This window comes from Elaeis guineensis, chromosome 12 (assembly GCF_000442705.2).
Source record: "Elaeis guineensis isolate ETL-2024a chromosome 12, EG11, whole genome shotgun sequence".
In the NCBI taxonomy this organism is placed as follows: domain Eukaryota; kingdom Viridiplantae; phylum Streptophyta; class Magnoliopsida; order Arecales; family Arecaceae; genus Elaeis; species Elaeis guineensis.
The window spans coordinates 3,375,221-3,445,818 of NC_026004.2; the positions used below are offsets into that span (position 1 = coordinate 3,375,221).

The 70,598-nt window shown below is 46.4% G+C and overlaps 5 protein-coding genes across 11 annotated transcripts in view; 2 read left to right on the forward strand and 3 right to left on the reverse strand.

Annotated features, from left to right (window-relative positions):
- Positions 1-15,167: 15,167 nt before the first annotated feature.
- Positions 15,168-23,830, reverse strand: LOC105055550 (3-ketoacyl-CoA thiolase 2, peroxisomal). The gene is made up of 14 exons (XM_010937381.3): positions 23,561-23,830; positions 23,002-23,078; positions 21,849-21,933; positions 21,640-21,766; positions 21,457-21,555; positions 21,324-21,391; positions 21,092-21,199; positions 20,925-21,002; positions 20,382-20,514; positions 20,198-20,294; positions 19,203-19,326; positions 18,994-19,102; positions 15,698-15,781; positions 15,168-15,598 (listed from the first exon to the last, which is right to left on the reverse strand). The coding sequence occupies exons 1-14, from the start codon at positions 23,645-23,647 to the stop codon at positions 15,489-15,491; spliced, it is 1,386 nt and encodes a 461-aa protein (XP_010935683.1). The 5' UTR covers positions 23,648-23,830; the 3' UTR covers positions 15,168-15,488.
- Positions 23,831-24,211: 381 nt separating this feature from the next.
- LOC140852921 (uncharacterized) lies at positions 24,212-39,194 on the forward strand. The gene is made up of 4 exons (XM_073246850.1): positions 24,212-24,460; positions 28,838-29,048; positions 29,128-29,711; positions 39,150-39,194. The coding sequence occupies exons 1-4, from the start codon at positions 24,212-24,214 to the stop codon at positions 39,192-39,194; spliced, it is 1,089 nt and encodes a 362-aa protein (XP_073102951.1).
- Positions 39,195-42,635: 3,441 nt separating this feature from the next.
- Positions 42,636-45,263, reverse strand: LOC105055551 (putative kinase-like protein TMKL1). Its single transcript, XM_010937382.4, has 2 exons — positions 43,797-45,263; positions 42,636-43,712 (listed from the first exon to the last, which is right to left on the reverse strand). The coding sequence occupies exons 1-2, from the start codon at positions 45,148-45,150 to the stop codon at positions 43,072-43,074; spliced, it is 1,995 nt and encodes a 664-aa protein (XP_010935684.1). The 5' UTR covers positions 45,151-45,263; the 3' UTR covers positions 42,636-43,071.
- Positions 45,264-50,739: 5,476 nt separating this feature from the next.
- Positions 50,740-55,931, reverse strand: LOC105055552 (probable pectate lyase 1). Of its 3 annotated transcripts, XM_010937383.4 has the most exons (7): positions 55,689-55,931; positions 55,229-55,312; positions 54,461-54,526; positions 52,017-52,659; positions 51,664-51,767; positions 51,419-51,557; positions 50,740-51,319 (listed from the first exon to the last, which is right to left on the reverse strand). In XM_010937383.4, exons 1-7 carry the CDS (start codon positions 55,790-55,792, stop codon positions 51,098-51,100), a joined length of 1,362 nt encoding a protein of 453 aa, XP_010935685.1. In that variant the 5' UTR covers positions 55,793-55,931; the 3' UTR covers positions 50,740-51,097. The 3 variants fall into 3 exon arrangements, with proteins under 3 accessions (XP_010935685.1, XP_010935686.1, XP_073103115.1); XM_010937384.4 differs by lacking the exon at positions 55,229-55,312 and having other exon boundaries at positions 55,689-55,930; XM_073247014.1 differs by lacking the exons at positions 54,461-54,526; positions 55,229-55,312.
- Positions 55,932-65,159: 9,228 nt separating this feature from the next.
- LOC105055553 (purple acid phosphatase 23) overlaps positions 65,160-70,598 on the forward strand; it is a 12,470-nt gene continuing 7,031 nt past the window's right edge. For 3 of the 5 annotated variants that reach the window (XM_010937389.4, XM_010937385.4, XM_073246921.1), the window contains exons 1-2: positions 65,160-65,693; positions 65,792-65,983. In XM_010937389.4, coding sequence (XP_010935691.1) covers positions 65,411-65,693; positions 65,792-65,983 — 475 coding nt within the window. In that variant the 5' untranslated portion in view covers positions 65,160-65,410. Of the gene's footprint in view, positions 65,694-65,791; positions 65,984-66,061; positions 66,301-70,598 lie in introns of those variants that run through there. The other 2 variants (XM_073246922.1, XM_073246923.1) reach the window with 2 other exon arrangements.

Below are 70,598 nucleotides of genomic sequence, written 5' to 3' on the forward strand. Positions count from 1 at the left end.
AATAGATCTTACTATTTAGCCCTTAAATATTTCTCTATCTATTGAGATCATGAATTATGATGAATGGGGGAACTTCCACTTTAATCAATGATACCCAACCTTCAACAACTTTTTTTTTTTTTTTGGTAAACCAACTACTTTATTAATTGAATTACTTTGCACTCTTCTTTTTATGTGCAGTTAATAGTCAACAATCACCTATTTTTCATGTTATTGATGGTCACAAACCATCTACTCTTTGATATCCACTTAGCAAATTGCCATCGCATAATTTTTGGTTAGCATGATTTTTTTGGATGAAGCAACCTTTTCTAGCTGGAAACACGTATAGTAGAATATCCAAACATACATATGAGTAGTCTATAAAAGAACCAAGCTTGATTACCTCAAGGAAATCATAATTAGCTACCTAGACAACTGAACCATGAGAACATATTAAAACGTGGTTAGTTTATTGATCCAGGGACCTGAATTATCCTTTTTCTTTTCTTTTTAATGACTTCCGACTAAAAACCCCCCTGCCCCCCTGTAGTTATTAAAGCAGAATAATTAACAACAGAATAATGTAGGATTTACGGGTAGAAAAAAGTCCATTAATGTTCAACGCAACTGGACCATCATGCAAATGCCAAGTCACATCGCTCCTCGTTGGCTGGACGTCATCATCCTCCTAAGTTCCACTCCCATCTTATCCTCCTAACCAAAATTAATTGTTAAAATAACCTTCCGGTTACGGATTAACTTCTCGAGAAAGAAAAGAATATTATAACATAAAAGCAACGCGAAAACAACACGAAACTAAAGAAGAACTGGCGAGCCTTAAACTGGGGAGACCATTGCTTCCACCGTGTTTCCCTCCCAGCACTCGGCTTTCGAACAAGTTTAGGTTCCGCAACGTAACGCTCGGAAAATCTCGTGGATAATAATATCGCTGCACCTCCGAAGCTAGCGGTGGTGGGCGGGGTCCCCCTCGTCGTTGGGCTAGGGCGACAAGCCGACAGGGTTGTGGGCCCGTGGCTCGACACGTGAGGGAGCGGGCGCCACGTGGGCCGACATATGGGCCTCTCCAGGGACCTTTGTCTGGGGATCGAGGGTGAAACCTAAAGGTCCATGGAGCTAATTACAGCATCCTGCAACGAGAGGGTTTTATCTCTGCAAGTTAAGATAGCGAAACGTGGCATGAAGCCAAACTGGGCCCCGGAGAATTTTCCTTGATAGGATAAGGGGTTTTCAGGGGAGGGTCTGAGGTGTCGCGAGGGAGGGGGACAGGCCCAGCAGCCCATGAGTGGGGGCCCCGCCGGGAGGATATTCGTAATGATGAACGCAAGATACGCCATGATATTATTTCATAGAGCTGCTACTTTCTCATATGTGCCTGCGACCAACAGTGGTGGTTACTGTTCATTATAAATGATTTGTGGAAATGGAAGTATATCACAAGGGACGAACACCCAGCTATGCACCCAGAAACATGGCCAACCTCCGATCATGTCATGATCAATGGAGGATTGGATGCGCTGGAGTAATAGCTTCAGTTTGAGATGCTGGTGGAAACAAGCTAGATGGTTACCAGGTATCCCTTCTCATGAGAAGATGCGTCTGCGTATCATCCACCCTAGTTCACGGGAATGCAACAGCGCGATTGAAGCTCATTCCAAATTTCCAATCCTCTTTTATAAAAGAAAAGCATGAGCGGAAAGCTATGATGGTCTCGGTTCATAATCGGAATTAAAATGAAGTGACATAGGAATACATGTATTCCGGTGCATTTGATTCACGATCGAAATAGAAATAAATTTAAATATTAAGAATAAAAATTGAACTTTAGAGAATCTAGACATTTATATTTTTCTTCAGAATTGGGATGAGAATAGAATTCCCTTTGATCGAAGGGCTAGAATAGTAGTCATTCTTATTCCCATTCTAAACTATAACTTTCTCCAACCAAACATGCCAAACCTTTCTCTCTCTGGGAGAGCTTCTTCCTATTGGAAGAAGGGGGTGAAGGAAGCCCCATCAGCTCTACAAGAGAAGGAGGCCATAAGGAAAAGGCGGACCTTTGTGAAGGTCCATCTGTAAATTCATGATAGTTCCCATAAGGGTATCATTCAAAAGATTCTGAGAGCTCCATGTGGATGATTCTATCCCAATACCCTCTGTATCTGCAATTTGCCTTTTTCTTTTTTATGGGGATGAATTTCTTGTGTGTGCCAAGAGTTTCTTATATCTCTTCATGTTGTCTCTAGGTGTACCCTAATGATGTTGTAATCCATTTGTACTGTCGCTTCATTTTATGGGTCGAAAGAGGTTTCTTTTGATATGTGATTCGGGAGAGGGATTCACTGATGTATGATCCTTGGATTAGCCAGGAAGAAAATTGAGCCTTGTAATCCTATTATTTCTTGGAGATGGCCGAAGATTGATTGGACTCAGTACCGTGTTATCTTCCCCATTGGTGTTTTGCACATAAAACCTTGATCTCTCGTGAATGAACGATTTCTTGTAGCTTGCTGCTTTTTTGTACCGCTATCGCTGTCACCTCGGGAAAGATACTATTTTAATTGTCGTTTCAGGAAGGATCCTGTTGGGATATACCGACCGACTCCTTTACGCCGACTTATCCTCGAACCTATCCGACCGACGTCCGACTCTATCGATCGGACCGATCGACGGCTCCGACAATGACTGCCGACAATATGCGACCGAAGGTATGTCGGTCGAACAGAACCATACTGTTCCCAACCAGTCGAGTTCAAATCACCGACTCACTGTCGGGGGTGGCAGCCGACGTCCGACTTCAGCAAGACACCAGATCAGCCGATGGTGTCTCCGGATCATCACCCGACGTCCCGACAGTCGAATACCGACGTATAATCGGCCAGCCCACCCAAACGCCGTACGACCGCTATGGGCTGTTGTCCTGTCAAAGATATGCTGTGCGACCGCCCTGGGGCATTGTCCTGCCAAGGACATGGGTTGATTCTGACAACCCACGACGATTTGACAGCCCACGGTGACTTGACAGCCCCCGACGATGTGATAACTCTCCAGTTGTCTGTACCATTAATGGCGGGACCATACCGCATTCTATTATAAAATAGGGTAAGGCAACAGTCTTGGTAAGCTTCCTCCAGCTCTCAAGCTTTCTCAAGTTCTAAGCAAGCTTTCTCGAGCTGAGTCTCTGATTTTTCACTGTTGCCTAGTCTCCTCTCTGACTTGACCGTCGGAGGGTCCCCGCCGGAGGCATCTCCAGTCTGTGAGAACTTCTCTTGCACGTGCACGATCTTAGTGACCGGGCGACGGGGGGATTGACCGCAACAGATTTGGCGCGCCAGGAAGGAGCTCGACAGAGGTAAGACAACGAGCTCCACAGAAGCTTGAAGAGATCTCTCGAGATGACAAAAATCAGAGCTCAGCGATCGAGAGCTACCGGGTCGGCGAGGCGCTCTTCCCATTGAGAAGAGGCCTCTCCTTCACCCTCCATAGCGGAACCCAACTCTCCGCACCCGGCGATGACCATGGAGGCACAGATCGCAGCGATTGTGCGGCAAATGACCGTTCTGACGGACGTGGTCAAAAATCTCCAACAGCAACCGACTCAGTTGCCGCGACCGCCGGCAGAACAACCGGCGGCGCACCCTATGCCGTCCAAAAACAGCCACCGACGCCCGCATCGACCTCCGTCTCCTCCTTAAGACCAGCCGTCTCATCACTCCCACCAAGAAGGGGGGAGGCGGCCACAGCGTGACACCCGCCGGTCTCGACGTCTCTCTCCTTCCCAGCTGGAGCGAGCGAGGAAGGAGAAGCGGCTGCGGACACCGTCCGTCTCACTCTCAAATTCGTCGGGAGGATCGACCCCTGGGGTTTCTCAACACCGACGGTTAGACGACTACGAGCGCAAGTTCGAAAAAATCGACTGTCGGCTTGCCCAGCTCCAAGCGGATGGCCAGAAGTCTTCGAACGACGTCGACTTCCGGACCACCCAACCTCTCTCCCGATTTATCCTCGATGAACCGATCCCTAGTCGGTTCAAGATGCCTCATGTGGAGCCTTACGACGGCTCCACCGATCCAATTGACCATCTGGAGAGCTACAAGGCTCTCATGACAATTCAAGGGGCAACCGATGTCCTCCTTTGCATCGACTTCCCCACCACACTCCGCAAAGTTGCCAGGGCCTGGTACTCCGACCTCCGCTCGGAAAGTATCCACTTCTTCGGATAGCTAGAACATTCCTTCATGGCCTATTTCAGCACCAGCCAGAAGCCGCCACGAACTTCGGACAGTCTTTTCTCCCTCAAGCAGAGAAAAAATGAGACACTACGACACTTTGTGGCCCAATTCAATGCGGTCACTCTTGAGGTCCGGGACCTCAACAAAGACATGACTATTTCGGCCATAAAGAGGGGGCTAAGGGGGTCCCGGTTCACATATTCTCTGGATAAGACCCTCCCCCGGATGTACGCCGAATTGTTGGAGCGCGTATACAAATACATGCGCACGGACGAAGGAGCTTCCAACCGGTGCCTGATCGAGAGCACGGACCAGAAGGAGAAGCAGAAGAAAAGTCGGGCTCCTGTTGAACCCAGCAGGCCCTCGACCGACAAACGGGTCTCGTCCCGACGATGGAGCTTGAGATCGCCCTGACGGTGGAGTCCGAGACCGGTGCATCGCAGGTATGACTCCTACACTCCCCTCTCTGCTCCTCATGCGCAGATTCTGATGGAGATCGAAGGAGCGAAATATCTGCGACGGCCTCCGCCTCTGAAGGCAAAAGGCCTCGACCGGAGAAGATACTGTCGGTTCCATCGGAGCCACGGTCACAACACCGAGCAATGCATCCAACTCAAGGATGAAATAGAGGACCTCATACGACGAGGCTATCTCAAAAAGTACCGAAGGGACCTGCCAACTCGGCCCCTTAACGACCAACGACCCCAACCGACTGAAGAGGCAGCGAATAACCAGCCCACTGCTGGAGTCATCAATATGATCTCCAAATGACTGGATCGGGGAACGACTGCTGAAGAAGAGTCGATGAAGAGGCCGTGCCAGGACAATGTAATCATCTTCACAGATGAGGATGCTCGGAGAATCCAAACTCCCCATGATGATGCTGTTGTTGTCTCGGCAATAATAGCGAACTATGATGTAAAGAGGATTCTTGTCGATAATGGAAGCTCCACTAATATTTTGTTTTATTCGGCTTTCTCCCAAATGCGACTGTCGACCGACCGACTCAGGAGAGTCTCTACGCCCTTAGTGGATTTCGCTGAAGAAGCCGTCGCGATGGAAAGAGAAATTATTCTTCCCGTGACAGCTGAGACCGAATCAAAATAAAGCACCGTCCACATGACATTCACGATCGTCCAAGTACCTTCGGCCTACAACGCCATACTTGGAAGGCCTGGACTAAACGCCCTCAGAGCGATCGTCTCGATATACCATTTGCTGGTTCGGTTTTTGACTAAAAACAGAATCGGAGAAATACGCGGGGATCAACAACTCGCTCGGCGATGCTTCCAAATCTCTACACAAAGCAACGAATCGAAGGACTCCCTATCGGTCGACAAGCTGGACCAACGGGAAGAGGAGCGGGGTGAATCGGCTGAACAGCTGATTTTCATCCCGATGACAAAGAATCCTGAACAGATCGTTTGGGTCGGATCGCAATTGTCCGACCCGGAGCGACAGTAGCTGCTAAAGCTACTAAAGGCCAACGCCGATGTATTCGCTTGGTCGGCAGTGGATATATTCGGCATCCCTCCAGAGGCAATAACTCACCGACTCAACATCGCCCCTGGCGTGAGGCCGGTGAGATAGAAAAAATGGCCTTTCGCCCCCGAAAGACAGAGGGCCATCGACGAGGAAGTGGACAAGCTACTCGAGACGGGCTTCATCAGAGAAACTACCTATCCCGACTGGCTCACAAATGTCGTCATGGTGAAGAAAGCCAATGGAAAGTGGAGGATCTGTATCGTCTACACCGACTTGAATCGGGCCTGCCTGAAGGACAGCTTTTCACTGTCGAAGATCGACCAACTGATGGATGCGACGTACGGCTATCGACTGCTCAGCTTCATGGATGCCTTCGCTGGATATAACCAAATCCGGATGGCGCCCGAGGATGAAGAGCATACGGCCTTCGTGACCGCCAAGGGCCTTTACTGCTACAGAGTGATGCCCTTCGGTCTGAAGAATGCCGGAGCCACCTATCAATGCCTCATCAATAAAGTCTTCAAGAATCAAATCGGACACAACATGGAGGTGTACGTGGACGACATGCTGGTGAAGAGCACACAGGCTTCAGACCATGTCCAAGACTTGGAAGAAATCTTTCGCACTCTTCGGTAACATCGGATGAAGTTAAATCCGACCAAGTGCGCCTTCGGGGTAGCTTTGGGGAAGTTCCTCAGGTTCCTCATTTCTCAACATGGAATCGAGGCCAACCCCGAAAAGATAAAGGCGATCATCGATATGCGGCATCCGAACAGTAAAAAAGAGGTGCAGCAGCTCAATGGAAAGATCATCGTGCTCAGCTGATTCATCTCTCGGTCGGCTGAGAGGTGTCTCCCATTCTTCAAACCCTGAGGCAGACGAAGGACTTCTCTTGGTCGAATGAGTGCCGGCAAGCCTTCGAAGATTTGAAGAAGTACCTGATTTCTCCACCCCTGCTTGCAAAGCCAGAGGTCGGAGAAACATTATACCTTTATTTGGCTACCGCCCCAGAGGTGGTTAGTTCGGTACTCGTCCGGAAGAACGAGAGTCGAACCCACCAGCCCATATACTACACCGGCAAAGTACTCCACGGGGCCAAAACTCGATACTCGAGGGCAGAGAAGATGATATTTGCCTTGGTCATATCCACGCAACGACTCCGTCCGTATTTTCAAGCACACACCATCGTGGTCCTCACCGACCAGCCCCTGAGGGCGATCCTCCATCGCCCCGACACATCAGGACGATTGGCGAAATAGACGGTGAAGTTGAGCGAGTTCGACATCCAGTACCGACCGCGACCTGCTTTGAAAGCCCAAGTCCTGACCGACTTTATTGCGGAATGCCCGACAGCCGACCAAATATCGGAAGACGGGAGCTCCAAAGAAGCTGCAACTTCCGAATGTGACCCCGGGTCACCCTGGGTGTTACACATAGATGGAGCTTCCAATGCCCAAGGGAGTGGGGCCGGATTCCTGCTCACCAACTCGGAGGGGGTAGTTACCGAGTACGCCCTCCGATTCAACTTTAAAACTTCCAATAATCAAGCCGAGTATGAAGCGCTTCTTGTTGACTTCAGAGTGGCGAAGGAGCTCGGGATCGACAGCCTCAGAGTCTTTTCCGACTCCCAGCTGATTGTGGGGCAAGTCAAAGATGAATTCGAGGCGCGAGATCCGACCATAGCGAAATATTTTCAAAAGGTGAGAGATCTCGTGGCACACCTCAAGTATTTCGAGATCTCCCACATCCCCAGGTCAGAAAATGCTCGAGCTGACGCACTCTCTAGGCTTGCGACGTCCACCTACGGCACCTTAGGCCGGACGCTCGTAGAGAGTCCCGAGCAACCGAGCATCGACAGGGCCGAAGAGCTGCTACAACTGACGACCGAGCCAAGCTGGATGGACCCGATCGTCCGGTACCTGACCGACGGAACCAGCCCCGAAGACCCCGCGGAAGCCAAGCGACTCCGATGAACGGCCTCTCAATACGTAATGATGGATGGGTGGCTCTACAAGAGGTCGTTCACCCTTCCCTTGCTGCGGTGCCTGGGGCCGACGGACACGGACTACGCGCTCAAAGAGGTGCATGAAGGGATTTGCGGAAGTCATCTGGGGGCAAATCCTTGGCCTACAAAGTCCTGCGGCAAGGTTACTACTGACCCACCATGAAGAGAGATGCGGCTGATTTGGTTTGGAGGTGTGAGCCATGTCAAAAGAACGCCAACTTGTAACACTGGCCCGCCAGCCAGCTGACTTCTATCGTTGCCCCATGGTCCTTCGCCCCATGGGGGGTCGACATACTCGACCCTTTCCCTCCGACGTCTGACCAAAGAAAGTTTATAGTTGTCGCGATCGACTACTTCACTAAATGGATGGAGGCCGAACCTCTGATGCAGATCACCGAGCCGAAGATGGAAGACTTTATCCAGAAGTCTATCATCTTTAGATTCGGACTGCTGCATACTATCATCACCGATAATGGGCGACAGTTCGATAACCATGACTTCAGGGAGTTCTGTGCGAGGTTTCATATCACATACAGGCTGACTTCGGTCGGGCATCCACAGTCCAATGGAGAAGTCGAAGTGACCAACCGGATCATTCTGCATGGATTGAAGACCCAACTAAATGCAGTCAGAGCCCTTTGGGTCGAGGAATTGCACTCGGTCCTGTGGGCATACCGAACAACACCCCACGTCCCAACCGAGAAAACTCCTTTCAACTTGGCCTTTGGGACGGAGGCAATGATCGCACTGGAGATCGGGCTACCATCAACTCGAGTCGAGCAATACTGTGAGCCAGGCAACTCCGAGTGTCGGAAAGCTGACTTGGATCTCCTTCCCGAACTCCGACACGAGGCTCAACTCCGCATGACTTCCTACCGACAGAGAGTGGCCAAATACTACAATGCTAAAATCAAGCCGAAATCCTAGTTTTAAGAAAGGCAGAAGTCTCGAAGCCTCAGGATCAAGAAAAACTATCCCCGAACTGGGAAGGACCCTACAAGATTGCAGACACCTATAGGCCGGGCACCTACCGACTTGAAACCCTGGAAGGGATGGCTATTCTCCGGACTTGGAATGCTGACAACCTGAAGTTGTATCATCAATGAATTCTGTATGCCCTTACTCGGAATATAATTCAATTTGAAAACTCCAGAGTCTACAAAATTCGACTCTCCACCGAGGGTCGACCCTCATCAGAAGTACGAGCCTCAACGCCCCGACTTAAGCCCAACGTCTCGTTGGAAACCTACGGCTCGATCGCTAAATCTATGCTTCGATCGCCGAATCTACGGTTCAATCTACGTCCCGATCCCCGATGACACATCGGATCCTACGATGGAGATCGAAAGAGTGGAATATCTACGACGGCCCCCGTCTCTGAAGGCAAAGGGCTTCGACCAATGTGGCTGGCTAACTTGCCGACTTAGCTTCGACTAAGAAAGGCAAAATGCCAAGACGACTGCAGTCGCATCCGCGACATACCGACCCGGTCACGACTGGTCAAAGGATATTCGGCTTGCCCCCATTTATCATACGTCCCGACGTGCATGCCCGACCAAGGGCCGGACAATGGATATTCGACTTGACATCGTTATCCAATCCGAATACATCGGACGCTACTCGACTACCAGACTCTACGCAATGATCTTGTCGACAAGCCATGTTCGAGGATTGGCTGACACCCGACCCCACGTGCGCACCCGACCAAAGCTCGGGCGACGGACACTTGACCTACAGTCGGGATGACACTCGACCATCGAATCCTATACAACCAGCACGATAGTCGGGACGCCGACCTGCGATCGGGGCTTGCTCTGCCTTTGGCGGGGCGCATGCTACTGACTACTTTGGTCGGCTATGCTGGATCCTACCAAACATCCTAACGAGGTATGTCGGAGCTACGACCTATACTATCGGGAATGGCTCGGCAAGGCATACACTTTGAACCGCTTGCGGAGAGAAATTTAAAAAGCCTTTGATTTTATTTAGTTGAAGTAACTTACAAAATTTGGCCGAAGCCGGATTACAAAATTGGGCCGAAGCCCGATTACAAATATCAAAGACGAAGCAAAAGCAAAAGATACAAAGATAGCGAAGCGGACACTCCGACTATTCTTCGGAGTCGACTTCCTGCACCGAAAATAGCTTGGGAGCAACCGGTGTGCCCTCTCGGGTCGAGGTTGGACCAGAGGTCGAAGCCACCTCCGCTGACCTATTGTCGGCCTCCTCCGCAGCCATCGGATCCTCCAGCATGGCGTCGGCATCCCCCTCTGCGACTGGGTCCTCCGACCCTGGAGGGACGACGCCGCTCAGGTCGAGCTTCGGGTGCAAACTCTGGATCGCATCTCGGGCGTCCTCATACCGCACCCAGTAGGAGGCGAAGCCGCTCTCGAGAAGCTCCTCCCGATACTCGTCCGAGCTACGGAAGTCCTCCACCGCCCGGTTCAGCACCTCCTTGGCCGACTCCACCTCCGCCTTCGCTATGTCGGCGTCGGCTTGGGCGGAGGACAAGTTCTCCTTGGCCTTGGCCAGGTTCTCCAGGCTAACGCGAAGCTGTTCGCGCTCGGCCTCGAGCTCCCTGACGCAGCCGTCCCGCTCCTGCCGCAGTCGGTGAATGGAGTGGGTCTTGCACTGGACCTGCTCGCGAGCCGACTGAAGTTCGACCTCCGAGGCGGCTAGGCCGTCGGTGAGTCGGGAGATCTTCTCCCCGAGTCTAGCCTCATGGTCGACCGACAACTTCAGCTGGTCCACCAGCGTTGCCTTCTCTGTCTCGGTGGTTTCGGCCCTATTCTTCCAGGCCGCCCGAACGTCGCCGAACCTCTGGTACCCGACCTCCAGCTCGGACATATTGTAGATCAGCTGCAAGTAGAAGACCGATCGTCAAAAATATGAAATGATAAAAATAATAATGAAGGAGGAAGAAGACGAAGGGTTCACCTAGATCATGGTCGGGTAGAAGAAAGAGAGCATGTCGGTCACCGACCGACTCTTCAAGAGCTCCCGATCGGCCGGCAGGATGGTCGCCTGGCACAACCTCCTAGCCAAATTGTGGTTGGCCAGGACCGACGCTCCTTCGAAAACTCGAACGCTGGACGATGCGATGCGGCCCGCCAACCTAGAGTCATCCGTCGGTGCCATCGGAGCCTTCCCCCAATCTGTCACCCAAGGTCGAAGATCGGAGAGGGACGGAAAGCTCGAACTCGACTGGGTCCCTCCCGAGGGTGCGACAGGAGCCGCCGCAGGTCGTTCAGGCTCACGTGCTTCGGCCCGAACCTCCTCCATAGGCGGTGGCACCAACGATCCTTCAACTGCCCCTTCCTCGATCGGTGCATCGGGTGGCACCGTCGACGCCGATAGTGCGATGACCGGTTCAAAGCCCGACGCACGTTCAGGGTCGGGCTGTGCTGCCGCCGTCGCAATGTCGGTCGGGGATGATATCTGAGGCCTCTTGGGAGGCCGCGAAGGTTCGGCCCCAGTCGCTGGTCTTTTCCTCACTGCATGTTGCCGAATGTCGGCAATCAGTCAGTCTTACTCTTGGCAGCATGTCTGTAATTTCAACAAAGGGTTAGCACAAGCCCGAAGACGGATGAAAAGACTGAAAAATGATCGACAGACCGAACGATACCTAAGCGGAGAATCGAATTCAAACCGGCGTCGTACAGAGCTTGCTCGATGACGAGCTCCCTCTGCTTCGGCACCGACACATCCTTCAGTCGGTGAAAGTCCTCTTGGTCTCCAGCCTCCACCCGATTATTTTCGTTCGACTGAGTCCGAGGATCGTCCCAGCGGGAAAGGAACCCCCAAGGTAGCAAAGAGGAAGCAAAGAAAAATTGGTTCTTTCATCTGTGAATCGATGATGGAAGATCGGTGATGAACGAAAGACCCTTCCGAGGATTGAAGAACCACCACCCTCGAGCTTTCGGATGGCGTCGGAAGATGAAGAACGCCCGAAAGAGAGAAATACGAGGAAAGATCAGTAAAAGCCGACACAACAATGCAAAACTGATTATCAATCGGACTGAGTTCGGTGCCAGCTGCGTCGGACAAAGCCCGTAGTAATCCAAAATATTCTGGACAAACTCCGGAATCGCAAAACAAAGACCTGTCCGAAGGTCCTCGACATAAAAGGCCACTTGGCCCGGAGGCGGGTTATTAACTCGACCCTCAGCCCCAGGGGCGAAGAGCTCGAACTGCTCCAGGATACTGTATTGCTCCCTGAGCCGTTCAACGTTTGCCCCCGAAAGTGAAGAAATCTCTACCTCCGGGGTCGACCGGGGGTCGTTGGTCGGGTTCCCTGACTTACTTTCTCGTGGAGAGATTCTAGCCATGATGCTAGCCCCAGAAAGGAGAACAAAAAGAAAATGACAAAGGAGGAAGGGTGCAAGAAGACAAGAACAGGCAAAACTTTGAGAAGAGCTTTCGAAGGGAGAGCACGAAGACAACTACCTGGAACTGGGGGACAATTCGACAAGGTCTCAGCGTCAGAAATGGATTTGCAGCGAAAAGTAAAGTTTTGGATGTAAGTGGCCGCATATATATAAGACCCTTCAACGGTCGAGATGAAAGCACACCGAACGAGGGCTTCCCGGATGCCGACACGTGACAGCACCTGGGCCCTTCCTCGGCCCGACGGTTCGACGCACCTGCCCCCAGATCGAGCCACGTCGCCTCCATCCGCATGAACAGTTCCGGCCCAATAGCCCCCTGACACGTGGCGGAAAAACTGTGTCTCGAGATTCATTAACCGACGGTGTTCGCGTTCCCAAGGAGACGGCGGTCCGCATTCCCAAGGAGACGGCGGTTCACGTTCCCAATGGGATGTCTGACACCGGACCGTTCGTTGGTACGATCGCCAGAGTCGGAGCATGACGTGATGGATAACCACTCCTTTCGTCCAAAGTCGTCGCCCACGTGGAAACGCTGGCCAACACGACATTCGACTCAGGAGTGGGAGGGGCAACTGTTGGGATATACCGACCGACCTCTCTACGCCGACTTACCCTCAGACCTGTCCGACCGACGTCCGACTCTACCGACCGGACCGACCGATGGCTCCGACAATAGCTACCAACAATATGCGATCAAAGGTACGTCGGCCGAACAGAACCATACTGTTCCCGACCGGTCGAGCGGCCGAGCCCAAATCACCGACTCACTGTCGGGGGTGGCAGCCGACGTCCGACTTCAGCAAGGCACCAGATCAACCGACGGTGTCTCCGGATCATCATCCGACGTTCCGACAGCCGAATACCGACGTATAGTCGACCAGCCCACCCAAACTCCGTACGACCGCTATGGGCTATTGTCCTGTCAAGGACATGCTGTGTGACTGCCTTGGGATATTGTCCTGCTAAGGACATGAGTTGATTCTGACAACCCACGGTGATTTGACAGTCCATGGTGACTTGACAGCCCCCGACAATGTGATAACTCCCCAGTTGTCTACACCATTAATGGCGGGACCATACCGCATTCTACTATAAAATGGGGTAAGGCAACAGTCTTGGTAAGCTTCCTCCAGCTCCCAAGCTTTCTCAAGTTTCAAGCAAGCTTTCTCGAGCTGAGTCTCTGATTTTTCACTGTTGCCTAGTCTCCTCTCTGACTTGACCATCCGAGGATCCCTGTCGGAGGTATCTCCGATCTGTGAGGACTTCTCTTGCAGGTGTGCGATCTCGATGATCGGACGATGGAGGGATTGGCCGCAACAGATCCTATAAATAAATAGGTTTAGATTGTCATTTAGCTTCGATTTCTTCAATCTCACAAGTGGATCCGCATGCAACAAAACTCCAACCTTGCCTCTAAAGGATAAGAAAATTGGACAAAAGTGAAACCAAACTGAGAGTCAGTCCTTCCTATCCGATCTACGCGTGCCAAGTTGGAGAAATGAAAGCAACTTCATTCTTTTGTTGGTTTATATTCTTCAGATTTTTTTATCCTATAAACAAATAGGTTCATATTGTTATTTAGCTTCAATTTCTTCAATCTCCCAAGTGGATCCGCATGCAACAAATCAAATTTGATTTACGTACCACTCCAACCTTGCCCCTAAAGGATAAGAAAATTGGACAAGAGTGAAACCAAACTACGAGAGTCAGTCCTTCCTTTCCGATCTACGCGTGTCAAGTTGAAGAAATGAAAGCAACTTCATTCTTTTGTTGGTTTATGTTCTTCAGGTTTTTTTTATCCTTCAGGATCGACTACAACACAAATATCAAAGACGGTATGCTCTCTCTACTATTGTGTGTTTGTGCACCACTAATTGCCAATGTGTAGGATGGTTTGATGTGAAATAGACTTTGTTCCAAAACTAATTTGGCCTTCTTTCTCCATGAGGTATCATCAAAGCATGCCACTGATCCTGACGAGTGTTGTTAGAGCCCTGTCTACGTTGTATATTTATGATCAATGGAGACAAGCACAAGCCAAGTGATTAGCCTTCACGGCAATAAATGAAGAAGGCAGCCGAGTAAGGATGTTCTCTTTGTCGAAAACCAAGTACTTGATGATCTTGCGAGAGAGACAGAGAGAGAGAGAGTGAGAGAGAGCCTCTTGAAGTCTCCTTAGAAGTTCTGTTGATTTAGATGGCTGATTCTCCTCCACTAGCACTTGATAACGGGAGAGATGAGCAAGTCGGATACGGTGGAAATTTTGGAAATGTTATTTTTTAATATCCACTTAAACAAGTTTTAGTAAAAAAAATGAGACTTAAAAGAAGTCATTAGTCGATAGAGAAAAAAAATATTGGATTTATGATTTTTCGCTAATTAGGTGATAGGGTCTTGTGATTTGGTTAGGTACAAAGGAATAGAAGAGTCCATGAACAAAGCCCATCCCAGATTCTTTCTGCTAGCCTAAGCTCCTTTCCCTTGGAGGAGCCACCCCTAGTGCAGCCCTACGGCATAGGGCTGAATGGTCATTCAGAGGGATTGTGAGTGAGGCTCTGAGATAACCCTTCCATCTCTTGGGAGAGCTTCTTCTTGTCGGGAAAGCATACGAAGGAAGCCCCGTCAACCTCGTAGCGTTCGAAGAAGAACGCATGAAGGTATGGCTCCATACTTGCAAAGCTCCACCCAAAATCCGTGGTTGTGGTTCTTTGGATTCCCAAAAGTGTTCTTCAAAGGGTTTCGAGATATACTCCAACACTGTAAACCACTATTGTATGCTGATAAACCCCCCGTGCAAATTGTTCCCTTGATGTATGGAAGCCTCAAGGTGTGCCCCCTAGACAGACCGTGATCCAAGATTCGCGTCTCTTGATGTTGCGAGCGAAGAGAGGTAAAATCAAGTGGTTAACGGTCATAGGAGAATTGAGCAGTAGTTTAATCCAAGATCTGGTAATGACGGGTTTTGCACGCATGCTTTCCATCTTCATTATGCACGAAGAGATAATTAGCAGTTTTTATAACTATCTAGAAAACTATCTTGCAGGAGTGCCAGACAAATTCAAGTACAAAAGTCTGCAATATATTAGCAAAAGCATATTCAGAAAGAAGAACTTATGTCTATTAAGATTAATCCAGGTGTCATCCGGATTCTAGAGTTCTATAATAGTTGAAGCGCATCAGTTGGGATGCTCATGTTCCCTTAGATTCCATTGTACGGACAGTGCACTTCAACTTGCACAAGGGTGCTACCTACTCTGAGGTGTAATCTTGTTATTTGAGATGACCTCATCAGAAAAGGCAAGCCATGATCCAAAATACATTCTAAACCTTAGTTTATTGGTATTACCTTGACCCAATTTGTAATTTTGATGGGCGGCTCTACCGAGCATCCTTGGACAACAGGTTCTGTGACGGGATCTTCCGAGCATTGCAGAGTGCGTCAACTCCATCCCCTCTTTCAAAGACTGCGGCAGCACCCATTCCGGAGCCTGCATATATAATATAATAGGTAATTGCTCCAGTCAACACCGATCAATGCAACAGAGGGAGGGACACAATCACACGCAGATAAAGAGAGAGAGAGAGACCTATGCACATTGTAACCACTCCAAAACGGCAGTCTTTGCCCCTGCGCTTCATTTCATTAAGTAGAGTACTGACACATCGGGCACCTATGAAGAGAAAAAGCAGCCAAAGTCATCCTTTCTCCGCTCCTGATGCAAATTTGATACAAAGAAATGCAATAAAATTCCAACACCAAACACAGCATACACTAGCAACTCTTCACAGGCCAGTGACCACTCAGAATCCTTGTGTAGCTGCATTAAAAAGTTTCTTGCGAAATGGCAAATATGGAGTAAAAGAACCAGAATAGCAAACATCAGTCCATGGTAGGGAGAACAATGGTCTTTTAGCATTGAAGCCAGTCTTCAGGTACTAGAATACAGAAGCCAGTCCTCAGCAAACCTATGATATAATATTGAAAAGAAGATGGTGGTATACACATTATAGAACTTAGTTATTTTTGGTTGGTCAAAACTTGAGAATGTGAACAACTGCACTTTGTGTAATACATTGAAGACGATGTAAACAAATGTTCACTGTCATATTTGAATGGTCTCCTAGTAATGGATAGCATATGAACATGTAAAGGATCCATTTGCAATTTCATGGATTACTTCGTTCTGCCGAGACAATTAAAATCACAAAACTAGTTTTATATAACCTTTGTTGCAGAAAAATTAAGAATTCTATGTTCCATAAACATCAATCAACTTCTATCCATACTCTGGTCCACTACAAGAAAAGATACGACCACATTTATTTTTCTAATGTCAGTCTGCAATTACCAACTAATTCCAGCTTTTCCAAGAGGTCAAATGATCCAACAACCTGAAGTCCTCTTGTATTTTCTTCTTCTGAATCAAAGTTGCGCTCAAGCTTGGACTTTTGATTGCATGATTTACATTGTTGATCATTATTAACACATGTTATAACAAACTGATCAAAATTCTGCAGCGCGTGACCGTGGTAGTTCTAAATGCTAGGTAAAAAAAAAGAAAAAAAAACTATTGTATCTTCCTCATCAAGCTGTTCAACTTGTAACCAGACAATGCACTAGCAAAATACCTCTAAAATATTGGATTTTTGGCATTATATTTCTTTAAATGTTAAAGACTATAATGAATTGCCTGCATTTTTCATTTAGATGGCCTATCATTTATTTTAAATTAACAGAAGCACTGGACTGAAATCCCCCAACAGGATTACAGCTTTGTGCTCTCTTGCATATCTGTCAATTATTTATTCTCCAGCACCATTTTTTTTTTTGCTGTTATTTGTAAGATCCATGGGAAACTAGCACAGCAGGATATATCTGGTTGGCCCATTTCTCATCACAAAAGGATGACGCATGTGATAGAATATAGTGGAATCAAGTAATCATGGATCATCTTTGGCTCTTAGCAAAATCTTCTATCAAAGACAAAACTCTTGAGTGGTGCAAGAAGATCAGATCAGGACATTGTCTGTCTCCACACCAAAAGCATTGCACATGGCATGTTCTAGTAATTAAATAGTCGCAGTAAAGGAGACAACAAACGTTGCATAACTGTATGAGAGACAACAATATAGGAAACAAAGGCAGGCAGAAGAAAAATAAAGGAAAGAAGGAAGAAGGGAAGGTAAAAAGAAAAAGGAAAAAAAAAAACAGAAGGAAGAAGAAAAAAGAAAGAAAGAAAGAAGAAAAAGAAACAAACAAAGAAATCATGGTAAAGATGCAGAGAGCACCTACCATGATGCTCAACCTGAATGGCCATCAGGACAGGAAAATGGGGCGTTCCATTTCATGGACAAACTAGGGCATCCCCTGCCCAAAGGATTTAAAACCATGCTGACAGAGTACCCAATCATGAAATTTCCCATACGATTTAACAGGAAGTAGTTGAAGTATGTCACATGGAAAAGATAAACACAAAAGTCAGTGCAATCTATATTTAAAACCTGTATGTAAAATTACATACTAGGAGCCATTTGAAAGTCTCAATCTACTGCATTATGTTGGATGCAATGTCTAAATGGTGAATAGAAGAAAAATAACATATTCACTCTAATTAAAGCCAAATAGACTGAAGGAATCACTTTAAGAACATCATTGACTTCCACAGACTTAGTCCTTTCCAAGGATTTAGCAAAAGAACATCCTAGGACATAAGATGAAATCAAAGTCACTTAGGAGTAAATCAAATCACATGGGTAGTGCAAAGGTAGAGGAGAAACATAATATGATGCTATGCATCTCACAAAGTGATTTCATCATACAGACACTGAAAAGATACAGTTGACTCATAATTAAAACCAAGTACTGAAGACAAGAACAACCTGATCGACACAGGAAAGTGGACCCCAGAAAACCCTTTCTAAAGACAGAGGTGATGAATAGCATAGTAATGCCTGATTTATGACATAGTTTTAGTGAGAAATACCGGAAGAATATCAAAGATACTAATCCAAGACCAACATCAGCAACCTATATCTCATCCTTGTTATTCCAAGAGAACTAAGTGGCATGTGAGAGCATTATAGATAGCAATCAGAAATCACACTCCACAGGCATTGGAGGAATATTTTGTTTAGATAGCAACCAGAACACATATCACGCACCTAAGCATTTGTATATATCATAGACAGAATTAATACAAGTTGCATCCAATTCTTGCAATTACTTGCATTATTTTTCAAGTTGCTTAGTCTTGTCTTGGGAATTCGATTAAGTTCTCTTTTTTCAGGGAAGGATGTAGTTTAATTTCATCAGTATACGAAAATAATCCTCTGCAGTGTGATGGGAAATGTGATGCTGCAAGTTACAGGGAAAAGATAGTGCCAACAAACGTCCAATAAGGATCGCTAAAGATATGTAGTCATTCTTCCCATTATAAAGCCAATTTGCAGGTCTCTGAAGTCCATATTGTCCAATGATCCTCTAGTATAAGTGCAGAAATTTGGTTGACAATGAACATAATCATATTTTCTGGGATGACAGTTCTGATTAGGTTTGTTAGGTCAAGTAAGAATAGTAGTTCCTGACTTTATGAACTCTGCATGATGTCAACCAACTTAACATTCAGGAACTCTCTAGCTAAATCAATATGGAGTTACATTTTGATACTTATGCCATATTATATACTGTTATATCATCAAAAACTTAAGATTACCAGATTATTCAGATTTAGCAGATGAATGGTATCATCGTAAGATGAAAATATAAAAAAAGTAAATCAACACAAAATATGTCTAGCATCATATGCTATCTAATAAGAGAATGTCATCCCAATGAACTCATGTGGGACCTCCTAATGATTAGATGTAATTATTCGGACATTACCTGTTGCACCCAACGGATGCCCAAGAGCAATTGCACCTCCATTTACATTTACTTTTGCTGGATCCAGCTCCAGCTTCTTGCAGCAATAAACAAATTGAGAGGCAAAAGCCTACATAGAAGACAATAATAAAATTCAGAATTTCAAATCAATTTCATATTAGTGAAATGTAGCACAGAATAAAATCACAACAGTTGCCCTAAACTGTTACCTCATTTAATTCAAAGAGGTCGATATCTTCAATCTGAAGACCAGCAGATTTTACTGCAGCAGGTATTGCAACAGCAGGACCGATGCCCATAACAGCAGGATCTACTCCCACTGCTGCAAAACTCCTACAAGGATCGAACATAAATGTTATACATTATACAACAACAAATCAGCAAGAATGTTGTTAAATAAAACCCCCAAGTTAATGGACACAACTTATGGGCAAGATGCCGAGACAAAAACCAAAATAATATGTATCCAAATTGTGACAAAATGGCATGGATGATGTCTGAAAGAGCAAATCCAGAACAGATATTGGAGAGAATATATATAAACATATTTATAATGACTTCTGGAGAAAACAAGAAGAAAAACTCTAGTACGCCTATGGCTTATCCTATTCACGAAAAAGGGTTGGCTTTATATATGAACATTTGCCAAAGTCTATAAATGTTCTACCACCGTTCGTCCACATGATGCCAACTCTCTCAATTGGTGCTGAATTTTGTGAGTTCTTAGCATAAAAATGGTTTAACCATCAGATCTAAAAGCACAATTGGTGGATAGAGAATCTATTTATCGATTATGGTATTTTAACTCATTCAATCAGCAAACAGCAGACTGCCTGGACTCAGAAAAGAGTTTAGTTGAAGAAGTAAAAGTGCAGGGTCTGATGTAGGAATGAAAGAATCATCTCTACAAAAAAATTCTAGTAGTTGTGACTAGTTGATGCTAGTCAGTATCATCAAGGATAACCAAAAGGCCAAGGTGATTTATTGATTGCAGCTGATTGTGGCAGAATCAAATTGTGAATACTTAAAATTATCCTAAGATGAGTAGACCTAGTAAGATGGACTAGCACAGCCAAGACCAAAATATAGACCTAGCTACATCAAACCAGCATGCTACAATAGTTAGTTAACCCAGCCAGTTGAATTAACTTTGTTCAATTGCATATATAAGTTGCCAACATATTCATGAGGGAAGGTTCTAAACCTGAATACACCAAATATGGGGAACCCCTTCTTGATGGCTACATCTCTCCTCATGAGGAGGACTGCTGCAGCGCCATCACTCACTTGACTAGAATTGCCTATAATTACACCATCGAAATAAGCATCCATATCCACAGTACAACCTGATGCCCAGGCAAATGCATAGAAAAGAAATGCTTCATTACCAGCAGTTGTGCTCCCATCTTTTTGAAATACGGGTTTGAGCTTTGCAAGACCTGACAATGATGTCTCTGGCCGAATTCCATCATCCATAGATATTGTCACTTGTTTTTCGTCTCCAGTTTTTGGGTCTACAATCTTCACAAATAAGTACCACCAAATCAATCATTAGCCAATTTTCTTTAACAAGAAAAGAAAGCAAGATAACTTGAGCCCCAAGAATGGGAATGTCTACTAAAGAAGCTGGTGCAAGCATATACAGATGACTGCTCTACTCATTGTCATTCCAGAGCTTTCTATGTTCTAATGCATGACATTTAAGTTACTGCGAATGATGAAATCACCAGTCATCCAGTGATAAACTTTTTTTTGGCTTAAAGAAGTTGGAATTTAACATTCATTAGCTTAATTACATCTTGTATTTTACCACCCAACTAGTTGAATGTGGCAACTGCCACTTTGCAACAGTCCATCTGCATCATTGAATGAGGATATGAATTTTTTAAACATGGGAGGCATTGAGATTGGACCGTCTAGCAATATCTCACCTTGGTGACAACAGGAACGATTTCATCTCTAAATTTACCAGATGCAGTTGCAGCAGCTGCCCGCCTATGAGATTCAACCTAACCACAATTTTCAAGACAAGAATATAATTTAACACAAGAGAAATATCATCATCTCAGACCAAGTTATACACTATCCAAAAACTCACAGCAGCCCAATCTTGTTCCTGTCGGGTTACACCATAACGACAAGCAACATTTTCAGAGGTAATTCCCATGGGAAGGAGACAATCTTGAGCTTGCTGAAGTGTTTTTACCTGAAACATCCACAAAAATAACAAAAAAGAGTGCCTGATAGCCACCTCCAAATAATCTTATCCAAAAGCAAGAATAGTGTGAAGTTTGCTGACATCTGAAGCAAAAAATAAATCACAGACATACTTTTGGATTTATTGACCCTTCCCAAGAAACTACATTTGCAGTCATAGATTCTAGCCCAGCACCAATGCCTGCATTGGTAAATGAAATTTAGCACTGGGAGCTTGAATGAAAATAAGACAAAGCATAAACTCACCAATATCATAAAACCCAGCTTTTATGGAAGCAGCAACATCAGCAACTGCCTGAAGGCCAGATGAGCATTGCCGGTTAACAGTTCTGACAGGCACAGTTTCTGAAGGATTCCATAAAATAATTTTCATGTTAGTGGGCATAACAATAAGTGTTAAATTCATATTAAACAAGGAAATGAAAATACCAGGGAAACCAGCATAGAAAGCTGCCATCCTGCACTCAGTGGCTCTTTGAGAGCCTGGTGCCAAGACAGTGCCAACCACAATATCACCGACTTCATTTGGATTCAGTTTAGTCTTGTCCAACAATCCCTGTTATTATGAATGACAGCATAAATAAAAGCTAAGAGAGTTGCCAAATCATGTGAGAGTAAAAAGTTGAAAAATAGCAAACCTTAAGAACAGTTGCTAGCAGGTCCTCAGGGTATGTATCTTTAAATCCTCCTCGCTTGGACTTGCAAATTGGAGTTCGATAAGCACTATATCACATGGACAAGAGAATAAAAATTAGCTAGAAAATATATGATTGTACTTGACTACTCGTAATATAATAATAATAACAAGCATGATAAATTGTTGACACAAGATACTACAGTTCACTTTCCGCTATGGTAAATCAATATAACAAGTCTGATGCCCCAAGAAAAAAAGGATAAGGTAAATCATCAGAGAAGCATTGAACATGATGTCAACAAAGTGGATAACAAAGGCTAACATGATGTAAGCACATTAAAACAACATAAAAAATTATGAAGAGAACCTATAAAATCATATATGTTGCAGTTTAAGATACCCACAATTCCACGTTTTGGGCCCAAAATGCCTTTCAGATGATAATATACCATTTTAGTTTTCCATGGTACTCTTGAAGGCAGTACCATGTTCTTCCATTTCTATCAGGGGAGGAAACCTGTGCGAAGCAACGAAGGAAGCAGAAGTGGCAAAAGACCACAAATAATGAGGAAAAAAAATGATACGTTTGAAACCTCAATAACATAAAACAATGAGACGCACGTTAGAAAGTGGGTAACTGAGGCCATCAAATACATTATATTATCTAAACATGCCTGACATATTAGATTTAATGATTTCGTCCTCTGTCAAGTAGGATAACCTTGAAATGTGCCAAAATAAAAATGGTGTAGCTAACACCATCTTGTCTGTAGTAGAAAAGGGACCAATTCCCATATATTTTTGGAACATTTCCTATATGTTTCGTGTTAGCAGGGAAATGATTTTCCATTTGCGAAGATTATATACCATTAACAACACATATTTACCTCAATTTGCCAATATTTAAAAAGATGATATCTAGTATAGTCTATGTTGATTGTGGACTAGCATCCCCAATCTCAAATAATTCAGGCATATGCTCTATGTCTTTCTTGCAACGTAAAAACAAAACAAACTGTTTCTCTTTCTGAAGAGCAAATTGTACTATATTTTGAAGGAAACCGCAATTCTAAATGATGAATACGAGCTACAGATCAAAAGCCCCAAATTGTAAACGAAAACCAAACAGTGGATCGCATATCGAGATAACTTACGCCACAACAACGACATCATCTCCAAAGCAAGAACTCCTCTGATACGCTGTACTATCGCCAGCAGCACAAATAGAAGCCTGCCCAGAAATCGCCAATTCTCTAATGTAAGATAAATAAATATGACAGCAAGTAAAGAAATAAACAAGAAAGGACCTCCCAACCAAAATAAGCAAAGGTTTAGGCCCCAATCCCAAAGAGAGAGGCCCAAAACGTTGGAATTAGATTCCACAACCGTATCCGAATAAACGAAGGATCCACTTCCCAGCAACAGATCAAATGGCATCTAGATTCTCATACCCTCGGTCGGAAACACAACCAAGAAAACCTAAAATTCGAATCAGGATACGGACGAAACACAACCAAGAAAACCTAAAATCTGAGTCAGGATACGGACGAAAGATATCTAACATTCCGGAGCCTACGAAACGTAAATATCGAAACCAAGAAAAAGCAACCGAAGAAGAACTGAAGGCCAGGGAATCCAAACCAGAAATCCTCCAAGGGATAGAAAGGAAAGCCTAGAGACCCACGAAAATTCGAGAGGGAGGAAATAAATTACCGATAGCATAGACGATTCATCGAGGGAAGGAGTGGAAGGTTGGAGGTGTTGGAGGAGGACTCGCTGCCTGTTGATCGCCTTCTCCATCTTTTCTCCCTTCGATTCTATCTACCGCGCTCTCGTTTTCTTATTCTCCCTTCCTGCCGATCCCGGGTGGAGATATTAATCCCTGGACCGCTGGACGAAGCGGCAAGCTATTGCGGAAAGAGAAGCAGAGTCCTCCGGAAGGGCCCTGCGATGGACCTTTGTATCCTCGAGGTCGAGTGCACCATCTCCGAGGGACGATACGATGCTATGGGGACCAAAAATATTATCGAAGCCGTCTATGCCACGTGGAAGGAGTCCAATGGTTGGTCTATTTGAAGGGGTCGGGTGTTCGCCTGGTATATGGCCTCGTAGTCATGATATAAAACAACAATGATGAACTGCCACGTGGAAGAAAGAAGTCATTGGGTGCCAAGTTTGGGCTCCGATTCTGCGAACCACCACTTGCCCTGCGCGCCCATCATGTTCTCGAACAGAGGAGGGCCAAGGCGTTGAGAAAGATTTTTTATTCTTGAATGTCCGCATAAATGAATATTCGTAGACGGGCGGGTGATTCGACGAATGGCAACGACCACGTCTCCTTCGTCATCCCGCATTTGATTTTTTATGCGGATCATTGCGGGATGGGATAAGGAGGAGCTGAAACACTGCGGGAGGGGGACGGTGTGGTCGAGAAGGTGCGAACACCGTAGGTGGGACGTGGGTAGGCGTGCCGGCAATAGCTTAACTGTTTTTGGCGTTTTGTATCGCGGCGAGCGCCGCCTCTTAGCTGTGGGAAGGAATAACGAGGATAGGGATCCGCCACCGATACATTCAGCTCGGGTGGGAGGCTGCCCCATGCGGGTAGGACATACTGTATGTTGTGGGTTGGATATCGAGAGATTGAATTTTAAAAATCTCGTATCGATCATAGTTGAGAATATCTGCTGTTTAAAAATATAAATTTTTTTTTATTCACGTGAGATATTTTTTACGGGACAAAATTGTGAAGAATGAGATTCTCAATCCCTCATAGGAATGCATCCCGTCTCGAAACAGACAATACCTTACGTGATCTGATAAAGAGAGAAAGTTCGTACTCTTAAATACATAGTCTCAACATTGACACGTCAGATAGGAGAATCCGTCTCCGCATCCACTCATAGATCTTCTCGATTGAAGGGACTACGTCTTTTGCGGTGCAAAATCGTGAGGAGCGGGATTCTCAACGTCTCATAGAGATACGCTCCGTCTCGAAATGGATAATACCTCACGTGACCTACGGTAAGGGGGAAAAATTTTATACTCTTAGATGCGTAGCTTCAACATTGTGTATGAGTACGGTTAGGGTTAATGACACAGTCATAAGAACCTATGATGTGCGTATGAAGCGGTGTATCAATGTAATAAGGAGGGGTTTGCATTGTAGTTGCAGAGAGCAACAACATGGGAAGGAGATGTGCAATTCATCCATCATTCTCATCTCTCTCCCTTATCTAGCTTAGACGTAAGGTTATGATCAATTTTTATCCCGGCTCGATCATCCTATCAGCGGTCAAAGCCTCTTTCTCGGGGGTTGTGCATGAGAGAGAGAGAGAGAGAGAGGAAATAGTGGTAATATGCGGTCTAAATTATGCTATTGGAAATCTGCTACCATCCGTCACATGCGAAGCACGCATAGATCCAACGATAGGTTAAGCCTAGACCGGGCCCTCGAATAGAGTGGGCTTGAATATGGCCAAGTTTAAGAATTATTGGACTATAAACTATGTACATTAAACATATCATTAAACTTCCTTTTTTTTTTTTTAAGGGTCAATTGCTTCTCATATCATCTCACTAGTGGAAGCATAATTTTTTGCAAACTCTAAGGCTTTTATGTACTACCGGGAGAACTCTATATTAAAACATCGTAATACATATAAAAGAATAAATATATAGTTGTTTATTTCTCCTATAGCAACGTATGCATCCCCTTTGTTCTTATTATTTAAAAAACATTTGATATATTATAGAATTTCTAATACCAAAGAATGTTTAAGTATGTCCCCACGAATATATTGCTCTACTGTACATATGTTGAGTCAAAATAATATACACATTAAGTAGTCCGCTAGTATGGTGACACATGGCGAGTTCCAACTGCAGAAAAGTGGGGCCTATAGATAGGGAATTATTGCATGCACCGGGTGTAAGTGAATCAGGGCAAATTCCAAAGCATATGCACGATTGAAAGTGCACAATCGAGAATCGGTGAAATACAAAGGGTCTAAGTTCGTCAAAAATAATTTTGATGATAATGTCAGAGAGAACAGAGATGATTCAAGATACGTCGTATGGGATCAGAACTCAAAAATGCTTGCTACGAGGGGCTCGTCGTTATTTGAGCCATTCATTTTTGGTGTCGAGTTTCATACTGTATGGGCTGATGTATTGTGTATGATCCGGGAGCTAAAAGTTGATAAAATTATCATTGAGGGAGATTCGATGGTTGTCATCAATGGGATCAGAGGGAGAGCCAAGTATCGTGAGGCTCATCTGCTCCTCGAAGATATCTAGAGGATGTTTGGTCAATACACTGTGGCGTTCATTCCGCATGTGTTTTGAGAGATCAACAGTACAGAAAATTGGATGGTTTCTTTCGTTACTAATCATTCTGATGATGATTAGAACTGGCGTCTTGGTGTTGCTTATTTTTGGAGTTTAAAAAAGATATTTTTTTAATTTTTTATATTATATTTATATTAAAATTATATGATCGTCCGTATGTATTAAAAAAAAAAAACAACAGATCGCATTGCCTGTTATCCGCCGTGAGATTTGTGCGGTCCAAGTGCATCTGGTGCATGCAATGCGGAGGCCCTACGGACGGCGGAGACGGTGACGGTGACGTGTCTCGGGATACGATTCCGGAGGCAGACGTGACTTTTGGGCTCCGTTTCCTTCCCGCAGGCGATCCGTTGTGGGGACTCCAACAGCATTGTGTGGTACTGCTGCAGTGCTGGGGCCCAGATCATGAATGTGAATTTGGATCAGCTCTTGCAAATCCGTGGAGAGATCATCAAAAAAATTCTGACAAGTGAGTGCAATCATATCACGTGTAAGGGTTATCCACTTGCGAAGTTGCACCGGTACATTCCTGTGATATAATAATAAAATAAAAATAGCACTATTTTAGAGGAAAATGCCAAAATAATATGACCCTTGTAGCGGCCGATCGTCTCGTCGTCCGATCACCGGGAACATGCACCTACAAAAATGAGAAGTCCACACTGATCGGAGGCGGCTCCGACGGGGACCCTCCGACGGTGAAGTCAGAGAGGTGACTGGGCAACAGTGAAATGAAGACAGAGAGCTCAATCGAGGGAGAGGGAGAGAGGAGCGAGCCTGTGATTTTGGAGTCGAGAAGTGGGGGGAGTCGATCCCTTGCACTGTTGCCTTCTCCGAGTTATATAGTGGAGCACGGTATGGCGCCGTCATTAATGGTGCAGACAAGTGAGGAATTGTCAACTCACTGTAGATTGTCAGAGTCGCCGTGAAAGTATCATGTCGCCGTGGGGCTATCAAATCACCAGGGTTGACAATGCCCTCGGCGGGACAATGCCCCTAGATGGCCGTGCCGCATGTTGCTGTCAGAACTGACAAGGTCTGGCGGCTGTACGGCGATCAGAGGAGTCGACCGACCCTAGGTCGGTGGCCAGCTGAGTGGCGTCGGGCCCCTCCATTGGTCGGTGAGTCTTACGTGAGTCGGCCATCAGACCTCCGGGTTCAGTCGGTCGGGAAAGGTATGCCCGACATATCCTCAGTCGGTGATGGGCCGTCAATTGGCCGGCGAAGGCGCCCGTCAGTCGGTCGCTCCGGCCGTCAGTCGGTCGGTCGGTCCCTTCGACCGTAAGTCGGTCGGTCGGTCCCTCCGGCCGTCGGTCGGTCAGTCGGTCGGTCGGTCGGTCCCTTCGACCGTCGATCGGTCGGGCGGTGGGTATTCCCCAACAGTTGCCCCCCTCCACTCCTGAGTCGGACGGTGAGCTGGCCGATGCTTTTATTTGGGCAGCAACCATGGGCGAACAGGAGTGGATTCGTCGCATGCCAGATTCCGACCGTACCGCGGGTTGATCCGATGTCAGGCATCTCATAAATGCCAAGCGATTCGCTGGCGTCAGACGTATAGTCGGTGTCAGATGTCACATCGGCGTCAGGTGTCAGACGTCGCGTTTTGTCGTCGTCAGACGTCGCGTCGGTGTCAGGAGGTCGGGTGCCGGACGATGCGGTGTTAGATGATCGGATATCCAGCGTCGATTCTGGGAGCGCAGGGCGCTGTCAGGCGTCCCATCGGGAACGCGAATCGACGCGGGCGCATTAATGCGGAACCGCGGCCCCGCTTGCCGCGTGTCGAAGGTGGTTGGCCGGCGCCCCCCGCATTTAATATGGGCAGTGCGGCCGTCCTGGGATGGGGCGCGCCGAATCCTCAGGCCACCCGGAAGCCGCCACGTGTCGCACATCCGTGAAGCTTCGGTCGGCGCGGAGACATCTCGGCCGTCGGACGGTCCTATATATATAGGACCATCCGAACCCAAGACCTCACTATCGCCATTTTGCTGCCGAAACTCTGTCCGGGCGATTTCTCAGTCGTCGCGGGCAGAGCTTTCCTGCTTCCAGAAGAGTTTCTTCCGGTTCGTGGTCTTCCTTTCATCCTCTTCTTCTTCTTCTTCGCCTCTCCTTCTTTCTCTTCTCTTCTCCTTCTTCTTGTTCGGTTCCGGTGTAATGGCCGGGAATCCGACTCGGGGAGCTCGGTCGGGAAATCTGACTGACGACTCCCGGTCGACTCCGAAAGTTGAGGTTTCCTCGCTTTCGGGGCCGAATGTTGATCGGCTTCGGGAGCAGTATTGCATCCCGGAGCAGTTTCAACTATCCGCCCCAGGGGCCGGCGGTCGGGTTAACAGCCCTCCACCCGGCCAGCTGACGTTGTATGTCGAAGACCTTCGCGCGGGTCTTCGGCTCCCGATTCCGGAGTTCGTCCGGAATCTGTTGAACTATTACGGACTCTGTCCGGCGCAACTAGCGCCGAACTCCGTCCGTCTCATAATTAGCTTTGCACTGTTGTGTCAGCTCTTGCCGACCAACCCTCGCATTTCGCTCTTCCGGGCCTTCTTTGTGCTCCGACCCCACCCTAAAGCCCGAGGGTGGTGGCTCTTCAACCCCCGGAAGGGCCTTTCCTTCATCACTGGTCTTCCATCGTCCATTCATGGGTGGAAGAACCGGTTTTTCTTTGTGTCTTCTCCATCCTCTTGGGGCTTTCCTTCCCACTGGGGCGTGCCTCGAACTGAAGCCAATGACAACAGCCGGGTGGAGGCGGACGACCGGGAGGACTTCCACCGACTAAAAGATATGTCGGTCCCGAAGCAGAGGGAGCTTGTTACCGAACAAGCTCTCTATGACGCCGGCTTGAGCTTGGTCCCCCGACTAGGTATCGCCCGATCCCCCGGTCTCCTTTTCATTCGGCCCTTAGTCCGGTTCTTTGATTAACACTTTTGTCGGTATCGCAGGGACACCTCCAAGAATGCGGCCGACAGACGTCGAGATTCGGCAATTCGCGACAAGGAAGAGGCCAGCATCGGGGGCCGGTCCTTCGCGCCCTCCGAAGAGGCCTGCTCCAGCGGCGCTGATCGTCGAAGCGTCGATGACCGACCAATCGGAGCCCGTCATAGCGCTTGCGGCTCCGGCAGCGCGTGCGGAGGAGAGGCCGGTGGAAGAAGCGGCCGAAGGAACGTCGGCTGCCTCACCGGCAACAGTGGAGCCGGATGACGTTCGGGAAACCGAACATCATCCGGCGGCGTGTGTGGCCGCAACGGGGGGTGCTGGTTCTACTTCGAGCATCCCCTCGCTGCCGGTTCCGTCGGTCGGAGCGGCCGATCGAGGGAAAGCCCCGATGGACCCCGCGGACGAAACAAGGTCGGGGAGCCACTCTGTGCCGCCCAGCGCACAGTTCCCCGAAGGGGCGTCGGCGTTGGCCGACCACAACCTGGCGAGGAGGTTGTGCCAGGGGATCCTCCTCCCGGCCGACGTGGAGTCGCTGAGGTCTCGACAAGTGACCGAAATGCTATCCAAGTTCTACCCGACCATGGTCGAGGTAAGCTTTGTATTGCCTTCTTTCTCCTTAGAATTTTTCTCACCATGTGTTCCTGACAAAGCGCTCGCAATGGTAGCTAATCTACACAATGTCGGAGCTCGAGGCCGGATACCGGAGGTTCGGGAACGTCCGGGCGGCTTGGAAGGAGAGGTCGGCGGCGGCCGAAGCTGAAAAGGCAATGTTGGTCGACCACCTACAGCAGTCGGCCGACCGGGAGGCCAAGTTGGTAAACGAAGTCTCCCGGCTCGGGTCCGAGCTAAGGTCGGCCAAGAAGGAGGCCAGACACAAGGGCCGGGCCGTGCGTCGTCTGCGGCACGAGCGGGACGGCGTTGCCGCCGAACTCCAAGGCGAGCGCGAGCAGCTTTGGGTCAGCCTGGAGAAGCTTGCCAAGGCTGAGGAGGAGCTTTCGATCGCCCAGGCCGATGCTGACATAGCGAAGGCGGAGGCAGAGTCGGCGAAGGACGCGCTCGGCCGGGCGGAAGAAGAGGCAAGGTCGGCGAAGGAGTTGGCCAGTCGGGCGGTTGAGGACTTCCGGGCCTCCGACCAGTATCGGGAGGAGATGCTCGAGTCGGGCTTCGCCTCGTACCGGGTGGGGTACGAGGACGGTCGGGATGCGGTCCGAGCCTTGTACCCGAAGCTGGACCTTAGCAGCATCGTCCCACCGGGGGCCGAGGAGGAAGCTACCGAGGAGATGGCCGACCAGCCATCGGGAGGCATCGTCGCTGCGGAGGAAGCCGTCCCGGAGCAAGTGGCGCCGACTGTCAGTCCCCCACCGACCGAAGGTCCAGCTTCAGCCGTCGACCCGGTGCCGATCGTGGCCGACACACCGGTCATCCCCGATCTTCCGTCGGTCGAGGAGATCGACTCAGAAGGGTGATCGGGCCTTGCCGACTTTCTTTTGTTTTTTCTGTTTTTGAAATACTTGTAATCGGGCTTCGACCCGACTTTGTAAACTTTCTTTCAACTTTGAATGAAAACTTCTTCCACTTTTTCCTTTGTCTGTTTCTTTCAAATGTATGGTTGAATGCCTTCGTGAGTCACTAACTTATGTAAGTCGCTAACTCACATAAGTCGGTAGGACGTTCGACAACTCGTGCCGCTACGAAGGTGGGGTAAGTCCCGACTTTGGATCGGCTTCTGATAGTCAAGGTCGTCAGTCGGGCGCATCTGTTGAGTCGGGAGCCGACCGAACGTGGCAAAGGTTCGGTAGTCGGGTCTCCACTGACGCGTTCAGTCGAATGTCGTCCAGCGCATTCAGTTGGGGAAACGACGACAAGTCGGATCCCGATGCACTTGCGTCGGGTATTCATGCTGTGCCTTTTGATATACGGTGGTAAGCCGAATATCGTCCGGCCGGTCGTGGCTCGGTCGGCAAGCCGTGGATGCGACTAAGGTCGCGTTGTGCGATAGACGGTGGTAAGCCGAATATCCTTCGACCGGCCGTAGCCTGGTCGGGAGTCGCGACGTCGGTCGCGTAGGCATTTCGCCTCTCTTTGGTCGGGGCCCGATCGGCTTGTTAGCCGACGGTTTGGCCCGAAAGTTCGATCGTAGAAGGAGTGTCAACTCCCATCAATGTAGATGCATCGGTCCTCGCAAGAGTCCGATGTGTCGTCAAAGGTCGAAGGAGTGTAACTCCCGTCCACATGGGTGCATCGGTCCTTGTAAGGGTCCGATGTATCGTCGACCGTCGAAGGAGTATCAACTCCCATCCATCTGGGTGCATCGGTCCTTGTAAGGGTCCGATGTATCGTCGACCGTCGAAGGAGTGTCAACTCCCGTCCATCTGGATGCATCGATCCTTGTAAGGGTCCGATGTATCGTCGATAAGGTCGTCGGTTCCAGGTGGACACTAAGTCCGCATTGGTATGTCGGGGCTTGACCTTGGTGAGCGCCGATCATTAGTCGAAGAGTTAAAACTCCGAGATTTCAAACCGAATTTGTATTCCGACTGGACAATTACAAAGTTCACGGGTAATACAACTTTAAGTTGTCGGCATTCCAAGTTCGGGGAATGGGTTTCCCCTCAAGGGTCTCCAGTCGGTAGGCCCTCGGACCATAAGTGTCTGCTACCTTGTAGGGCCCTTCCCAATTCGGAGCCAACTTCCCTTGGTCCAGGAGCTTCGAGACCTCTGCCTTCCTCAGGACTAAGTCACCAGGCCTGAGAAGCTTTGGTCTGACCTTGGCGTTGTAATACCGAGCGACCTTCTGTCGGTACGAAGCCATGCGAACTTGAGCCTCGTCTCGTAGTTCGGGGAGGAGGTCTAGGTCGGCCCTCCGACATTCGGAGTTGTCCGGCTCTTGATACCGCTCGACTCTTGAAGATGGCAGTCCAATCTCGAGCGGGATCATGGCCTCCGTTCCATAGGCCAAGCTGAAAGGCGACTCCCCGGTCGGAACGCGGGGGTTGTTCGGTAAGCCCACAGAATGGAGCCCAGCTCGTCGACCCAGAGGCCTTTGGCTTCGTTTAGTCGGGTCTTGAGTCCGTGGAGCAAGGTCCGGTTGGTCACCTCGACCTCGCCGTTGGACTGTGGGTGCCCGACTGAAGTCAGTTGGTGCTTGATGTGGAACGTGGCGCAGAAGTCTCTGAAGTCCTGGTTGTCGAATTACCGTCCATTGTCGGTGATGATCGTATGCGGCAACCCGAACCTGAAGATGATGGACTTCTGGATAAAGTCCTCCATCTTCCTCTCGGTAATCTGCGCCAGGGGCTCAGCCTCCACCCATTTAGTGAAGTAGTCGATGGCGACGACTATGAACTTCCTCTGACCCGACGCTGGTGGAAAAGGACCGAGAATATCGACCCCCCACTGGGCGAAGGGCCATGGAGCGACAATAGGAGCAATTTGGCTGGCCGGTTGGTGTTGAATATTGGCATACTTTTGACATGGCTCGCACCTCCGGACCAACTCGGCCGCGTCCTTCTTCATGGTAGGCCAGTAGTAGCCCTGTCGCAGGACTTTGTAGGCCAGGGACTTGCCCCCCAAGTGGTTCCCGCAAATTCCTTCGTGCACCTCTCGGAGAGCGTAGTCGGCGTCGGTCGGTCCCAGGCACCTAAGCAAGGGGAGGGAGAACGACCTCTTGTAGAGTCGGCCATCCATCATTACATATTGAGAGGCCGACCATCGGAGTCGCTTGGCCTCCGCGGGATCTTCGAGGCCGATCCCGTCGGTCAGATACCGAATGATCGGGTCTATCCAACTTGGTTCGGCCGTTAGCTGCTATACTTCTTCGACCCGATCGATGCTCGGCTGCTCGAGGTTCTCCACGAATGTCCGACCCAAAGAGTCGAAGGCCGATGTCGCCAATCTTGAGAGTGCGTCGGCACGGGCGTTCTCCGACCTAGGGATGTGGAAAATTTTAAAATACCTGAGGCGTGTCACGAGGTCCTTCACTTTCTGAAGGTATTTGACCATGGTCGGATCTCGCGCCTCGAATTCGCCCTTGACCTGCCCCACGATCAGCTGAGAGTCGAAGAATGCCCGGAGGCTGTCGACGCCCAGTTCTTTCGCTATCCTCAAGCCAGCGAGGAGTGCCTCGTATTCGGCTTGGTTGTTGGAGGCCTTGAAGTCGAACCGGAGGGCGTACTCGGTGACCACCCCATCCGAATTCGTGAGCAGGAGCCCGGCCCCGCTTCCCTGAGCGTTTGAAGCTCCATCGATGTGGAGTACCCAGGTGGAGATCGGGTCTGGCTCGGAGACCGCGTCTCGTCCTGGATCTTCAGCTCCCGACCCTTGGTCGGTTGTCGGGCACTCGGCGATGAAGTCGGCCAAGACCTGAGCCTTCAAGGCAGGCCTTGGCCGGTACTGAATGTCGAACTCGCTGAGCTTCATCGCCCACTTCGCGAGTCGTCCAGATGTGTCCGGTCGGCGCAGTATCACCCTCAAGGGCTGGTTGGTGAGCACCATTATGGCATGAGCCTGGAAGTATGGACGGAGTCGTTGCGCGGAGACAGTCAGGGTGAAGATCATCTTTTCCGTCTCCGAATACCTTGCTTCGACGCCGTAGAGCACCTTGCTGATGTAGTAGATAGGCTGATGGGTTCGGTTCTCGTTTTCTCGGACGAGCACCGAACTGATCGCCTCAGATGATGTGGCCAAGTAGAGATACAAGGTTTCCCCGACCTGCGGCTTTACGAGCAGCGGCGGGGAAGCCAAGTACTTCTTCAGGTCTTCGAAGGCCCGTTGGCACTCATCCGATCAAGAAAAACCGTTTGCGTAGTGCAAAGTTTTGAAAAACGGGAGGCACCTTTTAGCTGATCGAGAAATGAATCGGCTGAGAGCGATGATTTTTCCGTTCAGCTGTTGGACCTCCTTCTTGGTGTTCGGATGACGCATGTCGAGGATTGCCTTTATTTTCTCAGGGTTGGCCTCAATCCCTCTCTGAGAAATGAGGAATTCGAGGAACTTCCCTGAGGTCACCCTAAAAGCGCACTTGGTCGGGTTGAGCTTCATTCGGTGTCGTCGAAGGGTGTGGAAGGTCTCCTCGAGATCCTGAACATGATCCGGGATCTGCTCGCTCTTCACCAGCATGTCGTCCACGTACACCTCCATGTTGCACCCGATCTGGTCTTTGAAGACCTTATTGACAAGTCGCTGGTAGGTGGCGCCGGCGTTCTTCAGTTCGAAGGGCATCACCCGATAACAGTAGAGGCCTTTGGGAGTCACGAACGTGGTATGCTCCTCGTCTTCAGGCGCCATCCGGATCTGGTTGTATTCGGCGAAGGCGTCCATGAAGCTGAGCAGTCGGAATCCGGACGTCGCATCCACCAGCTGGTCGATCTTGGAAAGTGGGAAGCTATCTTTTGGGCAGGCTCGGTTGAGGTCGGTGTAGTCGATGCAGATCCTCCACTTCCTGTTGGCTTTTTTGACCATGACAACATTCGCGAGCCAATCGGGATACGTGGATTCTCGGATGAAGCCCGCTTCGAGTAGCTTGTCCACTTCTTCGTCGATGGCCCTCTGCCTCTCTGGAGCGAAGGACCTTTTCTTCTGCCTCACCGGCCTCATCGTTGGGTCAATGTTGAGTCGGTGGGTTATTGTTTCTGGGGGGATGCCCGACATATCTGCTGCCGATCAAGCAAATATGTCGGCGTTGGCCGTCAGCAGCTCCGTCAATCGTCGTCGTTCGGGGTCGGGCAGTCGGGACCCGACCCAAATCTTCCGATCCGGATTTTCTGCTATCGGGATCGACACGAGCTGCTCGGCCGGCGAACCTCGCTCTTCCTCCTCTCGTTGGTCCAGCTTGTCGATTGTCAGGGAGCCCTTCGACTCATCGTTTTGAGCGGAGATCTGGAAGCACCGTCGGGCGAGCTGTTGATCCCCGCGCATCTCCCCGATTCTATTTTTGGTCGGGAACCGAACGAGGAGATGGTACGTCGAGACGATCGCTTTGAGGGCATTCAGTCCAGGTCGTCCGAGGATGGCGTTGTAGGCCGAAGGAACTTGGACGATCGCAAAAGTTAAGTGGACTGTGCTTTGCCGTGGTTCGGTGCCGGCCGTCACGGGCAGGATAATTTCTCCCTCTGTTGTGACAGCATCTCCGGCAAAGCCGATCAAGGGCATGGAGACCCTCTTAAGTCGGTCAGTTGACAGTTGCATCCGGGAGAAGGTCGAGTAAAACAAAACATTTGTCGAACTTTCATTATCAACAAAAATTCGTTTTACATCATAATTTGCTATTGTCGCCGACACAACAACAGCATCGTCGTGGGGAGTTTGGATGCCCCGAACGTCATCCTCCGTAAAGGTGATTACGTCATCCGTGCGCGGCTTTTTCGTCGGCTCCCCTCCTGCAGACGTTCCCGGGCCCAGCCGCTTGGAGATCATGTTGATGACTCCGGCCGTCGGCTGATTAGTCGGCGCCTCTTCAGTCGGCTGGGGTCGTCGATCGGCAACTGGTTGGGTCGGCGGACCCTTTCAAAATTTACCGAGATACCCCCGGCGGATGAGAGCTTCGATCTCGTCCTTCAGCTGGATGCACTGCTCGGTGTTGTGGCCGTGGCCTCGATGAAATCGACAGTACTTCCGACGGTCGAGGCCTTTTGCCTTTAGAGGCGGAGGCCGTCACAGGTATTCTTCCCCCTCGATCTCTATTAGAATCTGTGCACGAGGAGCGGAAAGAGGAGTGTAGGAGTAATACCTGGGGCGTGCCGGCCTCGGGGTCTGTTGTCGGGATGACTTTGGGATTCGTCGGGGCGGCGAGACCCGACTATCGATCAGGGGCCTGCTGGGTTCGGCGGGTTCCCGACCTTTCCTCCGCTTCTCCTTCGGGCCTCTAGGTTCGGCCAAGCGTCGGTCGGATGCTCCTTCATCCGCGCGCATATACTTGTATGCGCGCTCCAGTAGCTCGGCGTATGTCCGGGGGAGGGTCTTGTCCAGAGAGTAGGTGAATCGGGATGCCCTCAGCCCCCGCTTCATGGCTGAGATAGCCATGTCTTCGTTGAGATCCCGGACCTCAAGCGTGGCCGTGTTGAATCGCGCCACGAAGTGTCGGAGCGTCTCATTTTCTCCCTGTTTGAGGGAGAAAAGGCTGTCCGACGTTCGCGGCAGCTTTCGGCTGGTGCTGAAGTGGGCTACGAACGAGTGCTCGAGCTGCCCGAAGGAATGAATACTTTTCGATCGAAGACCGGAGTACCAGGCCCTGGCAGCCTTGCGGAGTGTGGCGGGGAAACCGATGCAAAAAAGAGCATCGGTTGCCCCTTGAATCGTCATGAGAGCTTTATAGCTCTCGAGGTGGTCGACTGGGTCGGTGGAGCCGTCGTATGGCTCCACGTGTGGCATCTTGAACCGACTGAGAATCGGTTCGTCGAGAACTAGTCGGGAGAGAGGTTGGGCGGTCTGGAAATCGACGTCATTCGAAGACTTCTGACCGTCCATCTGCAGCTGCGCGAGTCGGCGGTCGATTTCCTCGAACCGGCGCTCGTAGTCGTCCGCTCGTCGATGCTGGGAGACCCCGGGAGTGGAGTCTCCGAAAGATTCCGAGAGTGAGGCCGACGGCGTGCGCGGTCGTTTCTCCTTCCTTGCCCGTTCCAGCGGGGAAGGAGAGGGCTGCTGGGACCGTCGGTCATCACGCCAGGGCCGCTCCTCCTCTTCTCCGTGGGAGCGCTGTTGAGGGCGCTCGCGCGGAGGCGACGGGGATCGACGCGGTCGTCGGCGGCTGCTCCTGGAGGGCATCGGACGGGCCGCCGGTTGTTGCTGGAGGCTCTTGACCGCATCCATCAGTACGGTCATCTGCCGTACGATTGCCGCGATCTGCGCCTCCGTGGTCACCGCGGGGTGCGGAGAGCTGGGCTCCGCCGCCGACGGCGGCGGGGAGGTCTCTTCCCGGTGGGAAGAGCGCCTCGCCGACCCGGTGATCCTCGATCGTTGGGCTCTTGTCTTTGTCATTCCCCCCCTACCTGGCGCGCCAATCTGTTGCGGCCAATCGCCTCATCGTCCGATCGTCGGGGAACGTGCACCTGCAAAAACGAGAAGTCTACACTGACCGGAGGCGGCTCCGGCGGGGACCCTCCGACGGTCAAGTCAGAGAGGTGACTGGGCAACAGTGAAATGAAGACAGAGAGCTCAATCGAGGGAGAGGGAGAGAGGAGCGAGCCTGTGATTTTGGAGTCGAGAAGTGGGGGGAGCCGATCCCTTGCACTGTTGCCTTCCCCGAGTTATATAGTGGAGCACGGTATGGCGCCGTCATTAATGGCACAGACAAGTGAGGAATTGTCAACTCACTGTAGATTGTCAGAGTCGCCGTGAAAGTGTCATGTCGCCGTGGGGCTGTCAAATCACCAGGGTTGACAATGCCCTCGGCGGGACAATGCCCCTAGATGGCCGTGCCGCATGTTGCTGTCAGAACTGACAAGGTCTGGTGGCTGTACTGCGATCAGAGGAGTCGACCGACCCTAGGTCGGTGGCCAGCTGAGTGGCGTCGGGCCCCTCCGTTGGTCGGTGAGTCTTACGTGAGTCGGCTATCAGACCTCCGAGTTCAGTCGGTCGGGAAAGGTATGCCCGACATATCCTCAGTCGGTGATGGACCGTCAATTGGCCGGCGATGGCGCCCGTCAGTCGGTCGCTCCGGCCGTCGGTCGGTCGGTCGGTCCCTTCGACCGTAAGTCGGTCGGTCGGTCGCTCCGGCGGTCGGTCGGTCGGTCCCTTCGACCGTAAGTCGGTCGGTCGGTCCCTCCGACCGTCGGTCGGTCGATCGGTCCCTTCGACCGTCGGTCGGTCGGTCGGTGGATATTCTCCAACAACCCTCATCCTCACATTATTATAGAAGAAAATGCCAAAAAAATATGACCCACATTATCGGAAGATCAGAGGCAACAATGAGGCAACAATAAAAAAGGTTAAACATAACATGACCAGTTACTGATAAGACTTCCGGACGGACTAACTTGGGCGCTTCTGAACTTTCATCAAGGTTCTTCAGCTTTGAGTCATTCAAATCCTATATTGTTTTGAAAAAGGATTTGCATGATATCTTTCATGAACGACTGATCTTCTTTCATGACATCGTTCGTTGAATCTCGTTTGGCATAGATCACACAGTATTTTAAATTTATTCTATTCAACCATCTAAATAGATCTTAAAACAATCACTGTGCAATCCAATGATGGATTTACACGATGGGAGGTGGATCTTTCTTTTGCACACAAAAAGAGTTTCATAATAGGATAGCATTTATAGCGTATGAATCTAGTTAAAAAAAAAATTAAGATACAAATCCTTCGAGGATCAATTCAATAGAGAGAAATGCTATCAAGGAGATGTATTATAGTTGTCTTGATTAATTTTTTTAGCTCTTGCTACAAATTTAAATCATTTTTAGTTGTTTAAAATGGCTTGAATCTTGTAATACATGCTTCTCTATTTTTTTGCCTTATTTCAATTTTTTAATAAAATAAATATAGAGAAATCCATTTTGCTCTCAAAAAAAGTTTGTACCTGTTGATGTAAGGCTCAAAATCTGAAATAGAGTGGATCGAATGAGATTGGAGCGATCATTGCGATCCGATGGGAGCTCTTCCAATCTATAAAACCGTCAAAAAATTGGATGAGGATTTTTCGATTCTTAATCTTTCGATACTTAAGTCAGTTCCAGTCTGAAGAATAGGGATGGAAAAAAGTAGAAAAGCAAGAGAGATCGAATGAAATTGGAGGAGGACTGAGTAAGAGCCAAGATTCTGGTCCAGTTTTCTACCGACAGAGTCTCCCTTAGTTTCAAAGAACTGGACTTACTGATGAAGGATCCCTGACCCTCTATTTATAGAAAGATTTAGGAGGCCGTTCCAGAGATTATTAGGCCATTAGAAGAGTTTGTTAAGTGGTTAGAGAGCTACCTGTAAGTGAGTTGGTATACAACTGTACATATGAACTGGACATGAGATCATACATGACTGTATCTACCAACCGTATATGAGATCATTGCCAGTTGTGGCTTTATTGCAGAAACCACCGCTGACGTTCGTGGAACGATTAAGTCTGTCAATATAGCAGTTCACTTTGGTAGGTGACTGGGATGAAATAGAGACTAGTTATAATAATCATCCCGGATATAAGAGACACCGTGATTTAGATTGGTAAATACCTAATCTAAATATTCCTTTATCAGCTGAGTCATTTCGAACATATAGAATATCAGAATATCTCTTATTCAGGTCAGTAAAATATCGATCTGAATCTGCTTATTGATAAATTGATTTGTTGTAATTTGGTGCTTTAAGATTGATATCTCTTTGATCTCATATGACGATGTCACGTGTTTTGGGATTGATTTAGTGCACCAACAGTATCTACCTTATAAAATATATACATATCTTTCATAATATTTTTTGAGATATTTTTTTTTTGATTTTTATGAATTGATTAATATTTATTTCAAATAGTTAATTCATCTGTTAAGTTTACATACTAGTTAAAAATATTGTAGCTATATTAATCTGCATGTCCATTGCGTGCGGTCAAGAAAATAAAATATTGCCTAGATATAGCGTGCTTGGGAAAATCTCCATCGCTTCGAATTGAATATGACAAAAACCAAAAAGGATTGAGTATTAAATGACATCCACAAAATATTCTACTGATATTACCCTTTTTTTATTATTATTATAACTCATCAACGCGATCATACATCCAAACACACACCTCTTATCATGCAGGTTTTCCGGATCTTTTCATGGCGCACTTTTCCTCGTCTTTTATATGGTTGAAATGATATCTGGTTCCCTTGAATGCTAGTGCTATCTTTAACATCGTCAGCTACATGTAAGTTAATATCAACTTACCGCAAATCATTTTCCTAGAGCATTTATCATGTGCATTATAACGTAAATGTAAGTTGACCCATATATCACTTTTTATTCAGTTCGCTTGGCTATCACATGTACTAAATTCATATTATCTTTTAATCCAATTTAATATTACTTTAGATCATTACAATTAAAAAAGTTAATTTGAAGCATGTTTGTTAGTCATTGAGGTGGCATCCCAGCGGAACGAGCCTTTGTTTTCAACGGCGTGATCCGATTTCGAATCACAACGGATACTGGGCCCTCTATTCATATGTTTGGTAGCGTTTCGAGTTACAACGGATATCGGGTTGTGATTAACCCTCTCTTTGGTACGGAGGATGGATTGAAAAAAATGTAAATGGAGGAGCGGGTTGTGATTAACCCTCTCTTTGGTACGGAGGATGGATTGAAAAAAATGTAAATGGAGGAGATATTTTACAAAATTATCTTTTGATAAAAATATTATTATTATCAATTTATAATACTTATTTATACTAAAGAAGTAATCAATCTATAACTTATAATCTTTATAATCTATAATTATATTAAAAATTATATAAATATTGAATTTAATAATGATTTCATAAATTAATTATCAATAAATTAATTATATAAATAGCTAACTAATTTATACTTTAATTTAAATAGTTAATTCATATTATATAAATAATTAATTAAAAATAATAAATATAAATAGAGAAATAGAAGATAATCTAATTATTTAATTATAATTTTAAAAATTATATATTAAAATTAAAATAATAACTAATAAAATTTAGTAGTATATAATTAATAATATATATATAAATATATATAAATGATATTAATGAAAAAGTAGTATTATATTTTTATCAAAAAAATTAATGAGGAGTAATTTTGTCAATATTAAAATCTATTATTCAATGCTCCATTCATCTTTTCTTTATCCTTTTAATTTGGAAGGATGCAAAATGGTAGGCCAAGGATTGATGGATAATCCATCTTTTTCATTCATTTTTTTTCTATAACTTTTTGAACCAAACGGTGGATGGAGGCCGTCTATCCTTTCAATCCCATCCATTCACCCTTTCGTGATTCCAACCAAATATAGCATAAATACCAGAGAGCATACCCAGGAGAGGTAATGCGTCGGATCGCCCTCCTCCAACTTTTATTTTTTTTTTAATAAAAAAAAAAGAAAAAAAGCATGCTTGTTAGATTGCAGCATAAATAGTGGCCAAACAACGAAGCAATTTTCAAGCATGACATGCATTAGAACTACTATAAATAGCAATTAATACTACATTATAGATTATGTTTATAGCCATTTGCTCAAAAAACAGTATTTATTCTTATTAAGACAAAAAAATAAATAATCATGACAGTATAGCGACTACCTAACATTATAGTGTAACTTCTTAGTTTTTTGCTAGGCAAGTTAAGATCTATTATATCGTCATAACAAGCAATAATGGTTGTGGGATCATACCGTTTGTAGTAGCTACATAATGAGATCAAAATCATGGCCAAAAGATGCAGACTAGATGGGGAAGATTCAGCACTTATTTCTTTGAAAAATGGGTTGGTCCCAAAGTGTACCCTGCCCTCTGGAAAAGGTCTCCAATGGTAGGGCTGGTCGGTGCCCACGGCATGTGGGGATATCACTTTGTCGAGTCGGGAACTGACTTGTCTGGGTCACAATTCACTGCAATAAAGACATCAGGCATTGGCCATTGTCACTTTTTTTTTCAGTCAACTGTTCAAGGTTGACAAGGGCACGCCCAAGCCACCAACCAAGAAAACATTCCCTGTGAAGAGATCCAATTAATTTCTACATTCACCCTTCCATCCAACTCTTAACAAATGAGGGTGGTTAATACATGCATGTAATGCAGGTCCTTCATCATGGACCTTGTCCCCCTTCCAACCACAACATATAACATCTAGGCAGTGTTTCACCATTGCAACACCATATCACTAGTAGGTTTACGGCATACATGCTGTAGTGCTTGCACAATCCATGCTCCACATAGCAGTGCAAATGCATATGATGTAATAAAAGGAAATAGCATCCATCAACCATATATGTTGCTAGGTATATACCCATTGAAGTATGGAACATGCCATTCGCAAAATGCTCGTAGTAATGTCCATGGATGTGCTAGGTTTGATGTCCATAGTTCACCTCAAACAAACCCTGTCCCGGCACATAGAATGGTTGTTTCTCGAACATGACATCCTGCACAACCAGACGAGATGACTACTGGGATGCAACCAGAACAGGTTGATCCATATCCGACATGAATTTCTACACCCAACATCTAAAGGATTGTGAGGGGTCCTCTACGGAGCCTACTAAGATTTCTTTATATACCAATTCCACGATGAGGTTGGCACGCATCAATTTTTTAGTTAGCGACAGCACCATGGTGCATTCTTTTTATTAGTTTCTTGAGTAATCATCATTCCATTCATCTGGTATCATCTATATTATTCTACTTATTACCGCATGCTCGGATTCTTTATTGATCCTGGAGACAAAATCCTGCAAGAAGTACTGAGCACCAACCTTACGAAAAAACTCCCAGACAAGGCCAACCAAAGACATCCAAATTGCTGCAGTCCTTTACAGTATTTGGGGCCATTCAAAAACGACCGATCAAACAATCCAAATGACAGAGACAAGGCTTCAGGTACATTGTCATTTCCATATATAATGGCTTACAAATAGTATACTCTCCATCAATCTGGTTTCATAATTTGGATGATATGTTACTGGTGGTTCCTCTCAAAGGCCAAACCGCTCCATAAAGAGAATTCTAAATGTCATGATCAAAGTAAATGAAGTTTTCAATGCCGGTCTGAGCATCTTCCTACCAATACAAATCAAATATCAAAAGATTTTAAGTTAAACATCCCTCTCTCGCATGTACATAAATATAGCTGCCATATTATTCCAAACTAGAATCATCATCATCAACATCAAAGGATCAAAACACTTGCCCTCTTCTTCAATCTATGACCACCTCCTTCCCTTTGGAAGGGCTATAAGAACTAATACAATCAAAGATACCAAGGAATGAAGCACCTCTTGGTAGCCCTCATAAGGGTGTGTCTATCTCACTCCTAGTATCAGTAGGACTATATAAAGCAGACCTGCTCCTCGGCCTGTTCTCCTCCAACTGCTTCACCACTTCATTCATGCCTGGCCTCACTGATGCCACTGGAGCACAGCATCCCATTGCCAACCTCAATGCCTGCACCAACCCATCTTCCGTTGGGCTTCTGATCCCCTTCAAGATCTCCACATCGAACACCTCAATCGTTGCCTCCTCCAGCACCGCCACCTTGACCAAGGATGGCAAGTCCGATTGGCCCTCACTCCTTCCACTCCCAGGCTTCTTGCCCGTTAGAATCTCCAACAGCAGTATCCCAAAAGCATACACATCCGTCCTCGAGCTGCACTTCTTCATCTTCTGCAGCTCGGGTGCCTTATAGCCATCAGATTTTGCAGCAGACACCATTTCATCAGCCACCGCCGGCACCATCAGCCTGTGAAGCCCATACTCGGTGAGCCTCGACACGAAGAACTCATCGACGAGCACGTTCTTGGACCGAATATCTCCATGGGTGATCGTCGGCGTCTCATGCCCTGCGTGAAGGTAGGCAAGCCCCCTCGCCACTCCCAGTGCTATCTTGTGCCTTCTAGCCCAATTGAGCACAGGCCTTCCATCTCTATTTTCTACAACAACATGAGAAAGAACCGAAATGGATGAGCTTTCAGGGATCAAATAGTTTGAAATTGAGTTTGGGGCAATCCACTTACCATGAAGGAGATCATGAAGAGTTCTATCAGGGAGGTAGTCATAGATGAGGAGCTTCTCTCCTCGTTTCCCCTGGTAGAAGGCTCTCAGGGGAACCAAGTTCTCGTGCCGCGCTCGACCGAGCTGCCGGATTACAGGCAAGCACGAAGCCACATCCTTGCAGCTGCCTTCTCTCAATAACCTAAGCGCAATGGTAGCTCCGTCAGCGAGCTTCGCCTTGTATACCGTACCATAGCTGGTTTTCTCCATCACTTGGCCGGTGGCATTCAGCACGTCGTCCAGCGTCAGATGCTCACTGCCCTGGAACACCATCAGCTTCCCCTCACCACCATTGTTGCCATCCTCCTCCATCTCCATCTCCTCCTCTTCTCCTCTCTTCCTCCTCTTCCTTCCCTGCACCCACCCGATGGACACCGACGCGACGACCACGACCCCAGTCATCAGTCCGATCACCAATCCGGCAATCACTCCGGAGGTGAGGCTGAATCGCGAGCCACATTTCTTCAGGGGTGGGCCGCACAGCCCGGGGCTGTTCCCCTGGAAGGCCGCCGCACCGAATTTGGACCGCTCGAAGGCCTCCGGCAGCGGCCCGGTGAAGTTATTGTAGGAAAGGTTCAATCTTTCCAGGTTTCCCAGCCTAGCGAGCGGCGCTGGTATCTGTCCGAAGAATCTATTGCTGCCGAGGTCGAGTTCTTTCAAGCCATGGAAGCCGGCGATGAACTGGGGGAACTCTCCATCGAAACGGTTGGCGCCCAAGTCGAGGACTTGGAGGCGGTCACAGGAGGAATTGGAGACGGCTGAGTCGGGGACCGCGCCGGAGAAGTTGTTGCCGTGGAGGCGGAGGGAGACGAGGCGGTCGCAGAGGTTCCAGAAGGAAATGGGGAGTGCGCCGGAGAGGGAGTTGCCGGATAGGTCGACGTCGGAGAGGGAAGGGGAGTTGCCGAGCTCGAGAGGGAGGGCGCCGGAGAGGGAGTTGACGCCGAGGTAGAGGGACTGGAGGAAGGGAAGGTCACCGATCTCCGGGGGGATGGATCCGGCGAGGGCGGTGGCGGGGAGGTGGATGGAGAGGAGCTGAAGGGAGGGGTCCGCGGCGAGGGAGCGGTTGGAGCGGACGGCGGCTTCGTGGCAGGGGAGAGGAGCGCCGCCGGCGGTTGAGGACGTCCATTGGAGGCCTCGCCAGAGGCAGAGCGGGGTGGAGACTTTCCAGGAGGAGAGCTGGAGGTTCTCCGGTGAGGAAGGGCCCTGAAGCGCTGGCTTTATCTTCTCCAAGAGGAGGAGTAAGTCGGAGGACTCGGAGGAGAAGACAGAAAAGAAAAAGAGAGAGAGTGAGAAGAAGAGAAGAGCAGACGAAGCCATTGGAGAAGAGGAGGAGGACTCGGAGAGAGCAGGAGGAGGAGGAAAAGAGAAGAATATGGAAGGAAAAGGGGGGGATTTTTGGCAGCTTTGGTGGTGGGGGGTGGCCGGGGGCAGGATCTTCGGTAGGATGGTAGTTGGGTTTTTTTAAAAAAAGTTAAATTTTGGTCGTAATGTTCCAACGCACCCATATAAACACCCCAACGGTCGTGGGTCCCATACATGTTGGCCGACGCATGGTTTACGTGGGGTCCTTCCGAACCGGTGGAGAAGTGGGGCAGCAAATGGGTGAGCGTGTGGAAAGCTGAGTTTTTGGGGAAAGGGAAGGGGCTCACCGGCTGTGGACCGCTGACCGCTTGGATTCCGTTGGGGATCCTACTTCCACTTTTCCATTGCATGCAATCTTTTCTTTCCAGTAGATGGGTACTCTATTAGCACCATTCTGAGTCACACATGAGGTTGATACTGCTATCCCACCATTCTTTTTTTCAGTCAGAGTTAGGAGATACTGGATGCATTGCTTTATTGAGGATTCAGAATGGTGGCATGCAAGACAAGGCTTACACTTTTAAAATGATGTTCTCTGTTAAAAGTTATTCCAAAGTTTGGATGTGAGGGGGACTACAGAAGTAAGTTTAGCTCGGACATGAAACAATCATGTGAATTCATGCTTGATGAGATCCAAAACTGGAGCAAGATGATACAGAAGATCATGAAGTCTCCCCTAGCATCCATCTGCAGTTCAAACAGTCTCAACTCTAAAGACCAAAGAACTTGCATGGAGGCTAAAAAATTTTTGTTACGATATTAAAGTCTAATTGAAGGGTGGAAACTTTGTTTGGCTTGATGTGATAAGTAAAACTAACATTTATTAACCTTCAAGGTAAGTCTGCAATAATGTGCCTCCTATTAGAGTTCAAGATAAAACTTTAGCTAAGTATGAATTAGGTTCCTAAAGCTTTAGTCATCAACAATAAGTAACATGTTCAAGTCACAAAAAATCAAAGATGCTTCTAGCTATATATTTGCTGGTCTTTATAGTTGCACAAAAGATTTAAATTGGCTCTTGTTTTAATATGAATTATTGTTAAGTAACAATTAAGAGTTCATCTCCATGCAGTCAAAATTAGTCATTCAGTTATGATGCTAAACTAGTAGTAAATTATATGAAACTAAGGAGTTAGGCCAGAATTGTCTGAGGTGGGGTTTACCGGTAGGCCATATTGAGTCTGGAATCAGGCTCAATGACCGTTTATCAGTGTAAGAATTGAGCCTGGACTAAAGTCCTAAAAATAAATGAGCCCAAGCCTGAATTTTTGGGGCAGGTTTACAGGCGGTCCAAGCTTATCAAAACACCTGATTCAGAGAATGAACTATTCTTATGTCATTCTATACTCTTAAAAGTTAAAAATGAATACACTAAGCTCAACAGAAGACCTACTTGCACCCATCCTCTATTATGGCCATGATCAATATGTTTAGCAAGCCCATTGTCCCCTCAGAGTCTTCCATGTATTTGCACACAATCATGTGGCCAAGGCAAATTTGCATCCATCCTTCGACTACAGAAAAGCATGGAATACGACCAAGCATAAAATAGACTAATCTTGTTCTTGAGACGGGTGCTTCAAACTTCAAAATATTTTCCTGATCGTCCTAACCATATAATCTATTTTGGAAGTCATGACTATTTAATTGTTTCTTTTTTTAAAACATCATCGGTTGTGGAGTTGAAATTGGATCTGAACAGCCACTAGGCTTTGCCAATTTTGACCTGAGGGTGGATCTTAACTCGCAAAGCCAAAGGTCAACCAAGTTGACTCGAGCTGGTGCCTAGAAGCATCGCTTTAATTTCAATTTTGCTTCATTCAACCTTCCCTCTCACACAAGATGTTTTGAGGTAAGAGGGGCATATGGAGCGATATGAGTGGAAAGGGAGGTTCTAGAGCGAGAGTTTCGATCCATCTCCTCGGTAGAGGGAAAATCGTTAATAATCTTTTAATTATTATTATGGCGATCAGAATGCCGATAAAATGGAACTCTTTAAGTGGATTATAAAAACCAAACCATAGTTAACAACAGGTTATTATGTTCTCACCGGAGTTTGGTCGGACAACCGGAGAGGTCCAACACCGCGGTCGAGACTCAGGGAGGCGGGATCGATCCGCGCCGACTCCATTAATGGTGCAGCAAACTGGCTGGTTGTTTGGTATCAAGCTTCTAGGAGTGTCTATTGAAAGGAAGGCTAACGTGTGAACGAGAGTTGCCACTGAGGTCCTTGTAAAGGAGAAAACTTTGGATTCGGGTTGGGCCTTGGGAGGAATTTGTATGGGACAAAAGGGAGAAGAAGGGATGAATCACCTCATATTATGATCTCATCCACCAAACGTCACCCTTGTTTTTGATGCAAACGTCACCCTTGTTGATGTCACGAAAAGAACATAAAAGATGGAGAAAATTCTGCAATCGAACTTCTTCTTCTTTGGCAAGTCTTAAGATGGTGACAATGGATTGCAACCATTTGTCTCCGATGGGTGTTTGGAGGATTTATATCGAGTGGAGAGAGAGTGCCAACATCGAGAAAAATTATACCGACACCGGGTGCATCACACCATAAAATGTGTTTCATGAGTATTAACTTGTGGTCAATGTCACATTTAAAATCTTATGTAGTTCCGGCCCATAGCTTGGCTCTAGTTGGCACAAGATTTGGCTTCCAAGGCGGTGCGTTATGGTCCTAGTGGTGGACTGATACAATAATGCTTTGCTGGGCTTCATTTGCTGCACCAACACAAGTGGATGAGTGCTACCAATGAAAGAAATGCACAACGTTTATATCCACAAAGATCCGATTAATCACCATTTCTCAATATTGATTCAAATCGAAGGCAATCCAAGATGCCATTTTTCCGTTTTTTGTTCGAGGAAAATGGTAACATCGTCACCACCATTTTATTGATCAAATGAATGGATGATAAAGGAACCAACATGCCCAGCTTAAGAATCACTAATTGTTGCATGAAGCAGGTATGAATATGGATATTTTAATCTTTCATGGAGAGACCTTTAACCTAGTTTATTCTAGATATGACACAAAAAATGATGAGGAAAAAAACACTGAAATTTATTGCATGCAATTCATAGGTGGCCTGACGGAACTAACAAATCCTTTGATGAATAAGGTAGGAGACCAACTCTCATGGTGCAAATTTCTAATTATATGTAGAAACAAAAGTTGGAGTTATAATTTGAAAAAAGATAAACCAACATTATTTCCTGAATTTTAGTTGGTTTAAATACTTTAAAACTTTTTTTTTTTTTCAGATGCCTTTTTCTGAAAAGTTATAACTTTTCAGATTGGTTTCCAAAAAAAAAAAAAAAACAAGCAATTTCTAGGCATCATTATTCCAACAACAGATTACTCAATCTACCCTTTCTCATTTAGGGTTCTGATGCACAGCATGATCATATTCTGATGCGCAAAGGCCGGGAAGATATATAATGATGACGCTTAGAACTTTTAGAAAAGCAAACCAAATTCAGGAAGTAAAATTTGGTACGCTTATGTTAGGAACTTTTAATAACATCTTCTGAAAAGTCATATACAATCACTAATATCTGAGTCATCTTCATGTGCACAGCGCGCAAACTTGTTATCGAATGCTAGTGAAACGCAGATGCAAATGGCCCTAGCGGGAATTATTGGTCTCAGCACTCGTGGTTGAGAGCCTTTTGGGCAGACAGTCCATGTTCATCTTAGCAGAGATAAAAATGTAAACATGAGAGCTTTTTTCCTACAATGAAAGTGATCCCCAGCCAAGAGCTTAAGATAAAGATTTAGCTGGAATCAGATTCAGAAAGGCACATCGAGCTGCTCTGAAAAGAAAATAGCTCCAAAGCAGGCTATCATGAGATGCTAAACGTTCAGGTAGGCGTAAGAGCTGGTGATTCTTGACTGCTTGTTATTGTGGTGGAAATGCTTAAAGCACAGGCGTAGGGTTGTGCTTCTTTGAATCAAATCTCTAAAAGCTCAAGGACGTCGGTGGTGCTTGCTTTACACTGCTTAGGCTTTGTAACCAACGGATTTGAAATCTAATCAAACTATAGACACACAGGTCTACCTTAAAAGGATGCTGAGGGGCTTTTATTAGGGGTTGTAGGCCTCTGCACTTTGGCACACCATAGTCGAGATAATGGAAAGCTGTGTTCTCTCTTGCACGGATCTATTATTCTTTTGCAGAAACCGTGTTACAAGATATACTTGGTACCTTATCATGAGCCATGGACAGCTCACGTCGCATGTACCAAACTGTCCATCCAACAACAGTCAGGTGCTTCGGGAGCAAAGCTTAGAATTTTCCTTGGTCTAGTTTGTATTAAATTTTTCCTTGGTCTAGTTTGTATTAAATTGACTTGGTCAATCTTGATTGCGGAACAAGAGGGACTCAAAGGTGGCGTCTATCATTTCCAGAGCAAGAACAAATGTTTGAGAAGATAATTTCCCGTCTTCGTAATTAACTAATGTCATCCACAATCCAAGACGAAACCCTGTTGTTTGGATAATGATCTCAGGATTGGTTTTGTATTTTGTGGGGGGGAAAAATTCTCTACCTGATGTAGCTAATTTCTCAATTTATTATTGAATCATTAATATCCGCCGTTTTTCTTTTGGCTAAGAAGTAGGATTGGGGAAGCCTGGCCTAGTACCAGAGGTGAGCAGAATGAAACCCAGATGGCACGCTTTATAGCATCCACAAATTGTAGGGGTGAGCAAACAAATTTGAAAAATCGATTAACCGATCCGAAATCAAAAAATTAGTCAAAAAAATATGGTTAACCGAACTATTGGTTTCGGTTTGGATTGTTTAAAAAAATTTTGGTTTTGATTTGGATTCAATTTTTTCTTTAAAAAATAATGGTTAATCGAACTAACCATTATATATATATAACATATGAAAAATATGATTCACATGTAACATGTAGTTGAGTTAGTTATTTTTGTTAAGGATAACTGACAAACCCAGGATTCAAATTATAGCTTTACACCTTTATTTCTTTATGTATTTTTTTTGGTTTAAAAACCTAAAAAATTATTAGCATTATTCCTTTCTAACTCTTCAACGCCCATCAATTGTAGTCTTTTATTTTATCATAGATGTATTTTGTTGTGAAGATTATGATATTGTTATAGTGGATATTATCACGAAGATTTTATTATGTTGTAAAATTATTTAATATTTTTATATATAGATGAAAAAAATCAATTAATTGATCCATTTAATATGGTTAACCGAATGGTTCGGTTACGGTTTATGATTTGAAAAAACCGATGAGTTCAATTTGGATTGAAGGTTTGAGCAACGATCCGGGACAAATCGTAGATTTAAAAAGTGCCAATAATTGTTGGTCACCTCCAATACTTTGCTTTTCACCTCCTTATAATTCCTAAATGAAGAACAAAGTTTTTATCTAATTTTGCAGTAAATGCCGACTCAGTTAAGATCTCTCAGTTATATCATCATATAACAAAAATAAAGAAATTTAAATCAATGAAAACAAGAGTAGAAGGAGAAAAAATTAGCGTAACCAAGATTGTAGACAACTTTTCCTTAAAATAAAAATGCATCTGCTGCAACAGACTTGCACGCCATATTAAAACCAATGTCATGTAAATTTCATATAACAAAAAGTGAAATTCCATAAGCTAATCAATCCTTGGATAATGCGAGGAGATAGATGAAGTTATGGAGAATATATAAGAGAGACATAAGCAAGGATCCAGGAATGATAAATGGACAACGCTGCTGCACCCGCTTCACATTCCAGCAGGCGGAGGTTGGGAAGAGGAATCGCGTGGTTGACTGTAAAAGTAAAAAAAAAAAAATTTGCAACAATGTGAAAGTAGAGTGCTTCATTTTTGTGTTCTTGCAAACTGGAGGTGGGTGTAGCATTAGCACTGAGCAGCCTTGCGGCATGAAAGAGCCCCTGCTCCTGAGGTTATAGTGCCAACCATAGAAGAAGGCTTGGCCCCAAGGCTGGAAGCCCTTGAATAGCTCGCTGAAGCCCCTGCTCCAGAGGGGGTGAAATAGGCACCATTGAGCAGAAGGTCACCCTCTGATCTCCAATTCCAATTCTTCCATGCGCTCGAAGAAGCGTCCAATCTTTTGGTGACCTATCCAATTCGAAGAGATGCACAATTATATACAATTCAATCTGGACATAGAATCTACAGATCAATAGAAAGTATTTGCTGCAATTTCACTTGATGTACCTCCTTGGCAAAGGGATTGGCGGGGGCAAGGTATCGGTTGCCCTGGCTGTTGATGGTCGGGCTTGCACTCCCACCAATGGCATACATCTCCCAATGGGTATAGTCATTATTTACCACATGGAAGTAACCATGCCTGCATCTGCAATCGTTTCACAAAAAGCAGAAAAGATCTTGTCATCCACCTCTTCTGCCGACCGAAGGTTTGCTTTCTTTGCGACAACAGGGGAAGGGAAAAGATGAACTACCTTGGCATTCTCTGAATCAGGCCTTCACCAAAGTGGTTGAATGCGATGGTGACTTGCATGTCCTTGTCTCTCTCATAGGAATCACTGTGACCCAAAAGCATCACCTGCATCCATTTCAGCTAACGCAGTCAACACAGACAGCCTTTACAAATTACATGCAATCGATCTCTTATACCTGCTTAGCTATGGTTTTACGATACTTTTGCCGATAATAAAACTGTGTAAGGTAATCAAAGCCAACCGACCAATCCAGCTTGTTGTTCATATTATGCATGACAGCAGCTCCTCGAGCAAAATGTGTGACGGTGGCATAACTATGTTCCTACCATATATTGAAGAAAAGTGATAGATACCTCATTGTGGTGGGTGAGGTGATTGTTGGAGATGGTTATGGCAGTGGAGCCCATGATGGCATCAACAAGGCCGTCGGCGCAGTTAGAGAGAGAGCAGTGGTCCACCCACACGTGGCTGGAGCCAAAAATGGAGACGGCATCCCCATCAGCCATCGTCCTCCAGCCATAGTGGGAAGGAGAGCTACGGACCATGGCGTTCCCGGTGGGCTTGCAATCATGGATGTGGAGGCCGTGGATGATGACGTTGGTGATGAACTGGATGGTGATGCAGGCGCCGTTGGCGATGTGCACGTTGGCGCCGCGGCCGTCGATGGTCTTGAAGCTGTTCATGATGAGCTCCTCCTTGAGGGTGATGACCATGTCACGCTGGAACACGATCCAGAGGGGCTCATCCTGGACGACGGCATGCCGCAGCGTCCCCGGGCGCGGGTTCACGGGGTCGTCGTCCCCGGGGTCGGTCACCACGTAGAAACGCCCGTCGCGCCCGCCGATGGCGTTGCGGCCGAAGCCGATGCCGCAGTCGGCCAGCCTCTTGCGGTTGTGGTGCCAGTCGGGATCGCAGCGCCAGCAGTCGTCGATGGGATTGCCTGTTCCACAGGAAAGATATCCCAGGGCCCGGCGAGCCGTGCTGTTCCTTATGGACCTGCCAAAAATAAATTCGCTTAATTGCTGTATCTATCGCTATCTTTACAGCTAAGATTGGTGAGGCAAATTTCCTTCTCCTTGTTTACTGCTATGGCTTTCACCAAATGGCTTGGGACTTTCAAGTTTCAACTGCCCCAGTCCAGTGAGAATGCAACCTATTTTCTAGTTATATTGTTTTATTTTTGCTTTCACACTACTTTAAGTTGATGTACCATTGATGAAACTTCTGAACCAAACTTTTGGTAGCATGAAAGATTAGGTTCAGAGGAGACGAGCCATGTGCAATATTTATTAAGCTAGACAACAAATGTCACTATCTGTATTGATTTACGGCGCGAACTGTTTCTTCCCCAATAATAGTTTGGGGAAGCTGTTCTTCGGACGAAAAAAGAAAAAACTGTTTCTCCCCTTTATGTAATGATGATTTTTATCATATACTCGAGACTAGAGGGTTTTATTGCCCACAACACAGAAAACTCTGAACGAGATTGTTCATAATTGTTTTTTCAGCTTTTGTTTTACCGAACTAATCAATTAATTAACTAATAAGAGTTCCCATCGGCGAAAAAAAAGGAGGAACTAATAATTTTGAAAGATGAGTTCTCACACTATGGACAATAACCTTTTATGCACCAAAGACGCACTCAAAATCGCAATGAAAGATAGGTTAGAGTAGGAACATCCAAAATGAGACTCCAAAGTCAAAACAAGCACTCCTATGATCTTATTCCGTGGGGACCAAATTTTACGGATAGCGAGAGCTTACCCTTCCAGCCAAATTGCTGATCAGACGGATCATGTGATAATTTAATGCGAGAATTACAAGTACATCTTGGTGGTGTGGTCATGTTCATCTTTACGCAGTGATTGAAGAAAGCATAAGGTAGCTCTCGTCAAAAAAAGAAGAAAGCATAGGTAGCAACAACTAGGTGCGTATCATCTGTGGCCACAACTATGTGGCCTCGTCTATGCCCACAAGCCAATTGGCCACATGGTTTGGATGGGACCGAATCGGACCTGATGCAGACCACAGCGTGCTCCCGGAAACTTGGCCATGTGCCCGTACACCACAAAAGCCAAATCACCTTGTCGGCATAGACAAGGCCAACACAAGTGATGGCCGTGGAGGATCCAAGACTCATGCTAACCGTTGCGTAACCATTTGGATAAATCTGAGAGGAAGAGAAAAGAGTGAACGGCTGAACGCGGTCGCATGTTTGCAGATAATAAATTGGAGGACAAGGTGACGGTGACAAACAACGTGATGAGGACATGGCCCTGCCATTAACGTCCATGTCAACTCCTCGTCATCAATAGCCGATTGTGTCACGTGACAGCATCATGCGTGAGTTAAGAAGAGTGAAGTAAAAAAAACTAACATGAAAGTTATGAATGCGTTGAGCAATTTGGATGCACGAGAAAGAGGTGGTGAGAAGGAAACAAATGGAATCCAATGATCAACTACGAAGGAAACTCGGGAATAACTTTGAGAAGGTGAACGGCAGCTTCCCCATACCAGACCGACAACCAGGTACGACAAAGAATAATTAGAGAAAGGCACCGTATATATGTTCTTCTTCAGTTCTTATCGAATTTCACTACGGGAACCGGTTGCAGTAATAAAAAAAAAAAGGAAAAGCAAAAGAAATTATGAAGTAACCCCACTATTCTGGAATCACAAAACTTGGCCGCACCAATTAAGTTATCTGAATGTTTTGTTTATGTGTTTAATCGAAGTTGTTTAAAGGGTTATTAAGACAATTAAAAATTATTAGCAACTGGGAAAAACGAAAACTTACATCTGGACCATTGAAGCAACCATTTCCGGGTCATCAACGGCCCCCTCCACTGCCTTGGGCGCAGCCCTGGTGAAACATATAGCGGTAAAGTAAATCATGTACTGTTACCCGGAAAAAAAAAAGTAAATCATTTACTTAAAAAATGACCAAACTGGTAAAATGCGACCACTAATCATGAAATTAGATAGAAAAGAAACGGAATAATAAAGTGTATCTCGTCTCGGGAGGCAATCCATCTCCATTATTTCGGATAGCTTTCAGTGCTCGAGGCGAGCGGTTGCGTACGGTCCTCAGTTCTCAGTTCACGAGGGAGTAAAACCAGGAGGAGCCTGGACTACATGGTCATCAAAACGTGAAACGATGGGGGAAATGCTTTGTTTAATTAATTAATTAATTTGCTAGAATTATATAGTATTAAAATAATTTATCAAACCACTTCCACTTGAAGGAATGTCGGAAACGGCATAAAAATGGAGAAATCCTAGGGATACGGATTCCGGGAAATTCTTGGGAAACGGGTTTCCAAGGGCCACAGTCCCAGGTTCCCGGCTTATGCCTGATGCTGATTTGATTTGATTGGTGGCTTCGCTTCAACGTTTTCCGAGAAAGACAAAAGAGGAAAAGAAAGGCCGTTATTCCGGATCAACCGGGGAGGACTACCAGAGACTCTTGATCCAACGGTAGAAAGGTCGAATCGTGGAATTGTCCTGGTAAGATCCAACGACCCAGATTTGTCCTAGGCCAGCCATTGTGGGGGGTCGAACTAACCTCTCAGGCATGGAAGAAGAGGCCCTCTCATTCGCCGGCGGCCGGCCTTCTCTCAATCTCCTCCTGCCGATTCCCCCTCCATTGCTACGACAATTAATCCCGAAAACCAAGATCGACAAAGTTAGAACTAAGAATCCATCGTCGCTCAAAAACCTTGTTTCTAAAGCTAATAGTCCTGTAGCATTAGCCCTGCTCCTAAAGCAGAGAATCCCAAAGAAAGAAATCCAATCTCTTGGAAAAAATACTGTTTTCGTCTCCAAGGCCAAAAAATAAAAAATAGAAAATAAAAACTTTGATTGCTGATTTATACAGCAAAGCTAAAGACTCATTTCCAAGAAAAAAAAAAAAATCTTATCTTCTTCACCAGATTCATACAAATACATTTTAGTAAATCAAGAAGCGAATTAAAGGTAAATAAAAGACTAAAAACTCGTTTCGGAGGAAGGGGAGAGCAATGTACCTTGAATCGGAGACGCTTTCGGCCCCAATCGACCCCAAGCTTCCAGATAAAGCCACCAGAAACCCAAGAACTAGCAGCGGAAGCCACCTCGGAGATGCCGCCATCACCTTCTTCGCCCCCTTTCCTCTCTAGAAATGGCGAAGGAAAAAAACAAACAGAGAAGAGAAAAGAGGTCGGAGAGAAAGAGAGAGAGGTGCAGAAAAACAAAGTTTGTAGTGGGAGCTGGGAGGGAGTCCGAAAAAACGCTTCAACGAACCGCCAATTTATAGAACCTAACCACAACATTAACCATGGTTAACACTTTACCCGACTTTAACCTCGCGCTTTAACGGCCACAAACGGATGGATTGGGAGCACCGACGCACCGAGAGGCCGGCTCTTCCACTTGTCACGTGCTACGCCTCCTTTGCTGATTCCTCCGTCTCCCTACTACTAGGGGCCCCCACAGTGTCCACCCCACTTTCTCAGGGCCCACCACGTCCGCGTAGGATTCCGCACCTGCATCGCCCGGTTTCTCCGGCGCGTCTGGGTCCCGGAATTTGCTACCGTCATCGTTGCGTTTCCATTATTATAAATCTGCTGGCGTTCTTCTTCTCCGGCGAGGATCATGGCCTCCAGCCACGCCTCTAACGCTCTCCCATCATCACTGGCGCTCATGCGTGTCTCAGACGCCACTAGATTTATGCACCCAATTGGATGATTGTGATAGTTGGCGCATACACAACAGACACACGATCATAAAGCTGGGAGGGAGTCACGGAGCAATCCATGAGATCACAGGCAGCACACTAGACTGCCACTGTACCAGCGCATTGTTTCGATCTGACGGAGATTGCACCATGGGACTCTATGCATCAACTACAGCCATTTGATGCAATCAGCTCACAATGAAATCTTTTCTGCTGTTCCCACGAAAACGAGAGTTGTTTTGCCAGCTTAGACTGAACTGGATATTCAAGTTATTGGATAGTCTTCTAATGGAGATGTGATCATTATTTTTTTAATAAAATATTAATCAAATAATGATTGCAATTTGTGGTAATGACATGGTCGCTGTGATGCAATAATGGATGGATAAGGATTGTTATACAAGTATTTTTCTTTTCTTTTCTTTTCTTTTCTTTAAAAGGGTAGATTGTTATGCAAGTCTTACTCGTTCGTATGAGTAATGCAGAAAGGTGTAATCACTTTGCTCTGCCCGCTATTATAAAGCATTGAATGGGGACAAAAACAGGGGAGCTGTAGATTGTGTTAAAAGTTAGACAGTCCTCTGCTTCAGGAGCAAGTTTTGGAACTCCTGCGTATGGTAATTATACAATTATATACCCTTCCATGACAAGTACTTTCGGTATACGCATCAGAATAGATTATAGCAAGATCTATATATAGTTTTTTTTTTTCCATCCGACAATGTAATACCGATAGGTGGGATCTAAGGGCATCCCATGGTAGTAAAAGAACAGAAGTCCACTCTCCGGCAGAGGCGCAATTCAACCGTTGGGAATAGGACATAGAAAAGACAATATCATAGCTTGTGTTGGCTGGAAATTCCTTCAAACACTCTGTCACGGTCTCTTAACTTTTTTGTCCTGTACTTGGGGGTAAAAGAATGAACCCTAGCCTGCAGGATCTGCTTGTTATATGGTCAATGGGACATTTGCTTGGTTGTCGGAAGCAAAGGTAAAAGATAAGTTGTAAGGGGCATGCCCTTGTCTTGCGTAATCATTTCAAAATACCACCGTGAAAACACTAGCGGGCCCCATGGTCGCGTTCTGATCGGTTGAACTAGATCCATTGCTCAACTCATCGAACAGTCCGATGCTGTGTTCTTCCATCATTATATCTTACAAAATTAAAATTATACTTTATATTATTTTTATTTCTCCTGTTATTTTTTGTAAACTAAAATAAAATAAATAAATCAAGGGCGGGCAGGAGACCAATTGCTCCTGCTGTGGAGAGAGCAAGAGGAGTCAAATTGCTTACTGCAGACCCTACAACACCAGAATTGGACCACTTCCTAGTTCTGTTAACACCACTCTTAACCATCAAATAGTATGATTTACTTTGGGATATTTTCAGTATCTCGGTAGTTACATAATAAGGATTTCCTTTTTTGAGGATAAACATGAGTTTCCCCATGGATTCATTTCATGGGATAACAAATGGATACAAGGTATCGATAGATCAAACAACAAAATCAGAAAGAAAAATTTTTCTTGAATACAAATAGTTTCGAATGTTCTAGATGAAGCAATGGAATGCCATTTGAGCCCGCAATGCTTAATATTAGAGATAAGCACATCCAAATACAAATAGTTTTTAGCATGGGAATGGACCGAATATTCTTTTGTTCCTTTTTTTTCCTTCTTTTTTTATTTTATTTGAAGGAAAAAGGAGGAAGCAGGAGCTTCCCCGACTTTATTCAGTAAGTGGATATATTCAAGTGAGGTGACACAGATGGTAGTTACAAGGAAGACGAGAGAGATTAGGACAAAGTGACAAGGAATCAAGTTCACAACATAGTAGCCCAACAAAGGCTGACAACAAAGAGATTCTTTTAAAAACAGAGATGAGAAGCTTGATTTGGCAACAGAGGACAAAGAGCTTGAAGAAGTTTCCGATGAGAATCCGCCAGTCCAGAGCATAGACTACCCCGGGAGACAAAAAGAGACAAAGCCTTGTGGAGAGTAGAGCCGACAGAGCATTTCTTTTGCAAAAAAAAAAAAAGAAAAAAAAAAGAGAAGATAAATCTTTTGCATTGCTTTCCAACCAAATCCTCCAACACATTGCCAATGCAAGAACATCCCATCCTTTCTGATCTCCCTCTTAATCTTTCTGCGACGCCAATCCATCCATGGGTCTCTGAGATCTCTATGCCGGACAGTGATGTTGAGAAGACAGTTAACAGGGAACCACAAACTTTTGGCAAATTAGCATTTGGTGAGCAGGTGGGAGATGGTTGCTTTTGTTGCTTTCCAACCAAATATATCCACCACATTGCCATAACCAGTAGAATCCAGCCTTCTTTCGATGAACTTGGAACAAAAATATCAATCGAAGACGACCAAAATGAGAAGATGTCAGAAGGATAATACTGAACTCCTAGTTTACTCATAAAATAATTTCCAAAAATCGTAGTGACAAGCAATCCAAAAGACTATTCCAGGTTGAGATTGCCAAAGAACAGACGAGGGGGAATGATTCCATTCTCTTTAAACAAGATCATCAGCTGTTAATATGAAACTTCCGATTTCGAGGAGTTCTTCTTCTTTTTTTCTTTTTTTTTTCCTAAAAAAAATAAATAGAGGAATTCTTTCGAGTACTACAAAACATCTAAATTGGACATCCAGAAACCAGTTAATACAGCATCCTTCCTATTTTGTACTCCCACTCCGTATCATTTCCCCCTTCTTTATATCTTGGAGCAAATTTGTCGTGACAAACAATAGCATCAATCCTCACGGTAATCGTGGCTTCTAAACAGATGGAGTATTCAAAAAGCAAGCTCGATCCCTCACCGTCAAGCATGACGTGCGGCGCTGGTCGAGGCCGGATTGGCGCATCTAAGCGCTGTGGACCATGTTTGCCTTCTTCTTTTTTTTTTTCTGAGAGTAGCTGAGGACCATCTTTCGTTTTGGACCATCTAACGTATCGGCGTTAGCGTTTATGCTAGACATACCCTATCGTTCGTAAGCAGAACTAAAACGAGGAGTGCACGTCTCTTTCTCAGTATACTAATTTGACGAACCCTCCACGCTTCACCACCTTCCTCCGTCCACATCTCTCTTCCACTAGCGCAAGGCATCGACCGTGTCCCGCTTCACATGCCATGCCGGGAAGACTCCATGTATGCTCTTTTCATCAGACGGCTGTGATAGGATTACATCGATCATGCATGCAACCGTCCATATGCCGTGCACATGAAATGAAACGGCGGTGAAGGTGCATTTATTGGTCAAGGTTCCTGTGCTTCCTTTGAAACATGGAACTGATTCCCTTCTTTTTGTCGAACCATCTCATGTTCTGATGGGTACACTTACGGCCCAATGTGGAGCAATCAATCAATCTTGCATCTGGACAGCTCGGATGATCACGACCGTCGGTCAGTCTTTGACTACAGTTTAAACTTTGAAGCTAGACCATTTTTTTCTCTTTATGTTGCATTACCCGGTGACCGTGAGGAAAGGGCACTGGCCGGCGGCTAACTGGTGCTGTGGGTTTAACGCTTATCGTCAATTCCAGTGCTCGAGGATCGTCAAAGTTTGAAAACTTAGTCAATCGTCCAACTCAAGTACATGCAAAGGGAACTTTCGGTGGATGGGTCGACTTTGTATATATTGTGGATCTAGTTACGAGTTAACCTGCTCAAATCACCTATTAAATCTAGTTTCCAAAATTTTTAATATTATAGATATATTTGGTTGGGAAGAATTGGATTTGGAATAAAAATGAATGGCTTTTATTCTAATGATTTGGAGTCCTATTTCTATTCCAGTTTCAAATACAAATGAGAATGCTCTAGTATCAAGGGCATTACTAGTTGAAAAGTGTTGGGCACCGAAATGAAAATAAAAATAAATGGCTCCCAATCTAACCATTTGGTTTGGAAGAATTCTATTTCCATTGCAATTCTAGAGAAAGATAGGGATGCCCCAAATCTCTTAAAATCCAATTCTAACTCTTTCATGGTATTCAAATCTCATTCTTATTCTGATTCCAATTTCAATCATAAACCAAATACATCGAGGAATATGGCTTACTCTAATTTGATTTCTAATTCTGACCATAAAAGAAATGGAACCTAGGGCATGTCTAAAAGGAAGACATAATCAAAATGGTATTGCATGCAATAGCTATATCCCCCGAACATGTTTGGTTTGTGGTTGAAACTGAAATTGGAATAGAGTTTGAACACTAGAAGAGAATGTGGATTAGATCTTGGAGGAATTGATACATTCCCATTCTCCTCTGAAATTAGAAGAGGGATGGGACTTCCCCAACTAAATAGCTATATTAAGATTCACTTATTTCCGTTCTCCTTCCAGCCAAACATACATTATGGCTTAGTTATATGCCCTCATACATAGGTGAATAGCCAATTTTTTTTTTTAAGAAGAAATGATCAAATAGCATTTGTTATTGTCGCTACGAATCTTCGACGAGTTAGCCAGCCGAAAGTCGAGGTATTACGCCTGGTTGCTTGATGACAGGAAACTCGCAAAATCAACTTCATTTGTTGGAAGTTAACCAACGGGGGACTCTTCGATACTTAAGTCAGCCAGAAAAAGGAGACAGTTGAAAAGACTTAAGTGCGAGAGTCCAAAAAATTTATAATCTGAGAAAACTTATCAAGTCTCCCTGCTTACTATTTTATATAAGATGGAGAGTACCGTTACTGTGTAACTGCCACCCCTTAGAATTCGAGATGTGGGCATTATTGCCCTTAGTGGACAGTTATCTCCTTAATTGTCATTAAAACTGAGTAATGGACGATTAATATTCACATTGAATAACTATCGTTTAACTTGTACTTCCTCGGAATCAAGATGTTTAGAAGGAATCTGAGTGAGTATTCAGCTAAACCTCGATAGCGTGTTAGATTTAATCGGCTCATATCCAACTTAGTTTTATTTCATCGGTCGAAAACTAAGTCAGCTCAATCCGTTAAGTTGTACGTTCAGTCGATAATAGAGAGATGAGGATGAACTTTAGCCAAATAGGTGATGAAGATTTACCCCAACAGACACTAACAAAACCAATAGATAAAATGTCTAAATAAAACTAATAATAATTAAATTTCAAAGCGATTACTTGGATCAATCATTTGTATGCATGGACTCAAGGTGGGCAGGCAAGATGTCCTTGGTCACGGTATGGAGGTCCTACAAACTCCTCTGAGACAGAGGATGCAAATTAACGGAGGGACATACCACTAATGCCACATGGCTCGGAGAAGACAATTCTTCTCAAATGCATCAGTAATATCATCAATTGTTTCGTTGCAGTCAGGACAAGACCATGGGCTCTCTCTACTTGCTTAGATTTCAAAGGATTCTGATTGCCCGTCCTTTCTCATTGACAAAATTGGCTAACCTCATTGTTTGCTGAAGACTTTTCATCCCAAGCTTCTTGTCCACTCTTCTAGTCCCCATTGATTTCCATTGTTGTAAGCCTAATGAATTGTTGGCGTGTGATGCACAGATGCTGGACTGGCAACTTCAGAAAGGCTGAGGCTGACATGCCACCTAGCTGCTTGATGTTGTTCTGCGGGCATGTGGACGTGTAGTTATCATATACGTGGGCTGTTCCCAATTCTGACCGTATTTCTTGAGGAGGTCCTAGACTCCTAGTCCCTTTTCCCACCAAAAAAACAAAAACAATGGAAGAGTTATGCGTGTGGACCATGTTAAAAGCTTGGGCAACCGTCTTCCAAATATTGAGAGCGATCACTAGAGTACTTGCTTGCTCGTAATCAGCTGGTTCGCAGTCAGGTTTGAGTCAGAAGCAAATTTCTGGGCATAGTTTTGGTTATAGATCTGTTTACACCATACCTTAGTTTAAATGGCGGCCAAAAGCAAGTACCACATGAATCAAACTTGATGGGTCAGAATCGGTGAGAACCATATCATCCTTACTACAAGGTGTCAGCACATATTCATTCCACCTCATCACTTTACTTTAGACATATACTTTTATTTGTTTTCTCTTTATGTTTAGTAAGTCAACATATATTCATATTTAGCCTGCACACATATTTTTGGTTTCTCTTTATTTAGCAATTCTACTTTTGGTTCTTTGGTCTTACTGAGTATGTAATCAAGATATTCCTTTTTCTTATAATTACTGTAATTGCTGGCATTGTAATCTACAAATACTCTTATTGGAGATCAATGAAATCAAGGTGTGAAAATAAAAAATTATCCTTAATAAAAAATTACCATTGTCACAAGGGTTAGAATTTAGCCGTGAAAATTATGCTAAGGATGGAATATAGGCCAAATAGATAGAATTTGGCTATTGTATGTGTAAAATAGACCAAAAGGCTGAGTCTTGACTTTCAGGATGCTAAAAGAAGGCCAATGCTGATATTCAGATATCCCCAATGTTAGAAGACTTTTCAAAAGCCTAATACAATGGATGGCTAGTGTAAGACACGCTAGAATAAGTCGAAGACCAATGAAGCATAATTATCAATTTTGACAACTACAGAATGATAATGTTTGTATACGTGTGTAGTAGGAAGATAATTGATGGTAGTTATTAGAACTATTAGGAGTGGAAGCCAGGTATGGAAGAGAACCACCGAAATAAACGGTTATAATTTTTGAGGACAATTATTTTGTATGAACATAAATAGTGGGATTGTAGTCTACATTGGAATCCTGCATTAATTAATCAATCCAATTCATTAATCTTATCTTTGCATTTATTTTTTATCCTATAAATAGATGTAAGTAAAATTTTCTACAGAAGCTCAGTATTTTTCTTTTTTCTTTGTTTTTTTTTTTTTTTGATAACAAGCATGGGGCATTGCATTACTAAAAGAACAATACAGTCACAACAGAACACGAACCAGAGATTAAAATTCTCTGTAAAGAAGCCGGAAAAGGTGTCTACCCATAAAAGAAAACACCCAATAACTTACCAAAAAAAAAACAAAAACACACCCAACAAGGTCATTTAAGTGCATAGTTTGGTAATTTGCTGATTAAGTCATGCTAGGTTCTGTAAACTGCAATGACGCTAGCAGACGTCTATGGTAGCAGGTTTCAAGATCAAGAATTGAATTAAAAATGTTTCAAGATTCTTGGCGGAGAGCATTCCTATCAACCCTTTTATTTTTAAGTTTCCTTTTCTTAACAAGATCCTGTGGGCCACCACTCCTTGGAAAGTCCCGGGGGAGTTGGCTTTTCTGCCATCGGCCTGGATTGGTTTGTTCTCTTGCCCACGCACTCATGTGCGTAAACTCGGGTGATGCTTACCGACAATGTGGCGGGTTTCTCACTTGGTAGCGATGGACCCATCTTTTACGGAATGCTTGATTGGCAGAAATGACAATAGATCGTATATGGATTTGATTATAATTTTAAAAATAAAATATATATTAAAATTATATCGAATCAAAATATATCATTATTTATATTTGATCTGAATCTATTTTAAATATTTTTTTTAAAATTTATATTCATCTCGAATTTTAATTAAATTAGATAAAATTTATCTCATTCGAACCAGATATCCAATGAATAGGTTAAAATTATCATCCTTGTAATTGATGTGATTATGATCTATTTCCAGGGGAGCAGCTCTATCATTTCACACCCTTGGAAATTGGAATGCCGATGGATACATCGACAAAATCCCGCCAGGTCGCGGAAGTCTCCGAAGACATGTCATGTCGGAAAGGGCTGTTATTGTTTCGATGTTTAGAATTGTGATTCGGTATCTTCCCACCACTGACTAAAGTTGGATGGCTATAAAATCTGGACATGGACCTTAAAATCGGTCACAGGCCTCACTTGGCAACCAAACAAATATAATTTCCGAACTTAAACCTAGGGTCCATAAAAGTGGAGTTTGGCAAAACCAGCATTGTTATGTGTACTAGGTAGGACATTCAAATGAGCTGACGTTGGTTTATGACCCATCTCATGTTATTTCAGACCACACGATCCTTTGCTCTCTGTTTGATCTGGTTTCCAGTCCTAATCCAGACGAGTGTTTTTTCCTATAGTGATCCAGACAATCAAGTTGACCTTTGCAAAAGCTCAAACTGCAACAACCTTTTCAAGCTACAAAGATATAGATTGCAGATGATTCTAATACTATCATTTTTTTTAAAGTTTTTGGTCAAAGATTCTAATACTATCATTAGTTGAAGTAATAGTTCTTATTATAAACGTGCAGGGCAACTGTTGCTCAAAGACATCTAGCAATAAAAGTGGAGCCGGCCGATCTCTCTAGCTACTTACATTTATGGTGAAGCCAATCAGCTAGCAGACTGGCTTGCTAAGTATACATGTGATGGTCAGGTCTCACCGTAGGAAAGAGATTGTTTTCCTTGCATCTTCTAGTATATCTTGACAGCTAATGTTATGAATATTGGTTTTGTAAGAATGTAATATTTCAGGCCTCTAGTTCTAACTTTATTAATTTACTTAATAATTAAAGTAGAGGCCCTTAGGGAAGCGGAGGGATGTTCCAGGGATGCTCTGAAGTCGGCTACTGGGTGGCCGACATCATGTGCATTATGGTCGCTGGAACGGGCGTGTCACCCGGTTGGGTGGGGGAAGGGTCCGCAGATCCGAAGAAAAAAAAAAAAAGAAAAAAAGAAAGTGCGAAGGTCGCTTTGCGTAAGCATGACGACACTAGCCAACAGTCATTATGCAGGGAGCTGATCGAGTGATCTTTCCCAGACACAGCAACACCAAACGCCTCCTCCGGCTGGGAACTCTCCCAAAAATGGCGTGGGGCCGTCGCCAGAGCAGCGACACGTCCGCTAATTCCAGCATCCCGACTGGTCGCGCTTGGTCCCTTCGCTCTTCTCCGTTATTGCTCATCGCCTTCGTCTCGCTCGTCGCGACATGGAGGACCCTTCCTCCAACGCCCTCCGAATATTCCTTCCCAGATCCCCATATCCCCCATGAAAGCCCACCTAAAAAACCTTATAGAAAAAAATCCAGCACCCTCTCGAAGATCCTCCGACGGCGTACCAGACGATGACGTGTGCGAAGCACCGCATCGCCGCCCTCTTCCTTCTCCTGTTCTTCTTCTCCCCGGCAGGGATGGTGGCGGCGAAGGACAAAGATCGGATCCCGACCACCCTGGACGGCCCCTTCCGGCCGGCGACCCGGCGGTTCGACCCGTCGCTCCGGCGGGGAAGCGACGATCTCCCGATGAACGACCCACGGCTCGCCAAGAAGGTCCGCTCCCCCTTCCCCGAGCAGATCGCCCTCGCCGCCTCCTACTCCCCGACCTCCATGTGGGTTTCTTGGGTCACCGGTACGGGTGGATCCCCTGCATTCCATCGTTTCTTGATGGGTGATGGTCCTCCTTTTTGTTCGGTTATTTGATGGATGGAGTTGGGGTTCTATCGGCAGGGGATGCTCAGATTGGAAAGAATGTGACTCCGATGGATCCGTCGACGGTGGCGAGCGAGGTTTGGTATGGGGAGGAGAGCGGAAAATATAGCTTTGTGAAGAGAGGGACGGCCACCGTCTACAGCCAGTTGTATCCGTTCGAGGGGCTCTTGAACTACACCTCGGCCATCATTCATCATGTGCGGCTCGAAGGTGAGCGAAATTCTCGGCTTTCTTGACTATGACGATCCATGCTTTTGTTAACGATTGATTCGGAGCAGATGCTTGCTTCATTCTTGTTGTTCGACGTATTGATAGGCTACGAGGCTTTATCAAATATGTCTCGACCTTTCACAGTGTTTACACGGCTCTTTAGTGTAATGACTGCATCTGTTGGGATATACCGACTGACCTCCGTACGTCGATTTATCCTCGGATCGATCCGACCGATATCCGACTCTATCCATCAGACCGACGGACGACTCCGACAATGACTGCCGACAATGGCTGCCGACAATATCCGATCGAAGGTATGCCGGTCGAACAGACCCATATTGTTTCCGACTGATCAAGCGGCCGAACCCATATCACCGACTCACCGTCGGGGGTGGCAGTCGACGTCCGACTTCCACAAAGCACCAGATCAGCCGACGGTGTTTTCGAGTCATCACCCGACATTTCGACAGCCGAATACCGACATACAGTCGGCCAGCCCGTCCAAATGCCATACAACCGCTACGGGCTGTCCTCCTGCCAAAGATATGCTGTACGACCGTCGTGGGATGTTGTCCTGCTAAGGACATGGATTAATGACCTGACAACCCACGTTGATTTGACAACTCTCCAGTTGTCTGCACCATTAATGGCGGGACCATACCGCATTCTACTATAAAACGGGATAAGGCAACAGTCTTGGTAAGCTTTCTCAAGCATGGGTAAGCTCTCTGAAGTACCTTTAAGCTCTTGAGCTCTCTAGTTCTCTCTCTCTCGCTGAATTTCACTGTTGCCTAGTCTCCTCTTTGACTTGACCGTCGGAGGGTCCCCGCCGGAGGCATTTTCGGTCAGTGAGGACTTTTCTTGCAGGTGCGCGACCCCGACGATCGGACGACGAGGGGATTGGCTGCAACAGATTTGGCGCGCTAAGAGGGGGTTCGACGGAGGTAAGACAGCGAGCTCCATAGAGCTTGAAAAACCTCTCGAGATGACAAAAATTAGAGCTCAGCGATCGAGAGCTATCTGATCGGCGAGGCACTCTTCCCACCGGAAAGAGGCCCCTCTTTTGCTCTCCATAGCGGAACCCAGCTCTCCGCACCCGGTGGTGACCACGGAGGCGCAGATCGTGGCGATCGTGCGGCAAATGACCGTTCTGACGGACGCGGTCAAAAACCTCCAGCAACAACTGGCTCAGTTACCGTAACCGCCGGTGGAACAACCGGCGGCGCACCTATACCGTCCAGAAGTAGCCGCCGACGTCCGTGTCAACTTCCGTCTCCTCCTCAAGAGCAGCCGTCTCAGCACTCCCATCGAGAGAGGGGGAGGCGGCCACGGTGCGACACCCATCGATCTCGACGTCCCTCTCCTTTCCAGCTGGAGCGAGCGAGGAAGGAGAAGCGGCCGCGGATACCGTCCGCCTCACTCTCAAATTCGTCGGGAGGTTCGACTCCTGGGATTTCTCAACGCCGACGATTGGACGACTACGAACGTAAGTTCGAAGAAATCGACCGTCGACTTGTCCAGCTCCAAGCGGATGGTCAGAAGTCTTCGAACGACGTCGACTTCCGGACCACCCAACCTCTCTCCTAATTTATCCTCGACAAATCGATCCCTAGTCGGTTCAAGATGCCTTATGCGGAGCCTTACGACGGCTCCACCGATCCGGTTGACCATCTGGAGAGCTACAAGGCTCTCATGACAATTCAAGGGGCAATCGATACCCTCCTCTGCATCAGCTTCCCCGCCATGCTTCGTAAAGCTGCCAGGACCTGGTACTTCGGCCTTCGCTTAGGATGTATCCACTCTTTCGGACAGCTCGAGCATTCTTTCGTGGCCCGTTCCAACACCAGTCGGAAGCCGCCACGAACCTTGGACAGTCTTTTCTCCCTCAAACAGGGAGAAAATGAGATGCTCCGATACTTTGTGGCCCGATTCAACGCGGCCACACTTGAGGTCCGGAACCTCAACGAAGACATGGCTATCTCGGCATGAAGAGGGGGCTAAGGGGGTCCTGGTTCACATATTCCTTGGACAAGACCCTCTTCCGGACGTACATCGAATTGCTGGAGCGTGTGTATAAATACATGCACGCAAACGAAGGAGCTTCCGACCAGCGCCTTACTGAGGTCACGGGCCAGAAGGAGAAGCGAAAGAAAAATCAGGCTCCTGCTGAACCCAGCAGGCCCCCCCATCGATAAACGGGTCTCGCCCCAATGACGGAGTTCAAGATCGACGCATCGCAGGTATGACTCCTACACCACTCTCTCCGCTTCTCATACGCAGATCCTGATGGAGATCGAAGGAGCAGAATATCTACGATGGCCTCGGTCTCTGAAGGCAAAGGGCCTCGACCAACGCGGCTCAATCGCCGAATCTACGACTCGATCGCCGATCGCCGAATTTATGGCTCGATCGCCGATCGTCGAATCTATGGCTCGATCGTCGAATCTACGCCGAATCTATGCCTCGATTGTTGATCGTCAAACCGACAGCTCGATCGCCGAATCTACGGCTCGATCGTTGATCGTCGAATCTACGTCTCGATCGCCAAATCTACGGCTCGATCGTCGAATCTACGCCGAATCTACGTGACGATCGTCGATCGCCGAACTGTCGGCTCGATCGTCGAATCTACGGCTCGATCGTTGATCGTCGAATCTACGTCTCGATCGCCGAATCTATGGTTCGATCGTCGAATTTACGTCTCGATCGTCGATCGTCGAACCGACGGCCTCTATCTCTGAAGGCAAAGGGCTTCGACCAACGCGGCTGGCTAACTTGCCGACTTAGCTTTGACTAAGAAGGGTAAAATGCCAAAACGACTGCGGTCGCACTCGCGAGATACCGACTTGGTCACGATCGGTCGAAGGATATTCGGTTTGCCACCGTTTATCATACGTCCCGACGTGCACGTCCGACCAAGGGTCGGACAACGGATATTCGACTTGTTATTATTATCCTATCCGAATACGTCGGACGCTACTCGACTATCAGACTCTACGGAATGATCATGTCGACGTGCTACGCCCGACCAAGGGCCGAACAACGGATATTCGACTTGTCATCGTTATCCTATTCGAATACGTCGGACGCTACTCGACTATCAGACTCTATGGAACGATCGTGTCGACATGCTACGTTCGGGATTGGCCAACACCCGACCTGACGTGCACACCCGACCAAGGTCCGGGCGACGGATACTCGACCTACAGTCGGGATGACTCTCGACCATCGGATCCTATGCAACTTGTACGACAGTCAGGACGCCGACCTGCGATTGGGGCTTGCACTGCCCTTAGCACGGCACACGCCACTGACTACTTTGATCGGCTACGCTGGATCCTACCGAACGTCCTAACGAGGTATGTCGGAGCTACGACCTATACTCTCGGAGATGGCTCGACAAGACAAACACTTTGAACCGCATGCGGAAAAAAGTTTGAAAAGTCTTTGATTTCATTTAGTTGAAGTGACTTACAAAATTGGACTGAAGTCCGATTACAAAATGGAGCCGAAGCCCGATTACAAATATCAAAGATGAAACAAAAAACAAAAGAATACAAAAGTGACGGAGCAGACACTCCGACTATTCGTCGGAGTCAACTTCTTGCATCAGGGAGAGTTCAGGAGCAACCGGTGTGCCCGCTCGGGTCGGGGTGGGACCGGAGGTTGGAGCCGGCTCTCCTTCGGTAGCTCATCCCGCCGGCAGTGGGTCGGCCTCCTCCTCTGCGGCTTGGTCCTCCGACCCTGGAGAGACGACGCTGCTCAAGTCGAGCTCCGGGTGCAGACTCTGAATCGCATTCCGGGCGTCCTCATACCCCACCCGATAGGAGGCGAAGCCGCTCTCGAGAAGCTCCTTTCGGTACTCGTCCGAGCCACGGAAGTCCTCCACCGCTCGGCTCAGTGCCTCTTTGTCCGACTTCGCCTCTGCCTTCGCTATGTCAGCATCGGCTTGGGCAGAGAACAAGCTCTCCTCAGCTTTAGCCAGGTTCTCCATGCTAACCCGAAGCTGTTCGCGCTCGGCCTCGAGCTCCCTGACGTAGCCGTCCCGCTCACGCCGCAGCCAGTGAACGGAGCGGGTCTTGCGCTGGACCTGCTCGCGAGCCGACTGAAGTTCGGCCTTCGAGGCGGCTAGGCCGTTGGTGAGTCGGGAGATCTCCTCCTCGAGCCTAGCCTTGCGGTCGACCAACAACTTTAGCTGGTCCACCAGCGTCGCCTTCTCAATCTCGGCGGTTTCGGCCCTATTCTTCCAAGCTGTCCGGACGTCGTCGAACCTTCGGTACCCGACCTTCAGTTCGGACATATTGTAGATCAGCTGCAAGTAGAAGGCCGGTCGTCAGAAGAATGAAATGACAAAAATAATAATGAAGAAAGAAGAAGAGCTCACCTGGATCATGGTCGGATAAAAGGAAGAAAGCATGTCGGACACCGGCCGACCCTTCAAGAGCTCTCGGTCGGCCGGGAGAATGGTTGCCTGACACAACCTCCTAGCCAAATTGTGGTTGGCCAGGGCCGACACTCCTTCGGGAACCCGAACGTCGGACGATGCAATGCGGTCCGCCGACCTTGTGTCGTCCGCCGGTGCCATCGGAGCCTTCCCCCGATCAGTCGTCCA

Bases quoted from the DNA above. Each gene is read 5' to 3' on its own strand.
- LOC105055550 (XM_010937381.3), bottom strand. From the start codon at position 23,647: ATGGAGAAGGCGATCAACAGGCAGCGAGTCCTCCTCCAACACCTCCAA. The intron at 20,295-20,381 runs GTAATGAAGCAT...GTGTAATTATAG, and splicing joins AGATGGGAGCACAACTGCTG to GCAATTCTAGTCAAGTGAGT. The intron at 19,327-20,197 runs GTTTAGAACCTT...CGATCCTTGTAG, and splicing joins CCCATATTTGGTGTATTCAG to GAGTTTTGCAGCAGTGGGAG.
- LOC140852921 (XM_073246850.1), top strand. From the start codon at position 24,212: ATGCGGATCATTGCGGGATGGGATAAGGAGGAGCTGAAACACTGCGGG. The intron at 24,461-28,837 runs GTATGTTGTGGG...CATGGGTGGAAG, and splicing joins CCATGCGGGTAGGACATACT to AACCGGTTTTTCTTTGTGTC. The intron at 29,712-39,149 runs GTAAGCTTTGTA...GCTTTATTGCAG, and splicing joins TCTACCCGACCATGGTCGAG to AAACCACCGCTGACGTTCGT.
- LOC105055551 (XM_010937382.4), bottom strand. From the start codon at position 45,150: ATGGCTTCGTCTGCTCTTCTCTTCTTCTCACTCTCTCTCTTTTTCTTT. The intron at 43,713-43,796 runs GTAAGTGGATTG...ATGTTGTTGTAG, and splicing joins TCTTCATGATCTCCTTCATG to AAAATAGAGATGGAAGGCCT.
- LOC105055552 (XM_010937383.4), bottom strand. From the start codon at position 55,792: ATGGCGGCATCTCCGAGGTGGCTTCCGCTGCTAGTTCTTGGGTTTCTG. The intron at 54,527-55,228 runs GTTAGTTCGACC...ATGTTTCACCAG, and splicing joins TCTTCTTCCATGCCTGAGAG to GGCTGCGCCCAAGGCAGTGG. The intron at 51,320-51,418 runs GTACATCAAGTG...CGAATTGGATAG, and splicing joins CCAATCCCTTTGCCAAGGAG to GTCACCAAAAGATTGGACGC.